Source organism: Pholis gunnellus, assembly GCF_910591455.1.
Source record: "Pholis gunnellus genome assembly, chromosome: 22".
NCBI lineage: Eukaryota > Metazoa > Chordata > Actinopteri > Perciformes > Pholidae > Pholis > Pholis gunnellus.
This window is the reverse complement of record NC_136549.1, coordinates 17,607,183-17,679,271: the sequence shown is the minus strand read 5'-3', so window position 1 is coordinate 17,679,271 and position 72,089 is coordinate 17,607,183. Positions and strand designations below refer to the sequence as shown.

Below are 72,089 nucleotides of genomic sequence, written 5' to 3'. Positions count from 1 at the left end.
GCATCATCTGGTTTTCTTTTGAGTTGATAGTCCGGTTTTTCGCCTGTCCCAGCAAGGCGGCGTTCTTTAAAAACATGATGAACTCCATCGACATCGTGGCCATCATCCCGTACTTCATCACGCTCGGGACGGAGCTGGCCGACGACCAGGACAGCAAGGAGAGTAAGGGAGGAGGAGGGGAACAGGCCACGTCTCTGGCTATTCTCAGGGTAATCCGCCTGGTGAGGGTGTTCAGGATCTTTAAGCTGTCCCGGCACTCCAAGGGGCTCCAGATTTTGGGGCAAACTCTAAAGGCCAGCATGCGGGAGCTGGGCCTGCTCATCTTCTTCCTCTTCATCGGCGTGATTTTGTTCTCCAGCGCCGTCTACTTCGCCGAGGCCGAGGAGAAGGAGTCGTTCTTCACCAGCATCCCCGACGCCTTCTGGTGGGCCGTGGTGTCCATGACCACCGTGGGCTACGGGGACATGTACCCGGTGACCATCGGGGGGAAGATCGTGGGCTCGCTGTGCGCCATCGCCGGCGTGCTCACCATCGCGCTGCCGGTGCCCGTCATCGTGTCCAACTTCAACTACTTCTACCACCGCGAGACGGAGGGCGAGGAGCAGGCGCAGCTGCTCAACGTCAGCAACCAGAACTTGGCGTCGGACACCAACTCGAGCCGCCGCAGCTCGTCGGCGGTCAGCAAGTCGGAGTACATGGAGATAGACGAGGACATGAACAACAGCATCGATAACTTTAGGGAAGCGAACCTTAGGACTGCCAACTGCACGGCGCCCAGCCAGAACTGTGTGAACAAGGGGAAGCTGCTCACCGACGTGTGAGGCACCGACAAACCGACAACCGGCGCGTTCTGCGGCGGTGTAAATATTGTAGAAATATATAATATCTCGATGCTTTATCTCCATTGGTGCATTTTAATTCTTCTTCTTTTTTTTGCATTTTGATTCAGACACATGGTAAATTTACCAAAAAAAAGAAGGTAAAAAGGCTGAGTTAGTTTATGAAAACACAACGACAGACTTGTTTGGTAATCACACAGAGATCAGCTGGTGTCGGGGGGGAATGTTTCTTTGATATTTTAATCAGTCGTTTTATCAGACAGCAAAGAGTCTAACGAGAGACACAAGTCAGGATGTCTCGACTTCTTCTGCTTTGATCATTCCAAACTTACCAGCGTCTACCAGACAGGAAGTGACATCATGGAAGTTATTATCAAGTTGCACTATGGGAAATGTAGAAACATGTGTCTCTGCTCCAAAACTTGAGACAGAAGTCAAGATATTTTAGTCTCTGTTGCACCAATTTGTACCGTTCTTTTAAAAAATACATCTCTCGCACATTCTCAAACTTTGACAGAAGTGCAGCACTAAATTGATTTTGGGGAATTCTGTTAGTGCACAACTCTCTGCTCTCTTTGACGTCTCTGAAAAGCAATTTGTAGCTTCTTTCAGATCAATTTAGATCTCTTTAGATCGATCTTGCTTTTGGAGCTTTTCATGGATACAGACGGATGCACAAGAGCGTCATTTAAGAGCAAAGATTTAGTCAATTAAAGGGAGTTAATTTCTAAATAATAACTAAAAATAAGTTAAAAAAGATGACACAAGAGAATAATAAACAGTGCAGGATATGAATACAAAGTCCCACATTTAGTTGAAGAAAAGTTTCAGAGTTGAATATATAAATTAAACGAGGGAACAATTAACTCATCTGACACCAGAATTTACCCACAAACCTCCCGACACCGAGCTTTGTGCAAAAGACTCGACAACAAACAACAAAGCCCGGCTGAGATTTGAAGAACTTCCTCAGAGGACGTCACATTTCCGAGTGGATTACAGTGTTTGTTTTTTTTAAGCGGCACATCCAGGAACTTTTTATTTTTTTGGGGGAAAACTCAACGCCAGATGTTGACGGATGTTTTTTTCCAGGCACCTTATCAAGAACCAAACAGGAAGTGTGCCGAGCCTCGTGGAGGATTATCTGCACTGCTGCTGCTGCTACAGGTCGGCTGGAGGTTCCCTGTGTGACGCCATGCAACACTCCTTTATATAAAAAAAGCATGTGGAGACTCTTCTCTCTTATATCGGCATGCACAAGACCTTACCTCATTTTTACTTTTACATTTTCTTTTTTTTTGTCCCTCTCTCTCTTCTTTTCAAACCCTCATCTTCTCTTCCTGGAATTTTTTCTCTTCATTTGTTTTTCACCAAAAGTGCACTGGCTATTTATTATTATTATTTTTTAAATTTATTTTTAAAAGCATTTACGTGTTGAATGTTAACGCATTAAGGGAACAGGAACACTTCTTTTTCGAAGATCATGGCATGTCAAAAATACTAAAGCATTATGGCCTAATTAGCTATGGTATAGCTACGTATACTCAATGCATGACTACAGTATTAAATTGCTTGCAGTTGTGGAGGGACCTCGGGAGCTGGGGGATGATGATGATGATGATGATGATGATGATGATGATGATTCTCCTCATTGTTGTCACGCTAACGACGGGATACGGTGCATGACGGAGCTATAACTGCCGGAGGGGACAAATCTGCTAAAAAAAACAAAACAAGAAACAAAACGAAAGAGGCAACAACAAAAAAAAGAATCAGAAGAGAATATCTGATGAGCTCTTTAAAAAATGACACTTCAGAAATAACATCCTCCTTCTTCACTCATCGAAAGCTTTGATCTCTGATGGTGGAGAGCATGGGATCATTGTTTTATGTGATTTGTGACCCAATTTCTTTTCTTTCATGCATTTGACTTTTAAAAAACAGTTTGAAGAAGGGAAGCAGACATGTTTAAACAAATTTCATAGATTATATCTAAAATTAGTTTCTAGTGCCTTGAACCCCGTCTCATTATAGATTTGACTGAAGTGCCTCCCGATACGACAGAAAACAAAGCGCTCATACGTGCAGCTTAGCTTCTCCTGCCATGAAGCACGACTCCCTGCACACCTGGAAGAGACGAGCGTTAAACCCATGATGGTGAATTCATTCCTTAATCTGAGGCCAGAGCTCTGGGCCCACAGACGTTCGTCCTGGTTGATGACACACGGCTGCAGTACGATGACCAAGATGTTGAAGTACGGATTGTTTGCGTGGACATTACAGAGAAATTATGGTATTTATTTTATACATCTGCAGGTATTAGCATCCATAAAGGGATATTCCACTATTTAGTTTTATTAGTTCTTTATTCTCTAAATTGTGGCCGTAATGCAAATGAAACTACTCAAATGTGTGTTTTTAAATCCAAACGAAGGCTAACACGTAAATTAGCTCGGTGGATTAGCTAATGTACAGAGGGCTCTATTGATTGGTCGGTTTGTCGGCTAAAGAGCTAGCTGGTAGGTTAGCTAACTACCAAACCGCTAACCTTTCTCTCTGAGTTCATTAGCACATTTGATTAGCTATATTAGCTCCACGCATAGGGTCGTACTTAAGGGGCAACTAGACGGCTAACCAAGCTAGCCGTCTGGTTAGCTAGCTAGTAAACAACCGATCCACTTACAGTAAAACCGATTTGTCTGATTCCATGTATGTGAATCATAAGATCTAGCTCCTCGTCTGTGTACTCTGATTCAGATTAACACGGTTCTAAAAAGAAAGATTTAGAGGTTTAGATTTGCATATAAAGATTTGGGATTTATGTACAATTTAAGTTCATTCCTGAACCTCCAGGAGTTTCCCAAAAAGTGCAAAGTCAGCATGACTTATTCGTCCGAATGGCCACAATTATGGGAATAAGACTGAGGTTGAAAAATATTAGAATTCCCTCTAAAATAAAGCAAATCGGATGGAATATTGTTACCGATAAGGAATATCCGTTGTATAATGTGCGGTCATAAGTAACATGGAGTCATATTGTGAGGCTCATTACTTTCAATTTTCTACAAAAACAGATTTGCAGACATACCTGAATTTCAAGTGTGACAGGTTGCCAAAACCTCCACATCTCCCCAAAAACACCGAGGCCCCGCCCTCTTTACCGGCAGCTCTACGGCCCTGAATGCAGCACCGAGCATCTCAGAGGACTAAACCTGCCACCGCCAGAGAAGCCTGATGGAACACTGCCGTTCTCTGAACCCCGGGACCAAAAACAAGCTGCTGTACAATCCACCTGCCCCCCTTTTATAAAAGTCTGCTTCTGTAAACCTGAGAACAACGAGCCTTACATGTCCTCCATGTCCTCCTGGTGATAATTGCTTCAGGCTTACGTCGAGTCTTTAGAGGCAGCAGGTATCAGGGAGAAGTTAGGGAGGACGGAGAGCTCGGTTGTGGACGTTTTGCTGCAGAGAGATGAAGACGAATCCCTCTGCAGAGCACAACCTTACCGCGAGCATTAGTCACTCTGCATGCCAGCAAAATGGCGCTGCTGCTGCTGTTATGATTTTGAGGAGGGAGCACATGTCTGTGTGGTTACAGATCGATGAATGAATCTGTTAACATCATCCAGACGTAGAGGGAGAATCAGTGCGGACTTCGGTGTCACTCTGCTCGTGTTAATCCTCCCTGGTGCACATTTCCTCCTCCTCACTGTTGACGCAGGACTAAATATGTGAAGTTTGGCGACACTTAAATACCATTATGGACGTTATATTCAAAGTGTGAATCCTGCAGATTATTATAGAAGAAAACAGACCATATCAACAGCAATGTTGTGATGCTAAAGCTGATACAATACTTTCAGCCTCAGCCTCTGAAGCAGAAACACATACGATTGTAAAATTCTAGGATTTGTGTTGTGCAACAGAAATAATTAAGATTAAAACTTCTACACCGACACCGTTTACAACAACATAATATCCCATTTTGTCCCCAAAAAAGACAATATTCCTCATGTTTGCTTGGCTAATTAATATTCCTGTTGCTTAACCATCGCGGTCGCCGTGCCAGATTTACAAAACTATGTTCTAAAGGATTTTTCTGTTACAAGCTTTTCCAGGTACTACAGATGAAAAATAGCCTCTTGGCTAACTCTGGCGCATTTACAGGAATGTGTATTAATGTTCACCTTTTAAAGTCACCAATAAACCCCCAAACAACGCTGCCGTGCACAACAACCGACTCACACTGTAAAAAAACCCGATTGACCCGCATATTGTGAATGTGCTGTACATGTGTCCAAAGAAAGCTTCTTAAACTCTTATTTTAAAAATCCTAATTCAGAACATCCTAACAATATGTTGTGTTCATGTGACCATGATCACACTGAGAATGTTTCAGCAGCCTGTGGCTCAGAGTGAGAGAAGCGCTTTTTCGCCATTTTCGGTTCTCAAAACTGAAGCAAGTTTTATTTTCTTATTTTGGTGTCTGTTGCTGGACGCTTAGCGCCGTAACACTTGACCAACCGTCGTCTTCCTGATCAGCTGATGAGAGTTTTATTTCACTCAAACGGATCTTTTTGAAAACAAAACTGGTTACTTTGTATCCGTGTGGACGACGGCTGAAATACACCCAATCACCGTTTTCTTGTGTTTTTAAACCTTCTATTGTAAAATAACGCTCAGCAGCTTCTTCACCTCGTTGCCCGTCCACGTATATATGAGTCATTTTTCTATTCTAGAGTTTTTGCAACAGCGCTAAATGTCAAATTTGTATGAATAAAGAAATAATTAGCTGTTAGCTTCACTATTGTTTACTACAGACGTATAGACGGGGTCCCGGATCAAACATGAATATTGTCATGTTTTGAATTAAAGTGGGACATCAGTGTACACGCCGTCACGTCACCGCTTCACAACAATAACCCCCAAATTATTCACAACTTATTCTGAGAAAGAGACACATGTCGAGTGTTTCAGTGAGTCTCGCTCTGGTTCCGTTATGTTAATGAGGAAAGTTCAACTTTAAGCATCAACACTTAAATTCTGTTTGTTTGAAATCAACAGAAATGCAACTTTTTGTGGAGCAGCTTAACAGCAGAGCGTCTTCTGACTCAGTGGGTCGTCTTACATAACAGTCTGCAGGTCTTCTTTTTGAATGTTAAGTGAAATCAGCTGCTGCAGGATTTGGTTTTTGGATAACGAGTCTGCAGACTCATCGGACACATTTAAACTCTTTCATGCAACTCCAATAGTGTTGGAGCTGAACGTCCTCCTGCTCATCAACGCAGCTGCTCTCACTTCTGTTACCTGATCAGAGGAGAGTGGAAACACTCGGTTCTCTCTGTTTTAGTCTCACTGGTGACTTCTGGTTCACTTCATGATCCAATCAGGACTTTTATTATTCAGAGCTGCAGAAACATGCAACAAACCTGCAGATGAATACAAATACAACTCGTTCCCAAAGTGCTTTTGTGGGAAGTTGAAGCTCTTTAATCAGAATATAAATATATATTCCTCATCTTGTGCAATTTTCTCCGCATATTGTGTGGAAACGATTCGCTGTCACGAAGGATTATTTGTGCTTTCAAGGTGACGAAATGCACGAGTGGTATGAACGAGATAATAACTTCTATTGGAGGTTTATTGTTATTGTGCAGCAGCTGTGTGTCATCAACCGCTCAGTCTGAGGCTCGTTGAAGGTGTGAAGATAAAAAATCCCTTTAAACTAACGTTTCAGTCAAAATAACGAAATGCTACGAAGGTGCTACGTGTTAAACATGCAGTCGGTCCGAGGGAGCAAAATTTAAAAAAAAGAAGACGTCACACGCTTTTTATTTTTTAAAGGATGAAATCACATTAAACAAAAAAATAATATTACAACATGAGGGTAGCTGGTAGTCGTGTGTTTGTTCATTCACGTCGTGTTTTAGGCCAAAGTTGGACACATTTCTGCACCAGAAGGGACCAAGATGAAGTTTTGTAGTTTTTCATATCATCAGAGCAGCTGAACAGACGGATGACACGCGATGAATAAAAGTATTTTCTAGACTGGTTGGTCGTCACGTCTTTAATCTTTTTGTTTGATATGCAGTGAAGAGGACGACATGAGTTCATATCAGTTATTTTAAGCTTCAAACTGCCAAAAATGATGAAGAAGTTAATTACAGACGATCACATGACTGATGATCAGTGAGCTGCATATCAACCATTTCTGTTCAATTCTCTCATGATATTCTGTGACAGAAGCAGAGTTTCTCAACCTCTACAGGACATTCTTACAACTTTTTGTTGGATATTTATATTTATTTAAATCAGCGTTAATTGTAGAGCTTCAGATATTTGCGGGTTTCATCATTTAATCAACTTTAGATATTAAGATATTGAAACGTTCAGCTTTAAAGAACAGTTGGACTCTTTAAAGTAAATGTTCACATCCTTATCTGAATCAAGTCTGTTGATTTGTTGAGAAAAAAGGAAGTTTATTTTGAAAAAGTATTAATGATTACGTCTTTAATTATGTGAAAGTATCCAAAAGTTGCTGCTTTAGCAAACCGAATGCTAAGATTTATTAAGTTTTGTTAAGTAACATTACGCTACGTTTAAATTATGTTAAGCAACATTACGCTACGTTTAAATTATGTTAAGTAACATTACGCTACGTTTAAATTACGTTAAGTAACATTACGCTACGTTTAAGTTACGTTAAGCAACATTACGCTACGTTTAAGTTATGTTAAGCAACATTACTCTACGTTTAAGTTATGTTAAGCAACATTACGCTACGTTTAAATTATGTTAAGCAACATTACGCTACGTTTAAATTATGTTAAGTAACATTACGCTACGTTTAAGTTACGTTAAGCAACATTACGCTACATTTAAGTTACGTTAAGTAACATTACGCTACGTTTAAATTATGTTAAGTAACATTACGCTACGTTTAAATTACGTTAAGTAACATTACGCTACGTTTAAGTTACGTTAAGCAACATTACGCTACATTTAAGTTACGTTAAGTAACATTACTCTACGTTTAAGTTACGTTAAGTAACATTACGCTACGTTTAAGTTACGTTAAGTACCATTACGCTACGCTTATGTTACTTTACAAACTTCACAAGTTCAAGAACGAGCTTTGATTTAAAATTATTGATTTTTTCAGGTCCCAATATTTGACTAAAATGAAAACACATTTTCATACACTAGCAGTAAATGATATGTTCTGATCACAGAAATAGATCAGTTGTCCTTTTAAACATTTAAAAATAAAGACATTTGCACATCATCACTTCCCAGAGTTCCAGTGTGATGTGCTGAAGCTATTTTCTGCCGCTCAGAAATCCCGAAGGAGTCAGTTTACAAAGGCGCTAAAAATAAACCGGGTTGAGAAACTCTGCAATGTTTCACGACAGGAATGTCTGAGATTTAAAAAGCCATGACACGAGTGATGATGAAGATGGAGGTGAATGACTGAGACATGATGAAGTGCATGTTATTAACATTCACAAACTAACATTATTGATACTAATAAGAACTTTAATATTGTCTCTCTCTTACGGAGCTCATTTTAAAGCTGGAGGTGAATCAGGATCAACTCATTCATTTAGCAGTAAACATTGTGTTCCCTCTCGTTCAAACTAACAGTCACGAACCAACGTCTGGTCCGTGACATCATCTAAAAAGATAAATAATAACAATAATAACAATAAATGTACTCGTCGACCCTCCACTGAACCCTGCAGTCCGTCAGATCACGTCTCTTCTTGAGACTTCACTGGGTTCTTGCTGCAGCAACGTCTGTCTTTAGTCGGTGAGTCTGTGACCGATGCAAAGCACGACTCCTGTCCATGATCTCATCATATTACAACCGTTTCAATAAATTTTGAAAGATACGACTGTGCTGTTTGTTTTTATTACTGACGTATGACTCTAACTTCTTTCAAAGACTAAACTGTGTTGATTGAGAGGTTAACATGACGAACACAGAGCTTCCTCCTCGCTACACAATGTTTTATTGATGATCAATATAGATATATCTATATTTATTTAATTCATTTAAATTAGAATAGATTTATTTTATGTTCTTTCTTTGTTCTTTTATGAACATTAATAAATACTAATATAAGGAATATATTTTGCACTCTTCGGGCCTCATGAAGGGAATTGATTCTTTGACAAAAAATACTATTATCTCTTAAATATGTAACTTTATAGTCATATTCATATTATATAAAAGTTTGTTTTCTCATAAATTCTGAGTTTTACCTCTGAATCGTAAGCCCCTCCCTCATCTTAATGAAATATGAATCAACAAATGTATTTATTATTATTTAATAATTAAATACTTAATTTATTTTAACATACAATGGCCAGTATTACGTTGTAGTTACAGTATATATATATATATATATATATAGAATATAGACATGTTTCTATTTTCTGGTGTATTGATCGCTGGAGGTCGGCACAAGGTCAACACGAGCAAAGTCAAACTGAACGTTTAGAAGTGAACTCTGAAACAGAACGACTACGTCACCGCTCCACCGCATTCTACAGCTTCTTTACGTTACATTACATGAGATGTAATTAAATATAATATATTATAATATAAATAAGACAGAGAATAAAAACCAGAGGGGGAGTTAAGGAAATAAAATAAATGGAAAGGAAGTGAAGAAGAAGGTCAAGAAAAGGGCAAAAGAAAGAAGAGTAAGGAAAAAGGAAAAAGGGAGAGAAAAGGAGGGAAAGTGTGGCGGAGAAGGAAAGGAAATGAAAAACAAGAGGGAAGTTAATGAAAGTAAAGTTTAAGATAAGAAAAAATAATTAAAAGCAAATTGATAAAAGAAAAATTCAAAGTAAAGGAAGTTAGAGGAAAAGAAAGAAGGAAGAGAAGGAGATAAAATGATGGAAAAGAAAGTAAAATAAATGGAATGAAATGAAGGGAAACTGAAAGAAAGAGGAAACAAGTTAATGAAAGAAAAGGAAGTGAAAGGAAAAGGAAAGGACACATGAAGCAGGGGAAGCAAAGAGGGATAAAGTGAAAGCAAACAGAAAGTGAAGTGAAGGACGGACCGAATATAAAGTCTGTGAACACGGAGCTCTGTGGGCTGCAGAGAACCATCTGAGTCAGAGAGGAGTTCTATTCTCACTGAGCTAAGAATACCACTCGTCTGTAGCCGCTCCAACACCACAACCACACCAACACCAAGCTACACAACGAGCTACACACACAGCTACACAACGAGCTACACACACAGCTACACAACGAGCTACACAACGAGCTACACAACGAGCTACACATCCAGCTACACACCGAGCTACACAACGAGGCCCTCATGCTGCTTCACAACAAGCAGCTTCAGAGGTCTCCTCTTAAAACATTTACATATGAACTGTAACGCTCGGCTCTGATGTAACAACGTGTCTGATCAAAGCCGACAGGAAGTTCATGTACGGAAAGGTTTCACCGCGAAGGTGCACAAAGTGTATCTTCATACACGGTTTGTATGAGATACGTTATGACAAAGTTACTCCTCTTTGTCGGACGTTCAGCAACACCGGTTTGATTGTCAATGTCAAATTATCAAATGTCAACTTCTGCTCATTAAATACATACAGTTACCCTTTACCTCCAGTCTGTGTGCTAAGCTACGCTAAACATTAACATCTTCTCATTGAACCATAGCTTCCACCATTCCTACACGGTTTTTATAAGAAGCTTTTTTGTTGTTGTTGTTGTTGCATGAATCATACCGAGGTGAGAAAACCACTGCGGCATACAGTAAACGGCTGTGTTGAAAATGAGAAGAGCTGTTTATATATATATATATGTGTATGTTTATATATGTTTATATATATGTATATGTGTGGAGACAGAGAGAGGGAGCCCGGGGCAGAGGGCATGTTGGGTTAGTGTGGGTGGACGTAGAGGGAGATCCAGAGGAGAGAAAAAATAACAGAAACAAAGAAATAGAAGGAAACAGGGAGGAAGAGGAGGAGGAGGAGGAGGAGGAGGAGGAGGAGGAGGAGGAGGAGAGAGACAACCAGATACTGAAAGGTTTACTATTTGAGGAAAAAGTAAGATTGAAAAATAAAGATGAAGGGTTAGAGAGAAAATGTTGGACGCTAGAATCTGGATTTCAAACCAGGCCGGCGTTGCAGGTATTTACAGTTTCAAGGCCGCTGTTGGGATGTTGTCAGAACTCATCCGAGATGCTACGACATCAAGGTTTAGCTGAGCTAACGTTAGCTGCTCCGGCCCGGCTCTTTATGGCGTTTGAGGAAGTTCAAGCTTCAACCACACGGCCAACGTTAACAAAGACAGTTACATTCGCCCAATGGTTGGTGGATAGATGGACGGATGACTGAATGACTTAATGGATGGACGGATGTATCTCTGCAGCGCTGAGCTCTGCTTCATTATTGAGCGCCGCTCAGTCTCTCTATTGTTTGAGTGGAAATCTGCAGGCTGATCTCACTGAAACCTGAACAGCTGTGAATGTACAGAGCTCCTTCACTGCTGCCTTTATTTGGGGAAACTGATTCCAAGTAAGAAGAGAAAGAAAACAGAAGCCAAGAACTTCTCTACATATCTGTACATAAGTGTGCCAGTGAAACAATGGAGATAAAATCAAATCACATCTCACCTACTGGCTTATTGACGGACATTTTGAAGCCACGAGTTTGGCAATTTAGACGTTGCCGCTTTGGTTTTTGACCGTTGCCATTTGGATTTGGGCTCTAGACATCTTGTCTGTTTTTTGCAACCAGAAGCAGGGAATGCCCTAAAGCATCCCCTGCTTTATGGTCTGTTTGACTCTAAATGGACCATCATGTACTAAATGAACATCATGCTGTATTGAAGAAGACTTGAAACTAGAGATTGAGACCATAAACTCATGTTTACAATGTTTACTGAGGGAATAAATCAAGAGAGAAGTAGAGTCATTTTCTCATAGACTTCTATACCTGATTTACAAATCGGTTTGAGTGTGAAGATGAGATTTAATGATGAAGAAGAACAATAGAGAATATCACCAGATTTCTTGTTTAATGTGCAGCTTTACAGAGATACAAAACTGAGCTTTTGACCAGAATACAGTAAATCCTTTGCACACAGCTGAATTCACTGCAGTGACCTTGGAGAGCTGATGTAGAATGTGGGCGCACCGTTGGCACAAGCTGCAAAACACCCACTCACATCCACCCACATGCATCGTCTCTCTCTCTCTCTCTCTCTCTCTCTCTCTCTCTCTCTCTCTCTCTCTCTCTCTCTCTCTCTCTCTCTCTCTCTCTCTCTCTCTCTCTCTCATGCAGACATGGCTAACCTAATAGCCCGGCTGTCTCCTCGAGTTTCATTTTCCACTGGAGCGTTCCAGCTCTTACCTGAGCCGCCATCAATCTATTCAGGCAGAGGGGAGGAGAGCCGGAGGAGGTGGCCGGGACCAGAAGCTATAGAGGCTTCTTCCTTCAACACAAAGACTCCAGACGGTCTGAGAACAAACATTCGGCTCATTGGGTTTCATCTCTTCCTCTGCTGACACGGAGCTCTGACCAGCGTCCATATGTGCTCACAGCGTGGAGCGCAGACCACATGAGGAGACCAGAACCAGCACTAGATCTGTGAACAGTCGCTCCATCGTATGGTGCAGGTAGTGATGCACGTTTTAAATGATTTCTAATGGATAATGGAAGACTGTGACACCAAACATGACACGTTTATATTAAGATCATATAAGATAACTTTATTCTTGCATTTATGTACATATATGAACAATTAAGTGTGAAAGAAATAATACTGAAACATTGCTAAATAGAAACAAGAGTAAAGTAAATAAATAAAGGTAAAAAATTCAACTAAAATAGAAAAAAAGAAAAAGAGATACATTTAATTCAAAATGTCATAATTTATGAGCCAAAGATGAATTAGCGTGATACATCGTGACTTTTACACGTTTGTTTCTCCTCAATGTTGGTTTCTTTGAAGCGTGACGTGATCCAGATTAACCTTTATAAAGAAAACTAAAGTAATGTGTTGCTATCGACGTCCTTCCACCACTTATTCTCTACATCAGCTACATCCATCTGGCCCCAGGTCTTGGTGGTTAATATTAAACTATGGTAACGCAAATTCCTAATGCAGTTAGCTTTGTAGCAGATTTACGATTTATCGTACCTGCAGGTAGCTTGCTGCCAAAATTGGGGAATGTCATCTGGTTTGGTATCGCTCCCAATAAAATAAGAGAAACACAATGACGACAACCTCAACAACAAACTAAAAGACGATACAATAAATGGTCATCCAGCTGATGTGCACTTGTTAACGTTTCATGTTAGTTACGGAACAAGGTTAGCTACAACAGCTAATGTTAGCAACAAATTTGGGGTCCGATGAGTTTATGCTTTGAGTCGTTCGTTAGCCCCTTAGACCATCTCTTTGTGGATAGTTTAGTTGTGTGGAGTGGACGGGGCGCTAGAATAAGGGATATTCTTTATTTTTTGTGATGAAAAACAAATCTGATCTTTGAGCTTAATGCTAACATCAACATGTTTAGCAGGTATAATGTTCACCGTGTTAGCTTTGCGTGTTAGCATGCTAACGTTAGCCAACTATCAGTAAACCCAAGTCCAGCTGAGGCTGATTTACTGTCTTTAGTTCTGCAGGTGTTTGGTCATAAACCAAAGTGTCGGACACATTAACGTGTGTCAGGATCACTAAAGTTATTAAGGTTCATCCTCAGAGGAACATGAATGATGAGCTACCTTTCATCATAATCCATCCAATAGTTGTTGAGATTTGTCAGTAAAAATATCTGAAAAACCTGATGATGGCTCCAGAGGAAAAGTCAGGGGAATCATAAGAGTTTGTAGGGTTCATCTTCTGGAGACAAGGAATGTTTGTGCACAATCACATGACGATCCATCCAACAGTTGTTGAGATGTATTTAAGCCTGGACGACCCATATGAGCCTCGCAGCTAGCTACAAATGTAGATTTTTGCATAAACAGAGCATCATTTTGGGGACACTGCTGTTGGAGAACATACCAAGAAATGTAAATAAATAATGCATGAATAAATACATAAAGGCCCTTTCCGACATTTCCACACTTCATCAGGACCTATAGAAACCCGGTCGACCTCTTGCTCAGCGTGGTGGAAGAAGCTGCACTTAGTCCCGGTGTCCTGTTCCCGACTCATACGAGGTCATAAAATATTCACATCTGTACTTTCTTGAGGGTGCTGCCTCTACTGTACGAGCTGTCTGTGGGAAGAGAAGAGGACAACAGTATGAAAGCATCACTGAGTGTGTTTATTCCAGACGTCTACGCTTCCTTTCAGCCTCTCTTAGCTCCTAGTTTGGGTTTTTTTTGTTCGTGGCACATTTCCTGTCTGCTTCAGTCTCAGCTGTTCTCTGATTAGAGACATGAAGGAGCTGAAGAGACACAATGTCCCTTTAGGAGTCGGTGGAGACCAAACACAGCTAATAGAGAGAGAGGTGTCGGTTTGAGTGTTCAAATAAATGAAAACTGAGACACTCGAGCAGAAGAGGTGAAGTCACATGTGTGGTTATCTGTCAAACAATGCACACATTTCTCTGATTATTATGCTAATATGAAAACAAACAGACACGTTTTCTTCCTCCAGTCTGTCTCTCTGTCTCTGTCCATTGTCAGCCATGTAAAGAGGACCGGATCACTGTCTCCTCTTCCTCCTCCTCCTCCTCCTCTTCTTCCTCCTCCTCCTCTTCCTCCTCTTCCTCCTCCTCCTCCTCCTCCTCCTCCTCCTCCACACCATACTTTCTTGTTGAACTGTGCAGAGTTGTTTTTTTGATTTCATGAGAGCAGCAGGACTGAAGAACTACACCGTTCCTTCTCTCTTCCACCTGGAGAACAGCCCTCGACAGCACAATGAGAGTTCAGGCAGTTTGAACTCAGTAGGTGGTGCAAGTACGCAGTCACCAGCAGCACCTGCAGGTGTATGACGACTGTATCTGAGCAGCATCCCTTTGAATGTGTAGGATTCAGGTCTAAAGGTGTGTTCAGAGCAGAGACTGCTTATGAGAAGTGGACGTTTTGAAGCCTCCAGTTTGGTGATTCGTCCTTTGTTTTTGCAACCAGTGAATAGGAAACGCTTCTGTTCCTCTGAATACTATGATGTAGAATTTAAACCAAATAAAAATGATTTATTTTCAGATTCTCAGCATTTTGTCACGTTGATGCTTTTTTTTTTTTTTTTTTTAAATCAGCAGCGCTGCTCTCGTTTTTCATGCACTTATGTTCCCGTCTTCCAGGATAAATCTTTGTCTGGCGTGGCCTTAAAATAGCGACGCAAATGACACATTTATTTTTGACATTACCGCCGGTGATAAGCATGATGGGCTGTCGATGGGTCGCCTTAACGAAATGCACCGTCCCAAATCCCCTCTCAGCTGCACTAATCTGATGTGAGAAGAGAGAGGAGGCTGTTCGCCCAAAGACCAAACGCTCAGAAACAAGAGTTCAAACTACGGACGCAGACCAAGGCTGACGACGTCTGCCAATGCATGCTGGGATATGTAGTCCCTTTGCTCTTTATACTACATCACCTGTTGTGGCTCACAGTTAAGTGGTTATATACGAATTATTATACTTATAATTATACTTTTTATAGCTTCAAACTGTGTACAACAGCGTTCTGAAAGGTTTCAGGTTCGTTTACCTGAACCAGAAACCTGATGTTCATGCAGAGAGGACGGCAGAAAAAAAGAATTAGATTCATCCACCAGCAGAGTCCTCATGAGTCCAGCAGAGCAGAGGCCGTCACTCCTCGGAGTCCTGGTCTGGTTTCAGGATCCGGTCTGTCGGCCGCTGGCACGAGGACAACTAGACTGAATGATTGATACCAAACAAAGCTCTCTGAAGCAGGCCTTTAAATGATGGATGTAACAAAGCTGCAGTCAACACACACACACACACACACACACACACACACACACACACACACACACACACACACACACACACACACACACACACACACACACTCAAACTCTTCAGTTACAAGGTGCAAAGAGCAGAAACCAAACAGCTGATTTTGACACCTGAGACTGTGTACGTGTGTGTGTGTGTGTGTGTGTGTGTGTGTGTGTGTGTGTGTGTGTGTGTGTGCAGGAAAACAAATCCGAGAGCTGCTCTGATGTCAACAAACAGTATAAAACACTTTGAATCAACAAAAAGACAGAAAAGAGAATTGTTTAGTGAAACTAATGTTGGTTTGCTTCAGAAAACTTTGTTCACATCCCAATAAAAATGTGATTTATTTAACATTTAAAAGGATTAAAAGTAAGATTTTAAGATAATTTAAATATATTATTTACATTTAAGATCACTGCCTTGCTTGAATATGTTGCATCAATGTGAACATTCATGATCATAACTATAACTTGTTTGTTGATGCAAAACACAACAAGAAACTAACTATGAGGATAAATGTGTGTAAATACGTAACAAACCTACTTCAGGTCACGAGGGAAAATGTTCTTAGAAGAGCTTGAGAAAATATAATGTATGCTGCATTCTCTCTAGTGTCCACCAGGGGGCGACTCCTCTGGTTGTATAGAAGTCTATGAGAAAATGACTCTACTTCTCTCTTGATTTATTACCTCAGTAAACATTGTAAACATGAGTTTATGGTCTCAATCTCTAGTTTCAAGTCTTCTTCAATACAGCATGATGTTCATTTAGTACATGATGGTCCATTTAGAGTCACACAGACCATAAAGCAGGGGATGCTTCTTTTTAAGATACAATTTGCTCCATAAATCACATTGTTGATGCTGTTGATGTGGCTGTGAAAACTTCAGATTTAAAGTACACATCATTTACATAGCCCCGCCCCCTTTTACCCTTTGTTGTGTGTGTTTTCATTGTCTTCGTCACACTCCGGCCTGCAGCGAGGTCTTCCAACGAGACGGGACGCTGTGTCTCTAACACTAATACTCTCGTATACGTGAACACATCCTGTCAGGATTCAAACGGCCTCTTAAGGACGCGGACACGACGCTAAAAATAGAGATAGCTGTGAATAATACGTCAAAACAATCGTCTTCAGGACAAAAGGACGGCGTGGAGTGCCGGGTGTCTGATTCATGACCAGAGGGCGTTGAGGACTTCATTTATCTACAACCTTCATTTGAAAAGTTTTTCACGAGTGACAAATATCGATGGTGGTTTGGGTTCAAATGACTAATATTAGTACGGAAGTTACATGACGCTTAAATCAACGTTTACTTCTCGTTTTATGCGAGAAACAAACAGCAGTCTGCTCGCTAGGTGTTGGATTCATCCACCTCCTCTATTGTCTTGTGTTTTTTATTAATTTAAACATATACATATTATACTGTATTTTTAAAAAGGAATTAAAAAAATACATTAATCTCTTAACAACAACAAGAAAACATCAGAAAGAAAAATAAAGAAAAAGATTTTTTTATTTTAAGAAATTAAAGAAAATACTTTCATCACTTGTTTTTTTGTGCTCTTTATACTTCCTGGTTCATGATTTCGTGGGTATATTAAACATGAAATAATTATGCGTAGTCACATTATTTAGTTATGAAGCTCTGAACGCTGGATGAGACCATTGAAGGTCATTTAGAGTTAAGCTGAGATGTTTCAGACTTAAGTTTAAATAAAGATTCAGTAACAATAAAAAAAAGGAAGTCAACACATGTCTGAAACTCTGGTTGCCATGGAAACAATTGGCTCCTTCTTTCACGTCATGAAAAAAAAAAAGTCCTCTAGCACCACCTGGTGGCTCCACAGCAGCACTACAGGTCAGAAAACAGACAATAACAACAATATGGAATATCCAATCCTCAATCCATCACCAAGCTGGGGGGGGGGGGGGGGTTGCCACTCCCATGGAGACGAGCCCATGGCAACAGGCAAATACTACCACGCGTCGCCATGGTAACCGGTGAACTGGTGAGAACGAAGGGATGTCAGAAAAATTAAATAAATAAATAAAAAATGAGGGAGGAGACTGACATAAGTGTCCTCAGACGACATGAGATATTATTGATTATTGATAAATGATGAAGGTGATGATGAAGGTGATGATGATGGTGAAGGTGATGATGATGGTGAAGGTGATGAAGGTGATAACTGGTTCCTGTCTTTTTAATTTAGGCCACAGAAGCCTTTAGGACACGTTCAGGTTTTTGGTGCTGCAACCGTTTTTTGCCTAAATGTGTTTGTCTGAGTGAGTCAGATGTGTGAGCCGGTTAATGAGAGATAAAGTAGGGCGGCCTCTTTACTCTCAAACACTACGCCGGTAAACAAGCACAACAAACGCAGAGCACCACCGGAGGCTCAGATCACACAGAGTTCAGGGCGTTAGTCAGGACGCTGCGTGAATAAATATAAGTTTACACATGATTGTAGATTCTTGATATACCGTCGGATGTTTTCATGAGTCTGTTCTACTCACAGGATGTTGTGTTTATGAGATGAATGCATTGTGAGTGACGGGACCTGACCATAATTACACATTTTTAAATAAGTGTAATAATCATTATTTCTTACTGTTATTATTATTCAGGAATAGATCGTCGTTTGGGTTTAAATAACTTCTAAATTGTGCAATTTATGTGACAAATCAATCAACGTTGACATATCATACGACACAATTCTGGAAGATATCTACAAATTACGACGCATTGTTTCATAATTTAAAAAAGAAGACGTTTACGATGGATTGTCTGACTGATTGTCATAAAGATCATCTTTTATTAAACGCTTCGCCCGTAATCTGAAGGCAGCAGACATGTTTGTCTCATCTTCGTCAATAACCTACGTTCAGCATAATGTGACTCTTCTATAAGAGTAGAAGAAGAAATGTTCTGGCAACTAAAAGCCGGTTAAAGTGAAGCTTGATGGACAGTGAGTCTGAGAAAAAACAAACACACACACACACACTCGGCGGTTTAAAGCGAAGCGACGGTCAAACTCCCCGAAGGTTTCACAGATGCTGTCTGACGAGAAAAAAAAAAGAGCTCGGAAATTATATAATGACCTCTGAATTCAGACTGAAGGCTGCCGGCACAGTAAGAGGCATAGTAGGGCAAACCTGTGTGTGTGTGTGTGGGTGTGTGTGTGTGTGAGAGAGAGTGTGTGTGTGTGTGTTCTGGTTGGGAATTCAATGTGCAGGACGATGTTCCCTCATGCTGAAAAAAATCTGTCCTTCCTTTTCTTGTTTCTCTCCTAGGCTGTGTTTACAAATATGTGTGTGTGTGTGTGTGTTTGGGTGAGTGTTTTTGTTTTGTGGGGACATATTTGTGGTTACACACTGACATTGTGGGGACTCAGTGTCCGTATAGGGACCTAACAGAAAGTCTCATGACGTAATTTATTACATTTTATGGCGAGGACTTGCTTCAGAAAATTAATGTAAGTCAATGGGATGCCCCCAAAAATCATAAAGGAAGTGTGTTTTTCACCTGTCTTGTGGGGACATAAAATGTGATTACACACTGACATTGTGGGGACTCACTGTCCTTATAGGGACATAAATAATGTCATGGAGACTTTCATTTATTACATTTTATGGTGAGGACTTGCTTGAAGTGCTACAGAAAGGCTTCAGAAAATGAATGTAAATCAATGTGATGTCCCCAAAAGTAATGACAGATGTGTTTTTTACCTGTCTTGATGACATTGTGGGGACTCGCTGTCCTTATGGGGACATAAATGATTCTCCATGACGTAATTTATTACATTTTAGGGTGAAGATTTGGTTTAAGTGTAACTGTGTCTTTAGAAAATGAATGTAAGTCAATGTATTTACCCCAAAAGTCATGAAAAATGTGTGTGTGGGTTTTAGCCATCTTGTGGGGTCATAATTGTGATTACACACTCACATTGTGGGGACTTTCCCTCCTTATGGGGACAAAATGTTAGTCTCAAATAACGTCAATAATTACATTTTACGGTGAAGATTTAGGGTGAGTCTCAAGGAAATTAATATAATTAATACTATTAATAATATTTCCGTCCATACTAACAAGACTGAAAACCACGAGACTATTCACGTACACTGGGCATGCGGGTGCCATAGTAAACAGGAAGTAGATTGGTTGCTTAGTTAAAAAGTCGTGTTTCATACTTAAGATCTTCCACTATGAACTCAAACTTAATTTTCAAAATGAGTTACAGCGCTGGAGGTCTTGCAACACTTACAAATCTAAGTTTATTAGATTATGGGTCCATAAATGTGGTCAACACACGTCTCACTCGTTTCTGTTCTCACTTGTTCTGCTGGTGGCTGAAGTCTCTGTCGCACTCGAGAGAATTTACTGCTTTTGTTCCTTTACAGTCTCTGTGAGGACTTCACTGTAATGAGCAATAACAAGGAAAGGAAAGTCTTCCATTTTGTGTATATAAATATATATATATATATATATTTATATACATATACAGTATATATACATACAAACACATATATACATACATATAAAAATATATATACATACATACACACGCATGTATATATATGGACTGAATATGTGCTTACATATCTATAGACACAGGTCTTCAATATGTATATTGGGACACACACACAGATAGTGTGTGTGTGTTAGAGAGCAGAAGACTCTTAATTCCTGGCTTTTCCCTGATGCTGTTGACTTAATACCCTCGTCTGGGGGAGAGAGACAGACAGACAGACAGACAGACAGGATCTGTCTGGGATTTGAACAGCTGTCAATTAAAATCCCTCAACACAATCCACCTCTCATCAGCAGCACACACCCTCACTACCTCCCGTCCTGTCTCACCCACCTACACCTGCACACCCCCCCCATAGTGCATGTGTTCGTGTATACATGTGTGTGTGTGCGTATGTGTCTGTGTAGAGCAGAGCTGAGGCTGTTGTTATTGCTCTGAAGCAGTAATCCCCCCCCCCCCCCCCCCCCCCCCACACAGGCTCTGTTCAGTTATTGTAGCTCTGCATGTGTGTGTGTGTGTGTGTGTGTGTGTGTGTGTGCGTGTGTGTGCAAGAGTGTGTTGTTAATATCCTCTGTAGGCTGCTGTGAACAAGCAGAGATTTTCTTTCTGGTGATCTGGGTTCCTGAGGGCTTTTGAACACACACGAACACACACACACACTGGCTAGGGCTTTCCCTCCTCCATCCTCACCACCTCGGTGTGTGTGTGTGTGTGTGTGTGTGTGTGTGTGTGTGTGTGTGTGTGTGTGTGTGTGTGTGTGTGTGTGTGTGTGTGTGTGTGTGTGTGTGTGTGTTGTGTGTGTGTGGGGGGTGGGCTGCATGTTAAAGCTGGAGGTGTGATTCGTGACCAGTGGAGGCCGATGATTGGCTCTCGGTTCCTCCAGTCGCAGTTATTTTCCAGTTCAGTGCTCATTCACTGCACACACACACACACACACACACACACACACACACACACACATGCATGCATGTACTTGTGCATTTGTGAGGACCCTCATTGCCATAATACATTTGCTTGTTTCCTACCCGAAACCTAAATCTGCAACCCAGTTGGTTCAACCACAGTGACGAATTGTTTTCCCTCCTTTGTGGTTTTTATGTCTTTAGTTTAACCGTCCTTCATTAAAAGCTTTTCAACACAAAGATAAAGGACGACATAGATGAACATAAACGTGTCTAAAGTTTTTAAGATGGAGGGTGTCATACCATTGCATGTTGCTCATGTTGCTGCTTCGTAAGTTACATTGACTGAGAATAAGAAGTGAACGTTGTCACTGTGAGATTGTGAGACTGTTGTTTTGAAGCCTTGAATTCACCATTTTGTCTGTGTGACTCTAAATGGACCATCGTTTACTAAATGAACATCATGCTGTATTGAAGAAGACTTGAAACTAGAGATTGAGACCATAAACTCATGTTTACAATGTTTACTGAGGTAATAAATCAAGAGAGAAGTAGAGTCATTTTCTCATAGACTTCTATACAACCAGAGGAGTCCTCACTTGCAGGATGCCGGTCCTCTCAAAGATAGATGTACACACACACACACACACACACACACACACACATGGAAGGTGGATACATTGGAGCCGATTTTAAACCGCTGCCATCTTGACACTGATGGCCAATTCTCCAAAAACAGAATGTGAGCACGCTCAGATAGTTTCCTGCAGGACGACGTAGAATCAGGACGACAAGCGAGGACGTGATCGTGTCGACGGCGCCGCCGTCACCGACGGGACTAAAAATGTCTGTTTTTCAAAAAAACAAACCAGGACCTGAGTGTGTTTTCATGGTTTCAGCTGTGAATATTTAACGAGCCCAAACATCAGATTGTGTGAGCGTTTTGGGTCGAAGCGGGGACTCGGCCTCCTCCTCCTCCTCATCATCATCATCTTCCTCCTACACGTCAGCATCTGCTCAAACGCTCGCTGACAGATCATCGCCGATCACACTTTAAAGAAACGTCCCTCTCCCCCCTAGCAACGCCGCCTCGACCTCATCAGAACAGGTTTTAAATCCTCGGCTATATTTCACAGCGCTCATTTACAAATCCATTTAGCAGCATCTGCAGCCCTTTTTTTTTTTCCTCCGCACATAATCTGTGTGCATGTTTTTTAAGCTGCGGGAGGGAAACTGTTACTTTAAATGACTGGCACGCATGACGTGGTGTCCTTGATTTTCCTGCTTGCACATGTCCTCTCTGTGTGTTATTATGCAGGCATCTGCTGTCAAGACTTCTTAAACTCATCGCGGCGTTCCTCCCGCTCTACCCCTCTCCACGCCACTCTCTCCTTGCAGCCGCCCTGAGCCCATAAACACACACACACACACACATGCACGCACACACACACACACACATGCACGGTGATGGGAGGTTAGTGAAGCTCCCTCAGGTGTTGGGGAGTCTGACTCAGGCCTACTGTCAGCCCCACAGCGCCGCCCGTCTCCTCACATGCACCAAATCTGACGTTTCACTGCTACTGTATCAACACACACACACACACACACACACACACACACACACACACACACACACACACACACACACAATAACAACACTCTCGGGAGCAGATCTCTGCTGACAGGTGCATTAACACGCTATTTTATCTGATTTACTGATTTACTTAAAAGAGTGTTTGACATTCTGGGAGAAACACGCAGATTGATACGGCTCTCGTGTCGCCGCGGTGAATGTGACGCTACAGCCAGCAGCCGGTTTGCTTTAGCGTAGCTTAGCACAAAGACTGGAAACAGGGAAACAGCGAGCCCGGCTCCGTCCTAAAGGGAACAGAATGTGGTTTGTTTAATGACTCATAGTCCGAACTCTCTGCACATCGTTCCTCCTCGTCATGAATATTATTATATTTTATGCATAACACCTGTTTACGGCAGTATTTATCCTTTAACTGTGACTTCAGAGCCTCTACATCCATTACTGGTGTTTATTTTGCAGTCATTGTTTGTCCTTTAAATGCTGTTGAATATGAAATGTAAGGATCCCATTGTTCCTCCGGCTCATCGTCGATGTTGTGAATCATATCGTAGATAAACAAATAAACAAAGTGATGCTGCTCTGTGATGAATAAAATCATATCAATCAAGATGCATCTTCGTCAAGTCGTAACCACAAACACTGTATTTCTGCTCATAAAGTTTGGTTGAATGCTTCATGTGCGGTGATTAAATCCTCGTTCCTCACTGATCCGTTGACTTTCCTTTGCACGTCACGAATCAGTCGCACGTTACTGTAATCTATCAATCCTACGCGCTGCATACATTCACTGCACATTAATATCCTTTTAATGTTTATTTGTATAAATTATATTGTTTACAATTTGACTTGAATATGGAGGTTTTTATTGATGTTGTTTGTCATTTTATATTCATTTATACACGTGCAGTCTTGTGTGTTCTTTGTTTCTATGGAAGTATATTCAGAGTAACTTTCCTTCTCTGTGCATCATAACAAACATTAATCAGGTTATAATGTGCAATATTTTGACATTTTAAATGTTTTTTTATCCACAACCTGAAAACATTTCACAGAAAGAAAGAAATAAACTAAACTGGGATGAAGTGAAGATGCAACAACAACAACAACAACAACAACAACGTCCTGTCTGAGGATTTACATCTGGGTCTTTCTGGTGAAGCCGGTTGTTTTTCAGCAGCAGCTCTGAAACTGAGCTTCTTGTAATTAACGAGCTAATTTGTGAGCCGCTGTCGTTGCGGATGCTGGTTGTTAGCGGTTACCTGTTGTTATGGTTACCGTTTCCCTCTGTAACCGGCAACAAGACCTCGAGTACCACACACACACACACACACACACACACACTGGGACATTAAGATAAGCCCAGTTAACATCAATTAGTCCCGAAACACAAACCAGTTTCTGACCTGACGAATGTTGCCGTTCGGCTGACTTTGTTCACAAACGTCTCACATTCTGAGAAGAAGACTGATAACTAACTTCACATGAAGATTATTTTGCTGTATTACAGGTAATATATCTGCTTTATCTCAAATACATTAAACTGTCACTGTGCAGAGAGCAAACTGCTTCCAATTCAGGCTTCCAATTAGTAGAATTTCCATTTCCAGCATAAAAAAACAAATAAAAATAAATTGTGTTTGTTATTACGACATTGTCTCAGCTCTATTTTACTTTTTTGTTACGTTATTGCTGAAGTTACAGGCTGAAAAGACGTTGGAAGATGATTTGTTTTGCATAAACTGACAATCCATATTGTTCGTTCGTTGTTTTTGTCTGAAAAAAGGGCGGGGCACTTTCAGAACAATACTTAGCAGGTGGTTGGGTTCTTTGCTTTTCTTTCAATGAAGAAGTACTGCTATTAGCATCGATGCTAACCTGTTCGATGTTTTGAACGAACAGTCGCTTCTCTGTGTCCTCAAACGTACCTGAACCTCACCTTTAACAGCCAGTAGATCATCACAGAGAACAAATGCATTCAGCCTCAGTTACACTTTCTACACGAACACGAGCCGACCACAGACGGTCTATGAGAGGTGGACGTAGTCGTCGTGACGTCTCAGTTCTTGGACGGAGGTTTTGAAGCCTCAAGTTCGGCGTTTTGGCCGTCGCCATCTTGTTTTTTTGCAACCAGTGAACAGGAAGTGACCACATCTGGACTGAGGAGGAGTGACGTAGAGACGCCGTACACGTCTCTGGTAGAGACCTGTCAATCATTGTGTAGCCCCGCCCCTAAAGCATCCCCTGCTTTATGGTCTGTGTGACTCTAAATGGACCATCATGTACTAAATGAACATCATGCTGTATTGAAGAAGACTTGAAACTAGAGATTGAGACCATAAACTCATGTTTACAATGTTTACTGAGGTAATAAATCAAGAGAGAAGTAGAGTCATTTTCTCATAGACTTCTATACAACCAGAGGAGTCGCCCCCTGGTGGACACTAGAGAGAATGCAGCTTTAATTTGGCGCAGATTTAAACTTGCACAAACCTTTGTCAGATAAACGATCACTTCTTCTAGGAGACGAGGAGGGAGGATAGCATCCTCTCTCATATCTACTACCATGTAAAGTCCTTTAAAATATATGTACAAAGCGATTTAAAATACTCAGAAACACATAATATGCACATATACATGAAAACATAACATGATCAATAACCTCCATCTCTCAGCTCAACTACAAGAACACGCATTTGCTCCCTTGTCTCCTCCTCCGTCGGTTTACGAGCTGCAGTTTCCCGTGTTTTTTTAAAATCCGCCCGTCGTCCGCATGACAAACAATATAAAGTTTATTGTAGAAACATCCTAATGGCTGTATCCAGTGCGTGAAATCGCAGCGTTGCCAGTGGCCAGTCTCACACAGTGAGCTCTGGATGCTGGCGAGTTATTATTCATGGCTGCGGTCTGAGGACAGAGCACTAATCCAGGGGCGGAGAGATGCACATAGTTCTTATCATGATGAGGCTGCAGCATTAGATAAGGAAAAGGATAAATATAGAGCCCGTGCTTTGTTTTCCTAATCCACCCACGGGGCGAAGAAACTAACCTTTTAAATAGGTCACCTTCTCTGCTTTTAGAAAACCGACGCACTCAGGCTCTGTGTGTCCACTGGCTGTGTGTGTGTGTGTGTGTGTGTGTGTGTGTTGTCCTTTTGTGCAAGCCAGTTTGAGTTTTGGATGTTTCAGAGTGACTGCATTCTGAATCGTCCTCAGTTAAAAAGGGTCGGTTCACTCAAATTACACAAAAAATACAAATTACCACGATTCAGGTTTCTTTTATTTTTAAGTATAATTGATTGAAAACACATTTTGTGCAGCGTTATGCTAGCTGTTTCCCCCTGCGTCTAGGTTTTATGCTAAGCTAGGCTAACCATGTTGCGTTTTCCTTTATCCGTGTCTTGTGACTATAAGCTCAGGCATGAGTTGGATTTTTAAACACAAAACAATAATATAATATATTTGTATTATAAGAAATACAGTCCAGTTTGTCCGGAACAATAATTTAAATAATAAACATTTTCTGACTTTATCGTGATTTTATACGTTCAAGATGGACTTCTGCTATGATCTGAATTAACTCAACATTATAAATAGTTTAGTTTATTTAGAATTAGCTACGAGCTAATTTGTTTTACCACCTAAAGAAATACGACTACACAGTATGTTTCTCCATATGTGCAGCGGAAATACATAGAAATGAAGAGAAGAACCTTCAATCATCTCATTATTATTATTATACTTTCCAATAATAAAATTAAACTCAACAAAAGCTTCAGCTGTCATTAGGTTTTGTGTTTATTTGTGATATTGATAAAAATAAATGTAAATCCACTGCATGACTTCAGAGGGTGAATGTGCTGCTGGTCTTCATAGAATAACTCGGGTTTGTGTGTGTGCAGGAAAACAAAAGGACCCGGAAACATCCGGAGACCCAGCAGAGAGCAGAGTGCGGCCCCGGGGGCCCCGGGGGCCCGAACCCTCCGTCCACGGAGGAGAAGAGGACTCGGACACAAAGAGACGAAGTGAACCGAGTCCATGGACGTCGTCATGTGGAAGCAGCTCTTTGTGCTGCGAGGAAATGGATTTGTGTGCATTGAGGCTCTGATGTTATATAAGATTCAGGGAGAGAAAGTAAAGCAGGAAATATATAATATATATAAAGAGTATCAACAACATTAAAACACAGGACACATTACACATGTGGAGACAGAGCTGCTCACCAGACTCCTGCTGTAAATTATTTAGGATAACAACATTGTCGGACGGCCTGTAGTTTAACAGTCAACGCTTCACGAAGACAAATGTGGCACAAATTCTAACAGGATTTTCAGAAAATCTGCAAAAGAAAAAGCTAATTTATTAACAATACTCTCCAAGTCTGTTGTGTGGATATGAGTATAATATATATATATATAAACAGCTGGTGGAGCTAGTTCTCCATTGAGCGCCATTCAAATCTGAGATAAAAGAAGCTTCAATCAAAGCTTAAACATGACATCATCCTTTATTCACTTATTTATGCGTTTTGCTTTTATTTTACGCCTCAAGTTTAAACTTGCGATTATTTTAAGCACAAATTGAAAATGCACCGAAATACATGTGGTGCTGACCGAATTACTGCCTGAGTGGAAATGCAAAAACAAATGCAATACAGATTAGAATAGATAAAATAAAATAAACCTTTATTCAGGTTTATTAGGTTTAGTTAGCTAGAAGTAGGCTATGAAATAAAAACAGATTAAAAAGAGCAGTTAGACTACAAAGTATGATGCAAACAGTTTAAGTTCAACTCTATGATGTTACTCATAAAACTATGAGAAGAATAAACTCCTGTCAGGACGGTGTTCGGTTGAGTGTATTTTCTTAAAGGGACAGTGTCCTGGATGTAGTGCCTCTAGTGGTGAGGTTGCAGATTACATCCAACAGCTGAGTCCTCCTGACAGACTGCTCAGGTTTAGGAAAAGATCGTGAAAAATACGTCCTCAGGTTTAGAGAACGCTGGATGAGACTCCGCCTCCTGCTCCCCTCCGTAGGTATGAAAAACACAAAAGACTCAGTTTCAGGTGATTATGCACCAATAAAAACATAGTTATGAATATTGTATTTAAATCTTAAAGTTGAACAGATAGTTTGTAGCAGAAAATATCAGCTTAAATGAAGTGTTAGTCATGTTTGTATTTTCATTAAATAAATAAAAAAGCTTTTTGTAACTAATCAGACAGAGGGTGAGTCTCTCTCTCTCTCTCTCTCTCACATCCGGGTCCTCTCTCTCTCCTCTCTTGTGGTTTTAATATTTACTTCATCCACAGCAGCAGCGGCTTAGAGCCTTAACGAGAGCAACACGCATGCACGTGAAGAGGAGCAGCTCCGTGAGCCCACCAGCATCCATCTCGTTATTCTGTATTTTAGAGGAAAACTAACTTTTTTCTTTTTTTGGTTCCTGAGATATCGGAGAGGATGCTCGCGCTCCGGATCAACAAGTCTCTCTGGTTTTTCACACATTAACTGTGGATGGCTGCGGAATGGAGATAGCCTTGGTGAGCTTTGAGAACGGCGGCGCTAAAGGGAGCGGTGGTGGTGGTGGTGGAGGAGGTGGAGGAGGTGGAGGAGGAGGCAACAATGCCGAGGAGAGCTGCCGGAACGCGCTGGATGTCCCTCAGCCGGGCTTCGTTCAAACTGGACTTGGAGAGGACTACGGTAAAGAGCTGAACACCCGGGGGAGTCCTCAGCAGCAGCAGCAGCAGCAGCAGTATCCTCATCCTCATCTTCATCATCAGCAGCAGCAGAGCTCCTGGAAAATCAACGACATGAACAACACTTTCAGCTGCAGCGAGAACGCCATGGATGCGCTTTTACGCGCGGACCACAGTCCCCATCTGTTCGACGAGGACATGCTGGACATGGACATGGACACGGAGAGCAACGAGAGGGTGCTCATCAACATAGCCGGGCTCCGGTACGAGACCCAGCTGGGCACCCTGAACCAGTTCCCGGACACTTTGTTGGGAGACCCCACCAAGAGGATCAAATACTTCGACCCGCTCCGGAACGAGTACTTCTTCGACCGCAACAGACCGAGTTTTGACGGGATTTTGTATTTTTATCAGTCGGGGGGGAAGATCCGCAGACCCGTCAACGTGTCCATCGACGTGTTCGCGGATGAGATTAGGTTTTACCAGCTGGGGGAGGAGGCCATGGAGAGGTTCCGCGAGGATGAGGGCTTTATAAAAGAGGAGGAGAAGCCGCTGCCTCAGAACGAGTTCCAGAAGCAGGTCTGGCTCATATTCGAGTACCCGGAGAGCTCCATGCCGGCTCGGGGCATCGCCATCGTGTCTGTGATCGTCATCACCATATCCATCATCACCTTCTGCCTGGAGACGCTGCCGGAGTTCAGGGACGAGAGGGAGCTGCCGGTCACCAGCCGGATGGACAACAGCACGGCGCCCCGGCCGTCCCTCACCTTTACGGACCCCTTCTTCATCATCGAGACCACGTGCGTCATCTGGTTCACCTTCGAGCTGTTCGTGCGCTTCTTCGCGTGCCCGAGCAAGTCGGAGTTCTCCAAGACCGTGATGAACATCATCGACATCATGTCCATCATGCCTTACTTCATCACAGTGTGCACGGAGCTCGCGGAGCAGCAGGGCCAGGAGCACCAGAACGGGCAGCAGGCCATGTCCCTGGCCATCCTCCGGGTCATCCGCCTGGTGCGGGTCTTCCGCATCTTCAAGCTCTCCAGACACTCCAAGGGGCTCCAGATCCTCGGGCAGACCCTCAAAGCCAGCATGCGGGAGCTGGGCCTCCTCATCTTCTTCCTCTTCATCGGAGTCATCCTCTTCTCCAGCGCGGTGTTCTTCGCGGAGGCGGACGAGCCGGAGTCGCACTTCTCCAGCATCCCCGACGCGTTCTGGTGGGCCGTGGTCACCATGACGACTGTGGGCTACGGGGACATGAGGCCGGTGACCGTCGGGGGGAAGATCGTGGGCTCGCTGTGCGCCATCGCCGGCGTGCTCACCATCGCGCTGCCGGTGCCGGTCATCGTGTCCAACTTCAACTACTTCTACCACCGCGAGACGGACCAGGACCAGTCCTCCCTGAAGGACGAGCCGAACAGCGGCCGAGCGAGCCCCGAACCGAAGCGGAAGGGAAGTAAATCGTCGACCAAGTCGCAGCAGGACGCGGAGAACAACGACGCGAGCGCTTCGGTGGAGAAGGCGAACATCAAAGCGAACAGCAGCATGGACTTCAAGAGATCCCTTTACGCGTTCTGCTTGGACACGCGGGAGACTGACCTGTAGTCCTGCAGGCCTCTCTTTAAAAAAAGAAAAACTAAAAACTACTAAAGCCCGTATTTGTTTAGAATAAACCCCCATTAATGGGCTCTTAAGTCTTTGCACATAGACAGTCGGAGGATCAACACATTTGCAATCCTGAAAAGTTTTAAGAGCGACGGGGTTGATTTATAAAAAGCACATTTTAATCCTCATCCGTTAGTGGAGTCCTGAACGGAACCACGGTGCATGTGATGCAACACAGTGGCCCTTTAAAAAGCAGGAACACCTAGTGGACTTTAAAACTCGTGGAGGAATTTAAAATGGGACACGTGCTGCAGATAATCAAGGACAAGCAGGACTTGGAATAATTACTCGACATGGCGAGCAGGATTATCAGGAGCGCGCGACTCTTGTACATTAAAAAAGCAGTCCATGTCCAGTTAGTGGAAAAAAAAAAAGCCAAATTTTATTTTTCGTACCCTACATTTAGTCATTATGTTTACGCTGGAAAAAAAGGTGCAGCAGATGTGTACATATTTCCCCAAAACCTGCTATTTATGAATTGGATTATGCTGTTTTTTTGGAGAAAAAAAGAGGAAAAAAAAGTATATTTTTGAGACGCAGACGCCTGTTTATGTCCACTCAGGTTCTGTCAGAAGAAGTGAGATACTTTTGTTTTCACTCAGAGGACCTGAAGAAGATTTTTAGCCTTTATTTATGATCGTGTTAAACGAAACATTTGTTTAAATTATTTTAAAAAGAAAGAAGGACATCATATGGAAGTAAAGTGATGGAATGACAGCCAAGAAAAGAGGACAGAGCAGAGACCATCTGGAGAGATCAAGCAGCACAGATACCAGGTCAGTGTCAAGAATCGGATTATTTATCGGGTTTAAAAACGTCTTTTTTTGCATAATGTGACTCCATACCGTGAAGAGCTGGTGCTGAAAGAACAGCTCCTCTGTATGGAGTCACAGTAGTGTCAAAAGCTGTGAGCCAATATTATGATATTTCAGTGACAACATTTTTTGTCAAAGATCCCTCGTGGTTTTGTTTTTAAAGAATTGTGGCGTAAATATTTTAAGATCTGGATATTTTACAAACTAACTCGTCGTTGCTCTCTGGTGGACAAACTTTGTAATGTTTCCTAGAAAAGAACGAGAAAATAGTTGCTGACTGGACGAAGATTTTTATCAATATTACGAGAAAACGTGAAATGGCGAAACTGAACGCATCTGCAAAACGTTCCGATGTTTTCCTTTAAAATCGACTTGTATTAACTGAAGCAATATTAACAGTTTGTTTATGGTTGTGTTCAGGCACTGACAACTCTTAGTTAATATGGTTTTAGTTATAATAACGAAGCACAGAACACGTTACGGATACTTTCTTAGATCAAAACATTCACGTTTTGGTTGAAGTATGTTTTAGCGTCAAAATGCTGTTTTAGTGAACGGAGTCTGTTTGTAGCGATCATAGATAACGGCTTCAGTTGATGACAGCAAGGCGAAGAGGTGAACATATTCTAAATATAACGTACACTTCGGTGTATACGTTTTGTTTTCAGCTCTCGATCATAGCTTCTCTTTAAAGTCACCAGACTCCATTGACAACAACAGTAATTTGACCTCAGAAGAAAGCAGGAGTTACAAGAACAGATCGAACAGATCGAACCATCGCGTTCAGTTACTTCCAAACACAACACATCTGTCGTTGACTCAGCTGGTCTTCACATCGTTCGCAACCTTATTGATTAGCTCGCTTACGTAACGTACGTCACAGTTGTTTTCATTCGCAAAAAACACGTAAAAAGATCGCAGATGGAGTCGATCTTTCAGGACTCAGGAGGTGAAGCTCGGCCTCGGTTGCGTTCAGGTGACGCGTGGTGACCTTCGCCGTTGTTCATCGTTCCTCTCGGCTGAGCGAGCAGCAGGATGAACGTCGAGGTCGGGTTTGACCCTTTTGACCGGATGACAAGTTGGAAATCTTTCAAAGCAGATTATATTAGGCTTTACTGCGTACCGTACAGAGGCATGTGTGTATGTGTGTGTGCATGTGTGTGTGTGAGTGAGCATGTGTGTGTGAGCATGTGTGTGTGTGTGTGTGTGTGAGCATGTGTGTGTGTGTGTGTGAGCAGAGCAGGGGAAATTGAATTTAGTCTTTTCCTCTAATGCATCAACAGAGACCAACTATAATGTTTAATATACAAGCTTGTTGTTCTTTAACTACAAACAACCAAGAAAAAATAAATATAAGTTAAATAAAAACTAAAATACCTGTGAAGATGATTCAGTCATATATACAATTTATCTATAATAAGACTTGTTATATAATTTATAAGACACAATTATGTGATAAGAAAATGTTTTGACATTCCATACAAATTAAAAATATATATTTTTTATTATTCATTAAGTCTTACATTTAAACTATGAGATAGTTTCACTGTATTTATCTCATTTATTTCTAAATCAGAAACGTGCTTCCATAAATTCTTTAGTGAACAAAAACGTCATAGATTCAAATGGAAATATCTTTTGTAACAAAAAGCAGCATCGAGTGATTTTCTTAAATCTGATTGGATGTTTAAAGAGTTTCACTCAATCTGCTGATCACAGATTTTTTATATTTGTTCTTACTATATATAAATGAAATAACACTGGTGAACTTATAAGACCTAAGAAAAATATACAGCAAACACTTAACACATTTTAGCACAAATGTAAGATAATTCATTAAAGATTACAACAAAAATATGAATTAAAAATGAATATAAAAATATATGAACTTTACAGCTTTTATCCAAAGCGACTTACAATTCAGATTCTATCACAATTCTACACCGTAGGCTCAGCTACAGGAGATATTTTGGGGTTAAGTGTCTTTGCTCAAGGACACATCGACATGCGACTAGTGGAGCCTGAACCGGGGATCGAACCGCCGACCTCCGGTGGAGGACCTGGAGGACGGCCCCGCTATCCACTTAGCCAAGTGTAAAAGCAATGATACCGACACAATAGCAATAAGAGTAAAGTAAACCAATAACAGTAATTGAAACTAAAATTGAAACTAAAATAGAAAAAGTGAAAAACAAATATTAAATACAAGAGTAAAAATACAAAATGTATACGTGGTACTAACACCAGAGCCGTAATGAAAATATAATAGAAAAGTAATATTGATTGTTATGATGTTGAGAAATAATCAAATTACAACTTTAGCATGTTCCACATATAATAAGGATTGTAAATGTACTTTATATACATAAAAACATATAATGTGTGTTAAAGTCATCCGTGTCTCCTTCAGTAGGACGGAGACGTCCCTGCAGGACTCCGTCCTCACGCTGTCGGGGGTTGACGGGAGATTTTAGTTTTATTTTTAGTTTGAGTTATAAACTGCAGAGGACAGATGGAGTCTGCAGGCGAGTCGGCCTCTTTCTCTGGTTTCTATCTCTGAAGCATTGAGAGCTTCCTCTTGTCCTGAGAGACCCTGAACACATCGGGGGGGGGGGGGGGGGGGGGGCTTTAATCGAGTACACTTTGGATAAAAGTGGCACAATTTACAGAAATCTTTTTCCATTTAGTCTCGGGTCACATTACGGAGATAAACCTTTTTTTTTCATTTGCACAAGTAACCAAATAATACAAAACACATATAGTGATGAGATCAAAGCCCATTTTGGACAGGTAATGATGCGTTTAAAAAAACGGTGTTAAAACAGGCTCTGGTGCTAAATTACAGCATTTTTAAATGTTTTTAAAGAACCGAGTATTGATAAGAGTAGCCCCTAGTTGTACTGCTTTGTCTTTGCTGAAGAAGAGCTAATGCTAGCATGCTAACTCACTAAGCTAAGAAGGTGAACATTGTACCTGCTACACATCAGCATGTTAGCATTAAAGTCACAGTAAAAGTTCAACAGAGCTCTGAAAAGACATTTTTAGGCGAACAACGTTGTAAGACAAAAACACGGACAACACCACGGTAGAGACCTGTCAATCACCCTGTGGCCCCGCCCCTAAAGCATCCCCTGCTTTATGGTCTGTTTGACTCTAAATGGACCATCATTTACTAAATGAACATCATGCTGTATTGAAGAAGACTTGAAACTAGAGATTGAGACCATAAACTCATGTTTACAATGTTTACTGAGGTAATAAATCAAGAGAGAAGTAGAGTCATTTTCTCATAGACTTCTATACAACCAGAGGAGTCGCCCCCTGGTGGACACTAGAGAGAATGCAGCTTTAACACGTGAAGCTTTGGCTTCACTTAAAGAACCGGAGGTTGTCTCCTGGTTTTAGTGGGTCTGTTTTGTAGTCTTTCTTCAAAGGATATTTGTTCATTGGGAAAACTAAACTTAAGAGCACTGTTGGAGCCTAAAAGTGCTCATGAGGACATGTTCTGTTTTGTTTTCAGAACATGGTCTAAACACCAACATGTTGACGTCATCATTGTGTCTCTTGGTGTTTTTATAAAGATTTATGAAAACGAGACCAAACTTCAATCTCTCTCAGCCTCAAATGCACTTTACTAGAATAAATATATCATCATTTAAAATCACATTAGAAAGACTCAAGTGACATTTATCACAGAGAATATATTATATGAGACAAATAGGCACACACACACACACACACACACACACACATAAATGTTCACTTTATATATTTTTGTTCCTACATTGAAACCGTTTATTTGCAAACGAACTTTATGCAAAACAATTTATTTTTTAGTGTCATGTTTGAATATCAGGCAACTTAAAAAGAAAAGAGAAGAGAAATGACATTTATTTTGTATTTGGTGGTAAATCATCTGCTGACCTCATCGTCCGTCAGCTCTGCTGCCTTTAATCATTTCGGGGGCTCTTCTGTTCTCCGGTTCTCCTCGCTGCCCGAATCCGGTTACATTACGTAACATTGTGTTCATTCACTACAGTGAACTTTATAACCATGACAACAGCAGCTTTTTGCATGAATAAAAAACTCAAAACGACGGTCTTTATCATCATCTCTGTGGCGTTGAGCTTGTGTCAGTGAGCAGAAGAGCTGCAGGACTAAAATCTGTCCTGCAGAGCGGCGTTGGCCTCACCTACGCTGACACTCCGCCAGCAGCGCAGCATCTGGACGCAGTCGACCAGAAGCCAAAACGTACACGTTAAGCCTGCATCTTTTATTACTCTCATCTGATTTCACTCGGTAATTACAGCCTCCCATCACCGTCTCCTCTCGTGTGCGTCGCTGCTGAAGCTCCTGGTTGCTTTGTTAAAAAACAACCAGACGAGGATTTGCTTTCTGCAGAAACACAAGCGATAGATTCTCCAATTTCCTGGTTTTTATATTCTAGTTTTCACTCCTGAAAGAGTGTCAGATGTGAGTGAACGCATGTTAATAGTGGCTGAAGGCAATGTGAGAGTCAACAAAGCCAAATGTTCACAATTACAACCCACAAATAGACGTGAAGTAAAAGGAAGGCTTGACTCATAATGTAGCAGAGCTTTTAATAAAATGCATATGTGGTTATTTATAGCTTAGATTCATATTTTTCCCAGTATTTCCCCTTTTGAAAATACATTTTGTAAAGATGATTATGCCTTAAACTTTGGTTTTCAACATGGACGGATTATTAAGAACACTTCAGTGCCAAAAATAAAGAAGCAAATCTAGAAAATGTCTGAGCTGAGCTGAACAAGCTCTCCCAGCTCTCCCTGACCTTTTGATCAAATCACATGGTCTTCATCAGTAGACAGTCAGTTTTCATGGAAATCTCATTTTGTTTTTTTAAAGTTGCAGTTGAAAGACATGATGCATATTTTCCTGCTCAGTTTATTTGTGCTGTACTGTTAATTGTTAACAGAGGTCTATTTAGTAGCTTTGAGGTCATCATGGACCTTTAAAAGTGATCCAATCCAGAACAGCTTGTGGTCATTTTCAGCTGATCCGGGAGAATCTGAACCAGTTCACACCAACATAAAGACAAGTTTTCCCTTTCAATGACAGTAAATAAACCTTCAGGTTCTCACTAAGTGGAACGGTTCCAAAAGCTCAGAGTTCACAAGTTGTGCCGTGTTTGTGATGGTTAGCGGAGGCCGTGGGAGTGTTTCAGGGCACGATAAGTTAGATAGTCTGAGGAAGATGTTCTGATCGGCCTCATCGTTTTCATCCGTCATTAGCATTGATGAATTGTTAGCTTTGGTGGCTTCTAGACAGCGATGCTAACGTTAATATTGTGTTGTTGCCTAGCAGCGGTATGTTGTGTAGAAGACTTCTAACCCTGAGCTCCAGTTACTTCATGCTGACGAGATCTGCTAAAACGAGTTCTGCAGTGACTCGAATAAGGCTTGAAGTGTCCTCTGTGTTCAGTTCCTCACCTCTCAAGCACTGAAGGAAGAGCGTCGTCACACTCTGATTGGCTGAGAGTGGAGATGAACCAAGCTGCTCTCAATCCTTGATTAAGAGTCCCAACAACCTGCAGGTGATCTCAATAACCCTTCAATTAACTCAGCAGACTGTGATGTTCAACCAAAGAATGATGAACTGATATCAGCTACTTAAAGGACGTTGTGTAGACTTTTGTCAGTTGTAGTTTCCAAGAGAGGACAGAAAGACCTTCTGGGGCTGTTTCTGTTGGCTTCCTCGTTTGAATGACTCCTCTTCGTCACACTTGGATGTTTGCTTTCGTATCGTCTCGATAAGTTCAGGGTTGCAGTTCATGTGTCAAAGAGGCTTTAGTGTCAACAGCGTGTTTGTCTTTTTCCGGTTCCAACAAAACCATTTCGGTGCGGAAGAACTTGGAACTGTGATCCAGACCTGATCCACCAACATCTGGTGGTGGAGGCTGTCAAAGCTAAACATTAATGTCCGACTGTCACATTTAATAATCAAGGGTCCACATACTTCTTGTCCGTGTAGCGCGACAGCTACGGAGCTATTACATCAACTGTTCCCTGCTGTTTGGTTTCATCAAACTAAAAGGCTCCATAACCCTCGTTATCCGCTGGACACGTCAATTAGCCGGATAAATCGGGACAATCCACGAGCTCCGGGACGCCGTCCAGCTAAACAAATAAATTCTGGCAGAGCCGAAGCTGCTGTGTAATCTGGTGAACTGGCGGCCGCTCCGCAAATCTCAATTAGGGGAATCCGTCTGCTGCGGCTCCACCAACACCGTCGAGGGTCAGAATTCATGTTTTCAACCTGGAAGATCTGAGACAACTTCAGATTATCGACTTTTATTATTGACTGGGAGAGACTGTTAGACACGGCATTTAAGGAAATGAATGCTTTCTGTGTTACTACAGTTAAGTTGGACACATATGCACTAAATGTTTAGTTAAATCCACAAGCACTACTCTGTTTATAGGTTCTGTTGTTGTCCCGTTAGCCATCTACAGATGAAAAGACATGTCGTGACAGCTCGGCACCCTGAGAGGTAAAGGATACGTCAGGTGATTCATCCAAAGGACTCCAGACCAGAATAATAACTCAAATAATTGGCATCGACTGTCAGATTTGCCAAAAAGAACAAAACTCTTTGTGACAGTCGAACCAGCTCGGTGCATCGCGCCACGCAAGACCTTCAGTCAACAACACAAAACAACAAACTTCAGCATCTTCAGCAGCATCTTCTTTCACAACTCTTGTGTTTTAAGTGTACTGCTCTTTAGCCTAGCTTAGCACAAAGACTGTAAGCAGCAGAAAATAATACACCTTCCAACATCGTGTAGGTATTTTAAACAAAACATAGGTGGTCGACTCCGTTCCCTTTGCCAGTAGATGGCGCCTTCCTGTTTCAACCTCACGAATGTGTAAAAAAAAAACAGGTTTTATTTTGTATGTTATTTATTCAGTCTTTCTTTAAACTTTCAACCAGCTTTGGTGATTTTTGGAACAATGGATTGTCTAAAAAAACAACGTCAACAAACACGTCTCCAGTTTCCGTCAACGGAGTCTTCTTCTCTTCACATCTAACTCGTTGACTTCAGGCTTTATTGTGATTGTTGGCGCAGTAGAATGTTGACGAGTTTCATTTTGTTTCTGTCGAGTATAAATTAATTGTGTATTGACGACTGAAGAAGTAAAACTGCTGTCGTCTGATGGAGTCTGGTGGTTGGTTGAGGAGAATATATTAACTTAATGTTTTACTGCAGAGTCATCCGTCGAAGGGTTTAATGTCGATCGTAACCTTTCCCACAGAGGACGAAAGCCAGATGTTCATGGGTATCGGTGGTTTTTTGGTCCAGAAATGGTTTTTATTTACGTGTTACCAGACGTTCTGGGATGCAGTTTTGGGCAAATCTGCCTGAGAATTAGCTGCAAACAGCAGTTTTACAGCATGATCTCAGTTTAAATTATTTACATGTTTTCCAGGTTGCAGCCTGATAATCAGATTTAAATAACATTTATTTTCACTTCTTTGTTCTGCACATATCAGTCAGCTAACACCGTGTTAAGAAACAACCTGCAGAGCTGCGTCAATCTCGCCATTTTGTCGCCATTTTTATGCCAATTTGTTTCTGGTCGTGTCTGGATGACCCATCCTGACCTCAACAGTTCCAGCTCAATGCCTAATGTTAACCATTCTAACCATTTCATTAATAAGGACGTTGCCTAACTTTAACTATTCAAGATAAATGCTGAACCGTAACTATTCAAAGTCAATGTCAAATCTCAACTATTCCAGGTCGAGGTCTAACCTCAAACATCTCGCTAGAGTTTCGCAGCTCGTCGATTATCTTCTGGACTCGACGCGTCTTTCTGGCGGAGGACTTATCCTCATTCCTCATCACGTCTACAAGCACCAACATCAAACCTGTTTGTATTTCAGAAACAAACTCAGAGACACGGATTCAGAGGTCTGAAGGTCACAAAGCTGAGAAACAGTTTGCGATTCGCATTTGAAGCTTTTCTTTCCGGATTTATTCCCGTCACACGTCCCTGAACGCCTCACGTTCCTTTGCTGGCAGCATTGCCTGAACTTCAAGCTGTGTCCTCACAAACTTTCAGATTGAGATTAAAAAAACAACTTTGTGCACAGAAACATCCGTCACAGCCGTCACGTTGATTGACATCTCATTTCACTGAGCGCTGAGAGAAAAATATCTCCATTACTAATCCCAAACTGCTCAGTAAACTCGGCGTGGTCGTATAAATAAAAGTGCATAAGAAGTCGAGTATTTACATGTGATGCATTATCATGTTTCTATTTTTACCCTCACGGATGCCTTTTTTAATCCGAGGGCGTCTAATGCTTTGCGTGACACACCAGAAGTATTAATGAGGAGTTTTGCCTGCTGCCACACGAACCCCCATCCGCCGTGATTAGTGCTATTAAAACATGAAATATTAATATGTGACACCGTTAGCTCAGCGGGAGACAGATAACTGAAGCGTCGGGGCGCTAATACTGGACGCGGAGGTGGGAAGACGAAGGCTGTCGAGCGTTTTTTGCCGTGATTTCTCTCTGAGGGCGAGGTGATTAGCGTGAGCTTCTTTCTGCAGAAACCTCCTGACTCTTATAACCCCGCGCTCGGCTGAGGAAAGCGCTGGAAGCAGGAGAGACAATGCAAAGAGGAAGTTACATAACACACACACACACACACACACACACAGTGGTAGTCCTCAGCTGCAACCTCCATCGCTGCTCAAAAAAAAAGAAGAAGAAGAAGAAGAAGTGGGAAAGCGGTGAGAGAGCAAAGATGTGGCTGAGCTCGTCCGGGCTTAACGAGGGGGGAGAATGACGCGTTCTACATTCACATTTTTTGATTATTCACAATATCTGAAAAGAGGAAATCATGACAATGAAGCCGAGGTTAGAGAAAAGATGGCGGTCATGGCTCTAATTCAGAATATCCAAACGGGAAACGGTGTTTTGAATGAATGAGTTCTTTTTGTGATCGTTGTGGATCAAGTTCAGATGAAATCATGTGTGATCAGTTGATACTCTTCAGGTTCTAGGATCATTCTTTGGACATGTGTACAGTGAATGAGCTGTATACATGTGTGTATATATATATATATATATATACACACATGTATATATATATATATATACATATATATATGTATATATGTATATACAGCTCATTCATGTTTACCAGCAGCTCTGTGCGTAGAGTAGAGATGATGTCCAGAAGAACAGAAGGAGAAACATCAGGAAGGACTTCACAGTTATTTTGTCTTTTAGAGACGGTGTTTGAAGATGAGGGTCGTTTTACGTTAATCTGAATATGAACGTCTGTACGTAAACTGGAATATCAGTGAAATATTCATCTTCATTAACGATGTAAACTGATTATTAGAAATATTGTCTTTTTAGGAACAAGGGGGAAAACTGAATATTTGGTAATATATGTTAACAGTCAGTGAAAAACAATTTCTGATTGTATTGTTTGAACTACAGATTGTTGTCTCATTGCAGCACTTTATTGTTAAAATGGATACAAAAGGATTCAGTAGAGGCGGGGACGTACAGACCAGAGGAGCTAAAACCCTGTTCTACATATAATAATGTAGGTTTAGTGAGACCTTGTAAACTGGATGGAGCTGCTGCTCCAACGTCGAGTGAAACATATTAAATGTAAAGTTCAGAGCACGGAAATCTTCCCTCCTGCAGCTCGTCCCCGACATTTACTTTCTATAATCTCTGCTGCATGATTTAAGCCTCCGGTTGCATAAGAATCACTCCTCTGGTGGAGGAGGGCAGGTGGAATGTACCTGAAACCGCTCGTGTTCGCGTGCAATGTCATATCTTGTTGGTCAAAAGCGATGATTTTTTCAGCTTACTAAGAAGTACATAAACATTAAATCAAACTATAGAAAACACACATACAAGCTCACATTGCTGTGTAGAGGACAACATTACGTTTCAAAATAACAATTTTAAGAAAAACCTCATGGTTGGGCTTCAAATAACGAAGTACAGTTTGGTTTAGGCAACAAAACCACCACAATACTTTAGGACACGAGGTGTTGAACACTGGTGGTTTAAAGTCCCGTTTGTTTGACTCGAGAGGCAAACGTCCGGTTCTGCCGAATGAAGCCAGAGCTTCATGTGTTAAAGCTGCATTCTCTCTAGTGTCCACCAGGGGGCGACTCCTCTGGTTGTATAGAAGTCTATGAGAAAATGACTCTACTTCTCTCTTGATTTATTCGACGTCTTGATTCTACGTTGATCTGAGCGTGCTCACATTCTGTTTTGGAGAATTGGCCATCAGTGTCAAGATGGCAGCGGTTTAAAATGGGCTCCAATGTATCCACCTTCTGTGTGTGTGTGTGTGTGTGTGTGTGTGTGTGTGTACATCTATCTTTGAGAGGACCAGCATCCTGCAAGTGAGGACTCCTCTGGTTGTATAGAAGTCTATGAGAAAATGACTCTACTTCTCTCTTGATTTATTACCTCAGTAAACATTGTAAACATGAGTTTATGGTCTCAATCTCTAGTTTCAAGTCTTCTTCAATACAGCATGATGTTCATTTAGTAAATGATGGTCCATTTAGAGTCACACAGACCATAAAGCAGGGGATGCTTTCATCCTGAGCGACACATAGTTTTATTCTATTCTATATTCTATTTATGTTTCTTTATTTTTCCAATACTTGCTTTTTTGTGTTAATTTCCTACTGAGTTTGTGTGACGCATCAATAAACCAAAGCACCTTCCTTGTGCTGTAAAGTCTCCGTAGATGTAAGGTTTGGGTCCAGGTCAACATGTGAAGAGGCAGCAGAGTGATAAACAACAATAAACTGCACTGATATGAATACATGAAGAAAGGAAACACAGTTCTGACATCTATATGAAAATCTCAGATTCAGAGAAAATACGTTAGCATCAATTATCAACAATTCAGTTTCGTTGTATGTGAACGTCATTTTTGGGAGAAAAGGTTGAATATAAAATGTAAAGTATTTGTAAAATCCAGTTTTGAGCTGAATTTACATTTTGGGACATTTTAGCTTTTATTTTGAGAGCAAATTACAGGAGATCATTGAAACATACATTTCTAGATACAAAATGATAAGAATTGTGAGAATATAAAAGAAAAACAATGATCTTCAGAGACTGAATGTCACCAACAACTACGCTGAGATTACATCCTTCTTTAAGACACCTGAGGTTTGTTCCAGGCTGGTAAAACAAGATTACAGAGCCTTCAGTGCATCACCCAAAAACACACCGTGAACGCCACAATTACTCGTACGGGTTATTTTTAAAAGCCGGGCTGCACCGGGTCATTAAACCGGAGCCCTGAGCGCACGAGCAAAATAGAAAACGATTGCCTCATCGGCGTGAGATAATTAAGGGCTTTCAGCCCGAGCTGCTCAGCTGGCTCGAGGTCTGTGACATGGAAAATGTAAGACTCAGATGAGCCTTACGTAACCTAATTGTTTAGCCCTCGGAGAAAGAAAGCGTCGTGAGGGGCCCCCGAACTAATCAAATATATGTAAACTCTCTGCTGAGAATGCTAATTAATGCCTCTCGGTGGTACCGCCCTCCGCTAACGGCTAATCATCCAGAGCGGAAGGTCGGCTTTTCTACTTGAGCTTCACACACAAACACGTACATACATACACATATATATAGATCTATAGATCTATATATCTATATATGTGTATATATAGATCTATAGATATATATATATACACATATATATATATCTATAGATCTATAGATATATAGCACCATACAATAGAGAAGTCAGGTTCTATAGGTTGTAAACAAACATAAATAGTGCAAAGGAATAAACATTAAATGGCTAAAAAACTAGATTACTTTATGAAGTAGGTAGAAATATACAGTCAATGTGTACTTATACAACGATTCTTATGATATCTTACCAAAAACATACGCGTTGATGTTTCAGTAACACGTTTAAATGTACGGTGGTTACATGAATACAGTCTTTTCAAAATAAACTTTAACGGAAACAACTTAGTTAGGTTCAGGAAAAGATCGTACAAATGCTTAGTTAAGTTTTAGAAAAGATGGTAAAATACTAAATTAGGTTTATCAAACGATCGTTAACGATACGTAGTTAGGTTTAGCAACAGATCGTGAAAGATTTTAAATGAATCAATGCATTTGATTAACTCGTGTCTTTCATTTGCTTTTAACGCCACATTTAAAATGTCTCTTGGGAACATAATACAAACATCGTACAGAGTTTGTTCATCAAGTCTAATTCAACATTTGGGTAACGTGGTCCACGTTGTAACAGAGAGCATTACTCCTCATAATGTTGATGATGTCACTGCTGTAAACAGTCTTTAAATCATGAAGCACAGAAAAATGCTCCCTGAACATTTTCAGAGACGATTATATTTCACTATCAGATGTATTTAAGCTGTTTCGGATCATTTCTGACTTTGTTGCGTCTGCGAGCAGAGAGGAGGAAGAAAAGAAATGAATCAGATGAGCAGAAAACAAGCAAACAAAGAGGAAACGTTATCTAACCAGAAACCCTGAATGCAACGTTTCCACATGAGCTGCTGATGACATCATTCTGCATCAGCTGCTTTAAGGGAAGCTAGAGAACGGTCTTCTACCACAGGCAGCTCAGTGAGGAAGAAGATGAAGAGGAGGGGGATGATGGTTATGATGAGGGGGAAGATGATGGTGAAGATGTTGAAGATGAGGAGGAGGAGGGTGATGATGATGATGATGATGGTGATGATGATCATGTGAAAATTGCCCTTAGAATGAAGTACAAGTTTTGTGGTACTTTACACTTTTACTGTACTACATCTCAGAGGTACATATTGTACTTTTACTGTACTACATCTCAGAGGTACATATTGTACTTTTATTGTACTACATCTCAGAGGTACATATTGTACTTTTTACTTGATGACTTATGTTATGTTACGTTTACTTAGTTAGCTTTCTTTTCCTGAACCTAACTTTATAGTGTTGTTGCCTCAACTTAACTAAGTTGTTTTGTGTGAAGCAGGAAGTTCATTTTGAAATTGTATTCACGCAACGAGTGGAAATTGACACGTGTTGCTAGACTTTTGTAGGACAACGCAATATGCAGAAAAACGAGTGAGGATACGTTGTACTTGTAGTTTTATTCATGACTCTATCTTGTTTTAGTGTGAGTTGACGAGAGATGGAGGTATTAACCGTAGAGATGTCTTCTGTTCAATATATCCGGACTCAATGTCTCTTGGCTTGAGGTACTTAAAGCTATTTTCTTTCTACCAAAGTTTTTCCAAATGTGTTAATTTTAAGAGAAGGAAGACATCTCTGATGAATCACACTACAGTGAGAAAAAGAGCTTTTTGTGATTTGGACGAACCGATCCTTTGAATACTGGAACCGGCAGACTGAAAATGAATAACGGCATCAGATGGAGCTCCTCCATATGGTCACACGGGGATGCTTCAGCGCTCTCGGTATCATGTGGACGTGACGTGTTTACATAATGCAGGAGGCGGTGGGAACTGTCGGTCTGCATGGCTTCACTCTGCAGAAACATGACAGCCGGCGGGGCTCGAGCATCGAGCGGCAGACAGTCTGTCTGACGGATCAGAGGTCAGTGTGGACGGTTAAATAATACGTGGGCGTGAAAATACTAACAAAAGAGACGGAGCAGTGAAGGTTCATATATCTAAACTAAAAATGTAACTTGGGAGGTAAAAAACAAGAATTGTAAAAATTCAAAAATACATTTAAAGCAGCTTAATTATGTTTTAAATTAGATGCAAGGCATCATAAGTGCTGTGATGCTAACACTATATTTAGTTAAAATAAATGTTAAAGTGAGAATAAACTTATTTATTATGTTCAACATCCCACATGCAGCACTTCTCACTCCTTAAAGCAACAGCCACCGACAAAATATGTTCGTATGCAGCAAGTTTTCATGAACAAATATGTTTTGTAGGAACTGTAGCGTTTTTTAACAACTAAATAAGTAAATATTGATGTGTTTTATCTGCACACATTAGTTGTAATTACTCAAAGCTCTCCGTAAGAAGGGTTTGGTAGTATTCCTTATTTATTATATTATAATACAACCAACTGTCTTCCTCCTTTGCGCCATAGAGCTCCATTAAAAATCAGCAAATGTGGATTAATACGCCGCTGAAAATAGTCCCCATCAAATGCATTATTTCCTCCTGTTTGTTTGATAAAAACTACAGAGACCAGCTGTTTTAGAAAAGATAGAACTTCATTAATCCAGAAGAAAAAAATAAAATATGAACATAGATGAGCAATAGAGTAATAATTATTTAGTGTAAAATAAGTAATACTGACACCAGTTAAAAATAGAACAGCAATAAGAGTAAAGAGGTAAATAAATACAATAAAAAATCAACTAAAATAGGAAAACAAACAACAAAAGATAAAAAATATATAAAATGTATAAGAAGTAATACTAACACTAGTGGCTAAAGTAAACTAAAATAGAAAAATAACATTGCACATGAAGTTTAAAAAGTAATATTTCACATGATGTGGTTATTGTTGTTGTCAGTCTGATGTTTCAGCTTTGTGTCTCATTATGAAGCCTCGAGTTCAGGGATATCAACGTCGCCATCTTGGTTTTATTGCAACCAGTGAACAGGAAGTGACCATATGTGTACTGAGGAGGAGTGACGTAGAGACCTGTCAATCACCGTGTAGCCCCGCCCCTAAAGCATCCCCTGCTTTATGGTCTGTGTGACTCTAAATGGACCATCATGTACTAAATGAACCATTGAGACCATAAACTCATGTTTACATTTATATCTTTAAACTTGATTCATCACAGACAGAAGCTGTAAAAACTGTCATTATCGTCAGATTTTCTTCTTTCCGACAGTCCTTGAACACATCATGTGCAAACAACGCTTGTTCAGAAAAATCTGCCGAAACGAAGCTTAAAATCATATTTCATCAAAACATTTTCACTTCAACATGATTCTGTTAAAAACATTAAACTGTGAAACTATGACGTCATGATTGACTCATCTGAGACCAACAGTCATGTGACCACAAGAGAGAAACTCTGACTGAACTACAGGAAGTGAACACAGAGGAGAGAGGAGAGGAGAGGAGAGGAGGAGAGGAGAGAGGAGGAGAGGAGAGGAAGAGAGGAGAGGAGAGGAGAGGAGAGGAGAGGAGAGGAGAGGAGGAGAGGAGAGGAGAGAGGAGGAGAGGAGAGAGGAGGAGAGGAGAGGAGGAGGAGAGGAGAGGAGAGGAGAGGAGAGAGGAGGAGGAGACATGTAAATAGTTTAATATTTATAACATGTAGAGCCTCTATTTTATATTCCCAACATTGTTAACTCTTGTGGACACTCGGCTGTTCCTCAAACTCAAAGGATGCTTCCTCAGTAGGACGCATCCTTCCGAGTCGGGTCCTACAGAGACCAGGAGACTCGGTTGAACAGCCTCCCGTGTGTGTTGGTCTACAGGAGACATGAAGGTGTTTTTATCTTATTTCATTGTCTTCTACTTCAGTATATTACACATCTCCAGTAGTCATATATAGATTGTGCATCGCTCCAAACAATGAGGTTTGAGGACATGAAGCGTCTTCACTCTGAGGAAGTCTGACACAAATCTACCCAGCATGCATTGCGCAGGCGATCGCCGGCCGATGGATTCTGATCCGGACCGGCTCGTCTCGAACGAGCTCTTTTTTACAAAGACGATATATTCTGAGTTCTGACACACACACGGAGAACGTGATGTAATACGATGACGTAACGTTTCTGGGTCTGAACCCTCCGCCTCAGCTGAATGGATGCAAAGTGACGGACGCCCCCTCAATGAATTTTGGGAGCTATTTTTAGGGGTTTTTAAGAAGGAAAATCCTGTTTCATTATCCACAGACGAGGTGGCACAACTGCGTCATTGCTGCTCTCCGTCTTCACTTTGTGGTGTTTCGTTTGTCAGCGGGTGACAACAGACCACAGAGGCACGTTCGCCTCCATGTGCCACATCAGCCATGCATGAAGTCACAGATTTGATTGCTCAGTGATAATATTCACCGAACCCCCCGAGATATAAATAGACAACATGTCCAGTGTGTGTGTGTGTGTGTGTGTGTGTGTGTGTGTGTGTTTTGTAGTAATCAGAGCGGAGCTGCTGCTGTTGGTGGTGTCACGGCACACGAGGAGAGGAAGGGGGGGTCACGTGACTCCAGCCGGCCAATGGCAGCGAGCCGCGCTTGATTGAATTTCATCCGGTCGGCCACCGTTAACTTCCCATAATGCTCCGGGGCCAAGCGGCTGTTGGTGCCGGTCACAGATGTGTGTCAGCGCGGATGTGATGTCGTGTTTGTACAGCTGCAATATAACTAAGTACTCTTCTTCAAGTACTGTAGTATGAGTACAAGTATTTCCATTTTATAACACTTTATATTTCATTTCATTTTTAATCATTTAAACATATTAACATTTTACATAGATACAAAAAAAATAGGTTGGTCAGACAATAAAAAATATAATAACTCTATCCATTTAGAGTCAAACAGACCATAAAGCAGGGGATGCTTTAGGGGCGGGGCTACACGGTGATTGACAGGTCTCTACCGTCTCTACGTCACTCCTCCTCAGTCCTAATATGGTCACTTCCTGTTCACTGGATGCAATAAAACCATCATGGCATCAGCAAAACCGTCGAACTAGAGGCTTCATGTCCACAAACCAACGGGTGACGTCACGATGTCACGATGACGACGTCCACTTCTTATATACAGTCTTTGGTTTTTAGGGACATGCGATGTGAATGTCTGTGAACACGTGGCTCCGTGTTGTTAGCTTCAGACAGCAAAAAACACTTTAAAACGTGTCTCCAGCTTCGAGTAACCAAAACGTCTTCTGTCGCCTGAACCTGCAGCGAGAACATTACGACTGAAATATGTCATAACGCTCGAGATGCAATGAGCAGATATTGTAGGAAAACATTCAGCGTCTACATTTCTTCAGGCAGGTTCATTCACCACCTGTTGGTAGAAGGTGAAGATCCAGGTGACCTTCTGTTTATGGGATGTATGAGCTCGGCAGAGCTGCAGAGACGGAGGTGATTCTCAGTGTTTCTGTTGTAAAACGCTGTCCTTCCTCTCCACTCACGTGTTGAGCGTTACCTAATCACTGAGGGGCACGGCTGTGATGTAACGCGCTGCACAAACTGCCTCCACTTCGTCATGTGTGTGTCTCCTCTGTGACTCTCATTGAAAACGTCTCGCTGCAGCTCGTCTTCATCACACTTCCCTCTCTCTGAAGGATGAAGGTGTGAAGTTGTGGGTTCTGCCGAGTGTTCGTTCATCTCTGACGTTTCTTGTTGAAACCCAGCGGAGGGACCGGAGCAGACATGTCGACCTGCTGAGAGGTTCACCTGTTGGTGTAGAATTTAAATGTTGAGACTATTTCACAAACTGCCGTTAGATGTGAAAATAAAATATATGGTGTTTTATTAAATGGTATTTTATTTGGATGTAAGTGCCGTCGATTGTGGCTTTTGTAGTTATTTTACAACCAATATATTTACTTTTTCATCATGTAACTCCATCACATTCAGACTCGGCATTAGCATTGTTAGCATGTTAGCACGCTAGTGCTGCCTCACAGCTAGCAGCTAGCAGCTAGCATGTCTCTAGACTCGTAGTCTTAAGTGTAAAGAGAAGACGGGATGTTTATTTCATGTTTTAAAGCTAAAGTTGTATTTATTTTCATGCATTAATCTGCTCAATAGAAGGACAGTTTGTCAGAGGAGTCGAGTCAACGCTTTGTAAGAAATGAAAGGAGCACGATGCAAGGCTGCATTAATCACTTTCACTTTCATCGCTCACTGTTTACAGGCTCCAACAAACCTTTACGATACGAATCCACTTACGTTTGCTCTCCTGTTTCTGGGAGCAACTACTTCAGTGACACTTTATCATCTGCTGTGATATTTCACGGCTCCACCAACATACGTCGTTAAAGCCGACCCCGGTGTTTTTGCACATATGTGGAGAGGATACCGTAACAGCTGCAGGCCTCTTCTTGAGTGCCCGTCACTGTCACAGATTTCCCATAATTCCCGTCTGTGCAAAACACAGCCAGACCGTCCCCGGATTACGTAGGTCGGGTGTGAAAACAGATTTGGATACGGTCAATTTATGTGTATTTTCTTCTTCTTTTCCTCCCCTGCTGAGGTCTGAAATGTGTGCAGATCCTTTTTAGAACTGCAGTGGTGTTTGTGTAATGGTTGCAAAAAACACTTTGGCTCAAGTTAAGTCCTGCAGCGCTGCGGCGAGGAGGCCGAGTGATGCCGCGGACCCGTCCTGCTGGGATTTGCCGTGTCTACTTATTAAGTACATAATGCTGTGATCCGCCGGCCATCTTCACAGCCAGAGGTCAGGGAGGGTCTCTGCAGGAAAACACATCCACTCCTCCTGTGTTTCATGTCAACACTGATATTTTTTTTTTGCATTAAAGCTGCTGATAGAGGGATTTTATTCAATACCTTAAATGTTCCAAATCTGGGACATTTCAGTTTTTATGACCCCGAGAGACATTTAAAGTAGAAACATGTTTCACTTCTGGTGCCTCAGCGACCGGAGCTCAGTCTGATATAATGATGAACTCTGATTCAAATCAAAGAGTCTGAATATTAAATGAATGCATATCGGTCAAACCTGCAGTGATTATGATACAGTTACTGTTATATTATTATTATTATTAATATTATTGTGATTATTACAACAAACCATATTATTTGATCTCTAGGTTGTGTATTTTATAATATAGACTCCGTACTGCTTATTATGGGTATTTCTTTATTATTCATATGTTTTGAAGATTTGATGTGATGATTGGAGCAAATTAGTATTTTTTATTTATTTTTATTTTTTTATTATGACAATAATAAATATGTGAGTTGAAGGTCAAAACAGATAATCTCACTCATTCCTTTCTCATTATGGAACACGACGAATATGAACAAATCCAAACACATTATTGCTTTAAACATAAAACCTCCGCTTCAGTTTAAGCTGACAGCAGTGGGGTGAAAAAAAAACACCCTCCAGGTTAGCGTGATGTTTCACAACCCGAGCAGTGAATCATCAAATCACACACACACACACACACACACACACACAGTTTTCTCTGTGCATATATTCCCACCGTGTAAACGTCAGACATGTAGGACATCGTCTTCATCTTTAGCGGTGACTCCTCCACTGAACCAACATACATACACAGATCTCTGCATTTTAATCTGCTTTGCATCGTCAAACACGCGACACGTTCACGCTTAAAATAGTCCAGAGGGGAAGAAGACTGCTGGAGCGAGAAGGAGAGAAACTAAATGTCATAATAATAAAGTACGTCTGCAGAGGTCAAGAGACGACGTCGCTCAATCTGAAGCTTTTAGAAGAGTTTAAACAAGACGTCATCCTGTTAGCTTTAATTACTGTATTCATGATTTTAACCTCAAAGGTTTTCATGATTCCTGGAAATAAAAACATGATTTATTATGCAAACAATTTGAAAGATATGAAGCAAACAGAACTGAGCAGCATCTCTCCTCTAAAAAGCCCAAAATGAACTCCAACATAAAGAGAGAAGTACTAGTGAAATACTGCAGCACCACCTAGTGGACACATGTGGGACTGACGGGAGTATCTGAAGATATTACGTGTTGTTATGTTTTAATACCTTTCAACAATGAAGAAATACAGCTTCAGATTATTACTCTATTTATTATAAGTGAAGATCAAGTATTCTCAATTCTTTATTTTTCAAATAAACTTAAGAATTAAGTGTTTCTTATATTGATTTGGAAACAAATATCAAGAGAAAAATACTTCTCACAAAGCTTAAAATAGAGCAGAGTTGTTTCGATACTTAAAGAGACGGAATCAAATCTTCAATCAGCAACAACAGAGAACAGGTGAGCAGGAGGGGAGGAGACTAACGAGGGACAGGTGAGCAGGAGGGGAGGAGACTAATGAGGGACAGGAGGGGAGGAGGGGAGGAGACTAACGAGGGACAGGAGGGGAGGAGGGGAGGAGACTAACGAGGGACAGGTGAGCAGGAGGGGAGGAGACTAATGAGGGACAGGAGGGGAGGAGACTAACGAGGGACAGGTGAGCAGGAGGGGAGGAGGGGAGGAGACTACATTTGGTGTCAAAATAAAGTACAGTGTGACGATGATGATGGTGGTGATGAAGATCATTAAGGTGTGTTTAATGGGTTTTTTAAAGATGGGAGTTTTGGTCAAACAAACACAAGATGTTAACTCAGGCGACCGGCGTTCGTGTTAAAGTTTAGTGATTTGTCTGACAAACAGAAATAAAAACAAAGAGGAATATTCTGAATGACATTTCATTCAGCTCTTTATTCTATTGAGGACTTTACTCAGTTTGAGATTCGACCCGCTGAGATAAACAATCGATGATTAACACGTTCACAGCGAGGTCACAGGAAGGTGAGGGATTTGTTCATGTTATGAATGAAAGTACATTTATTCAAGTACCATTTTCTTCTACTTTCATACTTCTACTCCATAATATCTCAGAGAGATAATGTTAAAATCTCGTGTTCTTAGTTTCTCTAGAGTTTGACCGTCGCTTTAACTGACGCTAAGTTACAAACAGACTCATTTGGACCCAAAACACCTTTTCTCTCTAATGTCCATAGACAGAACTCAAACATGTCTTTATGCAGAATATCACAGAATGAAATAGAGGCTCTACATGTGATCAATATTAAACTATTTACATGTTTACATCCTCTACTTCCAGCCTCTCCTCTCTTCTCTCTCCTCTCTCCTCTCCTCTCCTCCTCTCTCCTCTCCTCTCTCCTCCTCTCTCCTCTCCTCTCTCCTCTCCTGTCTCCTCTCTCCTCTCCTCTCCTCCTCTCTCCTCTCCTGTCTCCTCTCTCCTCTCCTCTCCTCTCCTCTCTCCTCTCTCCTCTCCTCTCCTCTCTCCTCTCTCCTCTCTCCTCCTCTCTCCTCTCCTGTCTCCTGTCTCCTCTCTCCTCTGTGTTCACTTCCTGTAGTTCAGTCAGTTCCTCTCTTGTGGTCACATGACTGTTGGTCTCAGATGAGTCAATCATGACGTCATAGTTTCACAGTTTAATGTTTTTACACCATGATGTTAAAGTGAACTCTTTATTAGAGGAAACATTTATAATGAGAACATGAAGAGTAAAATGTTTTGATGAAATATGATTTTAAGCTTCGTTTCAGCAGATTTTTCTGACGTAAGCGTTTGTCACACATGATGTGTTCAAGGACCATCGGAAAGAAGAAACTGACAATAACGACAGTTATTAAAGCTTCTGATAGACGGTGTAGTTTTGGTGATTGTTTAAAGGAAACATGCTTTTCCATCCTGCCGGTGAGTTTTGGGATGTTGGTGGGTTAACCACAGACCGTACTTCAGACATCGAACCAAAAACACACAAAAAAACCACATTGACTTCCACACGAGGGAACAGGAAGTGTAAAAACGAGTCATTTCTAGTTTCAGTACTCTCTGTTGTGTTTGCCTTTGGTGTGAATTGTGCGTGAGCAAGTTGAGATGTAGCTCTTCTTCTATGTTTGTGTTTATTTGACACACTTGCTTTGTTATTGTGTGCGATCATGAGGTCAACATTCCTCCCGGCTCTACGGTCTCTACTGTCGGCCGTGTTGACACCTCGTGGCGTCTCTCGTTGGGCAATCTGGCGAAAAGTGAAGGAGGAAAGTTCCTCTGCCTGCTGGATTTGGCCGTGCAGGCCGGCTGGCTGCATATGCTGCGGTGGGATTACACTGATCCAACCTAATGCCTAAGACCATGCAATCATTCATAACTACAGGAGCTGTTGAGGGAACAGCCGTGGATGCTCCCGGCACCATCTGCCGCCTGTGGGCAGGATTAACTTCGAGGAAGATGCTGAAAGGTTTGGGGGGGCGGGGGGGGGGGGGGGCTCGTATAGTTCACCAACCCGGCAGACAAACACCCGCAGAGAGGAACCTTTTATTTTACCAAAACATCAAACTGCTTCTTTAAAGATGGAATTCAATCCAACTCGTTGGTATTGGTGCCTTCACGGATCAATGTTCACTGTTTTTTAACAAATTTGTGGTAACTCTGCAACAGCGAGGCCGTTTTCTGCCTTTCTGATGAAATGTTTCTGCTCAGAATCGATCGCCTGCGAACGCAGATTTCTGTCCGACTTGTGATTGATCAGAAAATTTGCTGTAATCAATATTCCTACAATGACAAAGCATCACGAAGAAGCTGTAAATAGCCACTGTTCAGTATAGCAGAGCATCAAACAGCAGACAGACTCGGTTAGAGACGAGCAGCTAAACGAGGTGGAGACCAAACGCGGAGCTAAAAATGAGATTCCCGGATCATCACGTCGCTCTGCAGCGGTTAGATGTGAAAGTAGGAAACAGTTTGCAAACAAATTAAACATATCAAACTAAAAACTGTCTTTCACCCAGGAGACAGCTGTTCGTTCCTCGTGAGAAACAAGATTCATTTATCACGTAACTTGCGTACTTAAGTAACACCACTTACGTAGTTATTTTAACCAAAACAACCATCTTTTCCGAAACCTAACTAAGTATTTTTGTTTCCTAAACCTCTCTAAGTTTCCTGTGAAGATGGAAGTTTATTTTGAAAAGACTGTGTTCATGTAACGAGCAGAAATTGACACGTGTTGCTGAATTTATTTAGTAAAACGCACGAAAAATGAGGATTAACTTTTGTGTAAGACATCGTACGAACCGTTGTGTGCGGATACTTTGGTTTGAGACTTTCAACACTTTTTGGAGTCCGACTGAGAAAAGTTGCTTCTTTCTTTTCACCGTTTTCAGAGTCTATAAACACTAAAACCTGGTCTTCTGTTTGTTTGTGTCTCCACAGAGAGTTGATGCCCTGCCCTCCGATCATCAGGGGAATCGAACCCCCGTCCACCGGGACACGCAAAGCAACACAACACTGCTGCTGCCCTTCAACAAACAGCATCCGCCACCTTTTTTTGGAACTCTGTGCCTTCAACCAAAATTCACCAGTGATACTTCTGAAGCTTTTGCTTTTTTGTTTTTCTTTTTCTTTTGACTCAGAGGATTTATATCTGCCTGATGTAGGAGGGCCTGGGATCGAGCTCACACCTTTTATCTCTCTGGAGTTAAAAAAAAAAAAAAAAAAACCTAACCAGGAAATGCAAATATTGATCATTTTAACGTCCTAACGTGTTCTTTTTTTGTTTTTCTACAAATTGTGTTCGTGATTTACTTCATATCAGAGGAAAACCCCTCGCTGTGCAATATCAGTCCATATTTATGTGAAGTTGTCATGTGGATGTAGACTTTGGACGAACTTTTTTGTTTTTATTTTTTTAACGACGTTTTCCTGATTTCTATTTTTCTAAAACGATTGAAAGACAGATGAGTGGAGGGGAGAAGAAAAAAGAATAAAAAACACATTTTAAGGGAGAGAGAGGACGTTTGGTTGTTGCTGAATTCGTCTACGTTTAGTTTTCCCTGGACTTCCCTTCCTCCTGCTCTGACCGGAGCCAAAGCCATAGTCTATCTCAGATATTTAAAAAACACACCAGTGTCCCCAACAGCAAGATGCATTCAGGGTCTCTCCGTCCGGGGCCGACACCACGGGCTCCTCTCGTCTCAGCTGTTGGACTTTTACGAGCGATGTTTTTTCGGTTTCTACTGTTTCGTTCAGGGGCTTGAATCTGAAGTATTTAGTATTTCTCTACCTTTGTGTGGCCTGTTCTTCTTGCTGTTATTTTCTACTTCCTCCTACATATCAATCAAGCAACTATAAGTGGCATGAGTACGCGTGACGGTGAGAACAATGAATGAGTGTGTGTTCGCCAGAATGGGAGAGGAAATTCTGTGAATGCTCAAATAATAAAAGCCCAATAATGGCTCCAGTGATAGGAAGTGAAGGAATGGGGAAAACATTTTAAATGTGTTGGTTAGATGTTGGCCAAAACAGCAAACCATTAAAAACCAAAGCCGGTTGAAAAATGTCCTCTAAAGCTCGATTAATCGTAGTTTAAGATGCGACACAAATCTGGTATTTGCGACCGATTGTTGGGCCATTGATATCATAAGATGCCTTCATGTCTAATGGGAGTTCCTGCTGCTCCTGAGCTGTAAACAAATCATAACGGTTTCATGAATCTACGCTCTTTACAGTCTCAGGAGGTTCAAGTTTATCCCCAAATCAAACCACAAAGGTCCAACAATTAGCTGCAGAGCTTTCAACCACGTTTCTTGTCTTCAACATATCTTCTTCCCAAAGGTCAAGAAATATTATGTAAAAAAATGAGCAGACCAGTTTATTGGTTCTCTTAACATTGTGCCTTTCAAAAGGCCGACTTTGTTTAGAAAAGTATAAACTCATATTAAACTAGAAGGGCGCTCAAAGAGCGTAGACCTCGACCGAGGCTGTTTCCGTAAGTTCTACGTCACTCCTCAGTCCAGATATGGTCACTTCCTGTTTACTGGTTAAAAAAAAAACACTTGGCGACGGCGAAAGCGTCAAACTCAAGGCTTCAAAACGTTCACAAACCAACGAGTGACGTCACGACGAGTACGTCCACTTCTAATATAGTCTGTGGGTAAAACATATTAGTTAAGATAACGTTACATTTAAAACAGCTAACGGCCATGTTGTTGTTGTTTCAAACAAAAGTAAATGATCTCACGACAAACTGAGACTATCTTGACGTACAATATTATCTTTTGAATTGACAAACATCACTGTGATTCATGACATAACTCAAACGGGATCAAAAGAGAATTTCGCCATCGACTACTATGCATACTTTCCTCCAAAGTAAAGTCCCGACACCAGGAGAGGAAGAGGTCCTGCAAACATTTCACATGTCTACCATCTGCCCAATACCCTTTAATAATTAAACATTTGATTTGTGCCTTGTTAGCGGACGTTAGCTGTTTAGTAGCTTTAGGGAAACAAGATTATGTGTAAGAAGGAAGACTGATGCAAAAGTTAAAAGAATAAAACCAAAAACATGTTTTTTCTGTGCTTTTATCGCTGCCAGTAATAAAAATAAAACATTTCACAATAAAAGTCTTCCAGTGGAAGTGAAGCGATGATGGGCTTTTAATGTGAAAGGGCAAAGGACTCAATAACAAGGTAACACAGAGAACAAAAGAGAAATGGTTCTGACTGAAATATAATCAAATGTACTTTAAAAAACAGGATGATTTATTCAAAATAATTTCCTCTTTCAACTACAGACTCTGGCTGCTATTTGAGCGTTCGCAGTATTTCCTGTTGTATCGTTTCAATCCTGTTTTCTGCAGTGGTGAAATGTTTTTGTGTATCCTTGAAGCTGCTATCCCTGTACTGTGTAGATCGGAGACGTCCAGCCTTATCCCTGAAGTCCTACAAACATCCTCCATTAGCTGTCCACATACCTCACACACACACCAACACACGTTTAACATGAACTCAGTTCATAAACGCATCGGTGGTTCAGTTTGTGCCTTTCAAGGGAATCAACGTTTTCACATTTGAGTTATGTTTTCATCCAAAAATGACTATTCTGAAACTTGCAGTTACAGTGAGGAACTTTTACCTGGTCCTGAACCAGTATTAGTTAGTCCTGGTCCTCTATAAGACCTCCATCAGTAAAGAGACCATCAGAGAGAAGATGGTCTATTTCCACCGGGTCGGATTCTGGTGAAACCACCAGAATCTCCTTCAGCTCAGACTCCAGCAGAGACCGGACCACCGTGGACAGACCCAGATCCTCCAGCAGAGACCGGACCGCCGTGGACAGACCCAGATCCTCCAGCAGAGACCGGACCACCGTGGACAGACCCAGATCCTCCAGCAGAGACCGGTCCACCGTGGACAGACCCAGATCCTCCAGCAGAGACCGGACCACCGTGGACAGACCCAGATCCTCCAGCAGAGACCGGACCACCGTGGACAGACCCAGATCCTCCAGCAGAGACCGGACCACCGTGGACAGACCCAGATCCTCCAGCAGAGACCGGACCACCGTGGACAGACCCAGATCCTCCAGCAGAGACCGGACCACCGTGGACAGACCCAGATCCTCCAGCAGAGACCGGACCACCGTGGACAGACCCAGATCCTCCAGCAGAGACTGGACCACCGTGGACTCTCTGGGAGCCAACACAGACACCATGCTGCTGGAGACCCAGGACGTATTGCTGGACCCGCTGGAGGGAAGGGAGGCACGGGAGAACCAGAACCAGGACTGAGAGGCAGACTGTCAGACCTGCTGCAGTAACATGAGAGGTTTTCTAAAGAGTCTGGTGCTCAGAAACACGACCACGTTAGTCCACAGGGACCAGCAGAACCACCACTACATGACAGTTCTTTGCAGTAACTTAAAGTAGATTTAAAGTCACGTATTTCTATTAAAGAACTCGTGATGTAAAATCTGATCCCGTCAGAGGCACAAACTGGAGCTCGTGGTCTTTTTTCTTTCAATCAAATCAAACATGTTTCTCTTGAAAAGCAAACTGTTTGTAGGCGAATACCTGCAAAGTGTATTTTCTTTATTCTTTCTAAATGCATGGTTTTGATTGAACATTCATATCCACCCGGAGGATGTTGTGTTCTGCCAACAGTAGTGGAGGTAGTTTCCTGTTCTCTGTGTGGAGTCCGTAGACTTTGCTGCCTGTGAGTGTGAATCATCCGTGAAGCTGCCTCCGTCCATCAAGTACCTTCTTTCTGACGCCATTCCCCAAAACAACGCTGCCAAATTGGTCTGAATAAGCCAAAAGTTTCTCTGTGTATAAGTGGTTTAAGTGTATCACATGTTTAAACCTCATCCCGTCAATGTTACATTGTGTTTTTAACAGAAAAAAGAAATCCTGTTTGTTAAACTGTTGATAATATATGCAGACGAGTTATGAAATAAACTGAAACATACTCAGACTGTTGGCTGGTTTGAGTTTCCTTGTTTCTCCACCTGATGGAGACATTTCTCTTCGTGTTGATGTATATGTGGTTATTAGATTAAACACGTTCATTTAGAGACAGTTAACATAATAAACTACATTTTGATAAAATCATCTCTTAGAAAACAAATCAGCACCATGTTTATGTCACGTATCATTTTTATTAATTACATTTAAAACAAATCAATATTGTGAGCTATAAGTTGAGTTCAATCAAATTTATATATATATATTACTTTTTTGTTTGTTTAATTTAACCTGAAGAAATAAAAATATCCATTAATTTACTAGAAAAATGGAAACAATTAAAGGAAAGTCTAAAAAAAACACATAATCTTAGGTATAAGCCTAAAATATTATTAACCGTATATTTCTGGTTAGAACAACAAAATATAAACATTAAAACTGTGGCATAAATCAAATGTATTATAGTTGGATTTCATATATCTTGTTATAAACTTGTTATAAGAAGTTGAAGAATCATTTCGAAATCGTTGTCTTTCTTCGTCCTTTTTGGACACTCCAAGTACCCGTACCATAACTCACGAAGAGTTTATTGCGCTTTATATTCTTAAATACACTTTAACAGTTTTATTTATTTTAATGAACTCATCAAGTTCACTTAGTTCATTCATATAATTTCGACTTCAGCACAACTTTATAATATGAATGGAATATATCTGAGTTTTGTAATCAATATACAGCCTACACAAACAATACGGTGTTGCACTCTCACCGGTCCCCCAGAAGCAAAGCCAGGTAGGAACTAAACTACTGCAGCTAAGGGCTCACAGAACCGTGACTTAAAATGATATTCAAGTAAATATATCAATACAAATCCCATGCCACATTATAGTTTAGACTCAATTGATAAATATGTGTAACTAGATGCATTTATTTATTATCGATATTAAGTGATGTAGAGTCTAATCTGTGCAACACGTGCGTCTCAGGACCACAGCTCTCAGAGGCGGGTAGGTGGCTCTTAAAAGAGCCGTTGGTGGGTGACTAGAGTCGGGTGAGTTTAAGCCCTCTCTCCGCGGATGCGGCGGGCCAGCTGGATGTCTTTGGGCATGATGGTAACCCTCTTGGCGTGGATGGCGCACAGGTTGGTGTCCTCGAACAGACCGACCAGGTAAGCCTCGCTGGACTCCTGCAGAGCCATGACGGCGGAGCTCTGGAAGCGCAGGTCGGTCTTGAAGTCCTGAGCGATCTCCCTCACCAGGCGCTGGAAGGGCAGCTTGCGGATCAGCAGCTCGGTGGACTTCTGGTAGCGACGGATCTCCCTCAGAGCCACGGTACCGGGCCTGTAACGATGGGGCTTCTTCACTCCGCCGGTGGCCGGGGCGCTCTTACGGGCAGCTTTGGTCGCCAGCTGCTTCCTGGGAGCTTTTCCTCCGGTGGACTTACGGGCGGTCTGCTTGGTTCTGGCCATCTTTAGTCTTCTTCTCTTTACTCAAGAAAAGTAGTTGTGTTCTCTAAGCGACAGCGTCTCCTTTATATAGACGGAGCCGGTGCGCCGGAAACGCTGATTGGTCCAATAATATGCGCGTGACACAGCAGCTCAGCTATTGGATAAAAGATGTTTGAAAAACATGTTCAGCCTCTTTGATATTTTCATTTTATTAGTTTTATCAAAAGTATCAATTACAAAGAAACAATAGTGGAAATAAGCTAAAATCATAACACTCTTACTAATGCCCATTTATGACTTCTTATACACGTTTAATCATGTTTTTATTATCATGTCATCTATTTTAGTTGAATTGTTTTACTAAACTCTTACTGCTGTTATATTCTATTGTTTGTTTGTTCTTATGCTTCTGTTGTAATCTTTCATTAATCTCACACAGGAGTGATCAAAGGGAACAGAGGTCATCCAGAGGTCAGAGGGGCCTCATCACAGACTCAAGATCTGCACCTGCAGCGTAACGCAATAAACTACAAAGAATCACATTTGAATCTATTTGGGTTGGAGGGTGGTGGTGGTGAGGGGGGGGTCATAACATATAAAGGTACCTGAGCTGCGTCTCTCTGACATCACGGCAGCAGGACTTGGTGCAGCAGACTCGGTGCAGCAGACTCGGTGCAGCAGGACTCGGTGCAGCAGACTCGGTGCAGCAGACTCGGTGCAGCAGGACTCGGTGCAGCAGACTCGGTGCAGCAGGACTCGGTGCAGCAGACTCGGTGCAGCAGGACTCGGTGCAGCAGACTCGGTGCAGCAGGACTCGGTGCAGCAGGACTCGGTGCAGCAGACTCGGTGCAGCAGGACTCGGTGCAGCAGACTCGGTGCAGCAGGACTCGGTGCAGCAGGACTCGGTGCAGCAGACTCGGTGCAGCAGGACTCGGTGCAGCAGGACTCGGTGCAGCAGACTCGGTGCAGCAGGACTCGGTGCAGCAGACTCGGTGCAGCAGGACTCGGTGCAGCAGGACTCGGTGCAGCAGGACTCGGTGCAGCAGACTCGGTGCAGCAGACTCGGTGCAGCAGGACTCGGTGCAGCAGACTCGGTGCAGCAGACTCGGTGCAGCAGGACTCGGTGCAGCAGACTCGGTGCAGCAGGACTCGGTGCAGCAGACTCGGTGCAGCAGGACTCGGTGCAGCAGGACTCGGTGCAGCAGACTCGGTGCAGCAGGACTCGGTGCAGCAGGACTCGGTGCAGCAGGACTCGGTGCAGCAGACTCGGTGCAGCAGGACTCGGTGCAGCAGGACTCGGTGCAGCAGACTCGGTGCAGCAGGACTCGGTGCAGCAGGACTCGGTGCAGCAGACTCGGTGCAGCAGGACTCGGTGCAGCAGACTCGGTGCAGCAGGACTCGGTGCAGCAGGACTCGGTGCAGCAGGACTCGGTGCAGCAGACTCGGTGCAGCAGACTCGGTGCAGCAGGACTCGGTGCAGCAGACTCGGTGCAGCAGACTCGGTGCAGCAGGACTCGGTGCAGCAGACTCGGTGCAGCAGGACTCGGTGCAGCAGACTCGGTGCAGCAGGACTCGGTGCAGCAGGACTCGGTGCAGCAGACTCGGTGCAGCAGGACTCGGTGCAGCAGACTCGGTGCAGCAGGACTCGGTGCAGCAGGACTCGGTGCAGCAGACTCGGTGCAGCAGGACTCGGTGCAGCAGACTCGGTGCAGCAGACTCGGTGCAGCAGACTCGGTGCAGCAGGACTCGGTGCAGCAGACTCGGTGCAGCAGGACTCGGTGCAGCAGACTCGGTGCAGCAGGACTCGGTGCAGCAGGACTCGGTGCAGCAGACTCGGTGCAGCAGGACTCGGTGCAGCAGACTCGGTGCAGCAGGACTCGGTGCAGCAGGACTCGGTGCAGCAGACTCGGTGCAGCAGGCCTCGGTGCAGCAGGACTCGGTGCAGCAGACTCGGTGCAGCAGGACTCGGTGCAGCAGACTCGGTGCAGCAGGACTCGGTGCAGCAGACTCGGTGCAGCAGGACTCGGTGCAGCAGACTCGGTGCAGCAGACTCGGTGCAGCAGGACTCGGTGCAGCAGACTCGGTGCAGCAGGACTCGGTGCAGCAGACTCGGTGCAGCAGGACTCGGTGCAGCAGGACTCGGTGCAGCAGACTCGGTGCAGCAGGACTCGGTGCAGCAGACTCGGTGCAGCAGGACTCGGTGCAGCAGGACTCGGTGCAGCAGACTCGGTGCAGCAGGACTCGGTGCAGCAGGACTCGGTGCAGCAGACTCGGTGCAGCAGGACTCGGTGCAGCAGACTCGGTGCAGCAGGACTCGGTGCAGCAGGACTCGGTGCAGCAGACTCGGTGCAGCAGACTCGGTGCAGCAGGCCGTCGATCTGTTCCTCCAACACGAGGAGGCTGATGAGATCTGGAGGATGAGACGACTGATCACTGACTGATTATTGACTCGTTTATAATCAGCATTTCATGATGTAAAGTGTTGTGCTCTGAGTGGTAAATGTTGAATTCATATTGATAATTATGATTTCTTATGATATAGCAGTGAGGACAGAGTTTAATGGCTGCACTGATTAAATATGGTTCTATTATAAGTTCACAGCTTCAGGATGTTCAGGCCATTTTCAAATTCAATCAAATATATTGAAGTCGTTTTGGCTTTAATGTGTTTATGTAAAGCAGGACATGATAATGTGTGATAGCGCTCTGAAACACTCATGAAAGATGAATCCTACATGTATTAATGAGACACGAGCTCTCTACACATTCTGAATAGATCTGTAGTTTAATGTGCTGTAAACACTGTGAGGGATTCCTGGTTTATATGAACAGTGTGTACGGCTGAAGAGCCGCTGAAAGGGCCACAAAATGACCCCGATCTGTGACGGTGCACATTTAAATAGAAATAAATGCTAATGATGAAACATAATACGTTGATATTGTTTGAAATGGAGTTCAACATGTCGCGTGTTTTGCATTATGTTGTTTGTAATAAACAATCCAACAAAACTTCCTTTTCATTCCCTCTGAACATCACAGAGTTCATTCACTGCAGCACATCGGTTTTAAAATAATGTGACTTTTGCAACACAGGATCGCATTAAAAACATTTAAATTAGAATAAAAAGTCAAACAAAAGAATAAAGTAACAACATTGTAACTACAAGGGGAGAAACAGTTCCACTGAGAATCATTAGAACAATAGAAACGCTGCCAGCTGGTGTCTGGTGTCGTGTCATCTTCTATGCGGTTGGTGAGGTTGTATTAACTGGTGATTAACGGTGATTATTCTAACATCGTTTGGACGTAGATTGGGAGTGACGAGCTGTTTATTTCATGTTTACATCTTTGACACTAAATGAGGTCAGAGAACCTGCTTTAATGCTTTAATGCTTTAAAATAATCCATTTTATCAGCCTAGAATAACATAATGTTGTGTTAAAGAGTCTTTATGGGACTTTAAATGCTGTTATAAATAAATGATCTCTTAGAATGAATGGCTGAACCCTGTGGGAGCTCATCTCTCACCTGAGGAAGCTCAGCTGTGGAACTAAGAGCGTTTGTGTCTTTACACCGTTATCTATCCATCTATAGAACACAGCTCACATTGTTCTACAGATGTAACTATGGTTGATTATCATGAATTAGAAATAGCACTATAATGAATGAAGAGCACACTGTGTCAGGAAGTGGAGAACTCAGCCCGCGGCCTATTCCAACAGGAGTGTGTTTGCAGACACCAGATTAACCTCCGTTTAATAAGAACATATGAACACGAGTAACGTGCTTTTACATTGGATCTCTGAACAAACATCTCTTCTCACTGTCAAACTCTGTTTGTTGGACTTTTGATGCATTTTAAAGCATTTAGGAGAGAAATCACAAGGAAAAGAGCCTCAGCAGCGTTTCACACAGCAGACGATGGGAGACGTTTAAACACTTTAAAATCTAAATGAAGAAAAGTATTGAAGTTGATTTGACTTACATATGAAGGTAAACTCCTTCGCTGTTAGTTCGATTACATTTCATACTTTAGTTCTCCCTCCACATATGTTTTTTTATACATTTAATGGCGAAGAGAAAACACAAGTGACACAGTTTTCCTGCTGCACTGGTGAGAGGCAGGCTGGGTTGAGTCTCTACGGTTCTCATGGTGTGTTTAAGTTCCTCTCGTGGCTCGGAGTTTTCATCCAGTCACAACAGACAAGCAGAGAAGATTTATAGACAGTACAATGGCAGAATTCGCTCCAGCAGCTGCAACGGCTTCCCCGGTGAAAGCCCCGAGGAAGAAGGCCTCCAAGCCCAGCAAGAAGTCCGGACCCGGCGCCGGGGAGCTCATCCTGAAAGCGGTGACCGCCTCCAAGGGCCGTAATGGTATCTCCTACGTGGCCGTGAAGAAGTACATGGCCGCTGAGGGCTACGACGTGAAGCAGAACAGCGCCCACATCAAGCGCGCCGTCAAGAAGCTGTTGGCGGGAGGATCCCTCGTCCAGCTCAAGGGAAACGGTGCCACCGGCTCCTTCAAGGCGGCCAAACCCGCTGAGAAGCCCAAGAAGTCGGCGGCAGCGGTGAAGAAGTCCCCCGTCAAACCCAAGAAGCCCGCAGCGGCGAAGAAGCCCGCCGCCACCAAGAAGTCCGCTGTCGTCGCTAGGAAGCCAAAAGCAGCCAAGACGACCCTCAAGAAGGCCAAGAAACCCGCTGTGGCCAAGAAAACATCCGTGAAGAAGCTCACAAAGAGCCCGAAGAAGAAGATGGTCAAGAAGGCAGCTTCACCCAAGAAAACATCCGTGAAGAAGGCCGTCAAAGCCAAACCAGCGAAGAAGGCAGCAGCGGCTAAAAGACCAGCGAAGAGGGCAGCAGCAGCCAAGAAACCAGCGAAGAAGTAAACTTCCACAAGTTTCACAGCAACCAAAAAGGCTCTTTTAAGAGCCACCCACATACACCAAAAGAGCACAAGTCCGGAATATTATTATTATTATTGTTAGAAATATGTTTATTTATTGTCATGTAAGTAGTTACAATGGCTGAACATAACATCCTTCATTTATGCTGAGGACTGAATACGTTTAAACACAATCACTCTAACACACTGAGCTGCAGAATAAAACAAGAAACATTATCTACATCTAATGCAAATATCAATAAAGCAAATGATGTATAATGAGAAGCAAACTGCCCGAAAACATTGTTGCTTCAGTTTAAAACATATTACATTTAATACACACATCGCTGATAATAAGCTTCATTTAAATATAGATTAGAAGCCTGAAATCAAACTAAAGACGGTTTAAGAAGCACACATGAAATATATAAAACCTTACACAGTGTAGAGTCACCGTATTATTTCACTAAGTACACATAAAGTGACGTACTTAAGTACACATATGAGGTACTTTACTTGATTATTTTCTTCTCAGACAATGTTATACTACATTTTATTACATTTAACTCCAAATATTGTGACTTTACTACGTTTGTTTCACAGCTTTACTCACTTTAACAATTATAATTCTTGAGAACTTATGACGACATTTCTCACTATTAACATTAAATGACTCAATGGAGAATAAGAATAATGATAATATAATGATATCATCTCTTTAGTAATCATAGAAACATACTTTGACTCTGGATGAGGTGAGACATGTCTCTTTAACAGCTGATGTTAAATATAATCTCACTTTATGTATTTACATTATGTAATATAAGAAGCACGTAATAAATACTTTTTAAGCTCTAAATCTTTATTCAAATTTATGTTCAAATCTCCTTAAAATATAATGATGTGCTGATTATTGTGATTTCATTACTTCACTGTATTTTCTTTTTATGTCATCATGTAAATTGGACTACATGTTATTCTTTATACATGTTCGAGTTGTGTTATTTTGCTAATGTGTGCATTTTTACCCGAGATGTCTTATTTTGTAATTCGCACTTCGGGCGGGAGTCTTGTGCTTTGCTGGGTGACGCAGTCGTCTCTGACTGGATGATCGTACTCATGTACCGCACCAATGAGCGAGCAGACGTGCCTTTATAGTCTGAGCTTCTGCAGCGGAGGAATATTCTTCTTCTCTTAGCCGAAGCAGTCTTAACCTATCTACAACATGTCTGGAAGAGGAAAGGGAGCCGGAAAGGTCAGAGCGAAGGCCAAGACCAGGTCTTCTCGTGCCGGACTTCAGTTCCCCGTCGGCCGTGTCCACAGACACTTGAGGAAGGGCAACTACGCCCACCGTGTCGGTGCCGGAGCTCCGGTGTACCTGGCGGCGGTGCTGGAGTACCTGACCGCTGAGATCCTTGAGCTGGCTGGGAACGCTGCCCGCGACAACAAGAAGACCAGAATCATCCCCCGTCACCTGCAGCTGGCCGTCCGCAACGACGAGGAGCTCAACAAACTGCTGGGCGGAGTGACCATCGCTCAGGGCGGCGTGCTGCCCAACATCCAGGCGGTGCTGTTGCCCAAGAAGACCGAGAAGACCGCCAAGAAGTAGATCCTTCTAGTCGCCCCCTGAAAACCCAACGGCTCTTTTAAGAGCCACCCACTCCTCTGAAAGAGATCCATCCTATTATAGTGAAGCGCGCGCGCGCACACAACTTAATATACAGATGTAGTTATTACGTGTTTTGTAGTAGCAGACCATATGGTAGCAGAATGATTAATCGAATGCTTCTAGAGGTAAATCTTCATGAATCATTCCACACTTTATTTTCAATACTCTTACTAGACTATTGTATTATGTTGTACTGACCTTCTCTGGTATTTTATAAGCCTGAACTCAAACTAAATGTTTAGTCCAAAAAGCATAAATAACACTAGTCGCCATATTATTAACAAAGTGATGTACTTTAAGTACTTCTCTTGTTAACAGCAGGATTCTCTTCACACAGCAGCAGTTCCATCTCTTCACTCTCTGTGCTCAGTGTGTGACGTCATGTCAAACGTTCACTGCTGTGAACATGAACAACACGTTTCATCACAATGTGTGTGTTCATGTGACTGCAGCTCTACTCTTCATCACTATGATGCTGTAACTCAGAGGCGATGAAGGTTACCCAGCGGTCACAGAATAAAGACACTTCACGCAGAGTTTAGGTGTATTTTCCCTTTAACTCACGAGATGCAGGCAGCATGTTTATACTTAATGTGAATATAATTCATACTTTGTTGGCATCTTATTCTGAAAACCGGATGTTCGTCTGAAGAAACCGGATGTTGTCTCACGTTAATCTTCCCGCTAACTTTCTTAGCTCATTCTTGAAGCTCATACGTGACGTCATTCGTTGATCTAAAGGTGCATTCACACCAAACGTGACGTGAACGCGCCATGAGAACGTTCCTCAGACCGACATCTTCCACAACACGAACCTGCAGTTTGTCTCCACTTCTCTGTAGCATCTGTTAGCTTGTGTTGCTTTAGTTTCTCTAAACTTCTCCCACTCGCTGCATCAACGTAGTCTGAAGACTTCCTCCACCGCTGCCAGTGAGCAACGCACTTTCAAAATAAAAAAAATGTGTTTAATCGTCGGCGTTAATTAATTAATGCTTGTAACGCGTTGTTAGCTTGCCCAGCACTAATATATATACATATATATCAGTGGCGGGCTGTGCATTTTATACCTGGGCCTTCACTGCTGAAATACCACCTTACAACCACATGATGGCGCCACAGCTAGGGTTATTATTCGTTTCTAGGGCTGTAACTATATAACGTTACGTATTAAACCATTTGGTACGGGGCTTACAAACCGAACAATACGTTTGAATAATATTAGTAAATTGTAGGAAATATGTTTCCTGCGCTCACTAGGAGACAACGGTCTGTGTGACCTCTGAACCAGAACAAAAACAACCACAACAAAAAACAGCTGGGGCTCCGCAAGTGTTCTGGGAGGCTACGCTAACTAGCTTGATGGAAAAACAACAGCAGCAACACGCATTCTGCTACACACTCGAGGGCCATTCAGATATTAATGTAAAAAAAATGTACCAAATGCTGATCACATCCTCCTTTCTTTGTTGACAAAGATTTAAATCCCAACTCACAAATCTGTTTCTCCTCCTTCAGTCATTGAGTGTTAAAAAAAACTAGGTAAAATATATATATAATCTATATCAAGCAAAATGCCTTACTTGTAGGCCAGCTAGCAGCTCTGACACGTCAAAGAATACGCCCAACATGTCAAACTAAAGATCTGATTGGTTGAACACTATGTCAATCAACAATATCCTCCCCATTCACTTAACCTGCACATGGATTCACTGGTGAGTCTGCAGGCCTGGGGCCTCTCTTCTACCTAGAGACATAGAGGTGAAATCTGATTAATCTGATAATCTGCCACACATGGCTTAAATTAAACATAAATTAACATGGATTTCACATCCACAAATCATAATGCATGACATGGAAAACTATGTTAATCACTAAACTCAAAATGGTACCATGCTAAAATAAAACAAAGTTCTACATGAATTTGGTGAACAAGTGAACAGGATATTGTCTTTTGTCAATGGTCTGTTTTTATTTTGAAGGAAAATATCGGAACCGGAAATGCCCCTGATTACACACTTCAGCTTTATACATGTATCATGGGGAAACGGCGGGCTGAGATGTCTATTATTCTTCAACTACGTCCGCAAATGTGCTTTAAGTACCTCCGCTCTCCACCATCACTTCATTCGTTCAACTAGCTTAACTCTTGCAAGATGAGTGGTCGCGGAAAAGGAGGAAAAGGACTCGGTAAAGGAGGCGCCAAGCGTCACCGTAAAGTGCTCCGTGATAACATCCAGGGCATCACCAAACCCGCCATCCGCCGTCTGGCTCGCCGCGGCGGAGTGAAGCGTATCTCCGGTTTGATTTACGAGGAAACTCGTGGTGTGCTGAAGGTTTTCCTGGAGAACGTGATCCGTGACGCCGTCACCTACACCGAGCACGCCAAGAGGAAGACTGTCACCGCCATGGATGTGGTGTACGCTCTGAAGAGACAGGGTCGCACCCTGTACGGCTTCGGAGGCTAGAGACCAACGACTCCCATTTAACATAACACAACGGCTCTTTTAAGAGCCACCCAACTCACTCAAAGAGCTTATTACCTGTTTTTACAGATCTTTTAATCATTAGAAGACTTCCTTTAATTATGCAGAATTTGACTCTTATTCACTAAATTAATCTACTTCAGTCAACTTTCAGAATTTAAAGTTGTCCTGAAATCATCTTAATATTAATGTATATAGTCAATGGCACTATTTAAAAAAAACTATTTATGGATTTTATGCTCTTCATTGGGAGCAACAACGTGACAACAATATATTGGAAGAATTTAAGATCCATTTTTAAATACTTATGTACTAAAATGCGTTTTTATACCGTAATCTCTTTGAGGAGCTTTCAGTCTAAACTTGTACAAACACTCATCACAAAAGCATTATTGGAGTTCTTTGCTCCTTCATCTAGATTTTATTATTTAATGTTAATATTTATTATTTAATGTTAATATTAATATTTTCTTCTGCCACATTTAATTTTCCATAATTAAATGTATTAAATTCTATTCTGTAAACGTTGGTGATCTGATAATATACAAATATACTCTTAGTTACCTGGTTTTATAAGATTAAACTTATGTTGTGATTAGTTCAAATGACGGTTTTGAGAATATAATCAATATTAACTTACTCTTTTCCTTTTTTAATGTTTCTATACTACTGTTTTCTATTATTTATGTATTTGTAATATGATATAAGAATGATAAACGCTTTTATCTATTTCATTTAAAAAACATCCAAACGTCAAATTTAGACTCATCCTGACCAGATAACAAGCTCACAGAGACTTCCGCATAGTTACTCTGCGACGCAGAAACATCAGCCAATGGGAGAGAGGGGACAGCACAGCTATCTTTGCATGTGTTGGGTTTAAGTTGTGGCAGCGCTACGCTTAAACCTACTGTTGTCGGTGAACTCAAGAACTGTAAACATGCCTGATCCAGGAGCGAAAGCAGCCCCCAAGAAGGGATCCAAGAAAGCGGTGACCAAGACCGCCGGCAAGAAGGACAAGAAGAGGAGAAAGACCAGGAAGGAGAGCTACGCCATCTATGTCTACAAGGTGATGAAGCAAGTCCACCCCGACACCGGCATCTCCTCCAAGGCCATGGGCATCATGAACTCCTTTGTGAGCGACATCTTTGAGCGCATCGCCGGTGAGGCGTCCCGTCTGGCTCACTACAACAAGCGCTCAACCATCACCTCCAGGGAGATCCAGACCGCCGTCCGTCTCCTTCTGCCCGGTGAGCTGGCCAAGCACGCCGTGTCCGAGGGCACCAAGGCCGTGACCAAGTACACCAGCTCCAAGTGAACCGCAAACCCTTAAAAACCACCCAACGGCTCTTTTAAGAGCCACGCACTCCTGAAAGAGTCACGATCCTGGGACTTCATGATGGATAGATAAACTATTTAGGCATCAACTCTGTCTACATGTTTAGATGTTGTCCCTCATTGTATGAACCCAATATCTTGAGTTACTGAAGCTATATCTAGCTGCACACATCGTTTCATTCACAGGAGCACTAACAGAACACAATGAGCAGAAGTTCTATATATTTAATGTTCCACCACTTGAGTTTAGACCATTGTTGTGTATATTATATAACTATTAGTCCCACAGTGGGGACATTTGCAGGATTACAGCAGCAAAGTGGACGGAGCAACAAGAGACCGTGGTAGAAACGAGTGTATATAAAGCAAATAAAAGTACAATGATGAAACAGTAAAGGTAAAATAAAATATAACTAAAAATAGAATAGCTTAAGATTGAGTGGTTGGATGCACATTATTGCACCTATCTTATTTAGATAATACATTTTAATTCCTATACAAATAATGCCAATGTTCGAGTAATTATTTATATCTATATAAAAGTGTTTATTCTTTATGTTTTGTATTTCAGTGTTGTGTGTATATAAGCCTGTTAAAAGTCCTCAGCCTGCTATAGAAGTCTGTACAATCCATTTACTGTCTATTTACACATTTCAAAATGGCATCTGTGCGATGAGAGCACAGAGATATTAAAAATCGTATTTTATCTGTAAATTATCTCAATTGTTGTTACTATTCAAAAGCTTTGTTAACGTAGAAAACTAAATGAGCGGGACCTTTGAATTTTCAAACGTCTTTTATCCAATAGCTGAGCTGCAGTGTCACGCGCATATTATTGGACCAATCAGCGTTTCCGGCGCACCGGCTCCGTCTATATAAAGGAGACGCTGTCGCTTAGAGAACACAACTACTTTTCTTGAGTAAAGAGAAGAAGACTAAAGATGGCCAGAACCAAGCAGACCGCCCGTAAGTCCACCGGAGGAAAAGCTCCCAGGAAGCAGCTGGCGACCAAAGCTGCCCGTAAGAGCGCCCCGGCCACCGGCGGAGTGAAGAAGCCCCACCGTTACAGGCCCGGTACCGTGGCTCTGAGGGAGATCCGTCGCTACCAGAAGTCCACCGAGCTGCTGATCCGCAAGCTGCCCTTCCAGCGCCTGGTGAGGGAGATCGCTCAGGACTTCAAGACCGACCTGCGCTTCCAGAGCTCCGCCGTCATGGCTCTGCAGGAGTCCAGCGAGGCTTACCTGGTCGGTCTGTTCGAGGACACCAACCTGTGCGCCATCCACGCCAAGAGGGTTACCATCATGCCCAAAGACATCCAGCTGGCCCGCCGCATCCGCGGAGAGAGGGCTTAAACTCACCCGACTCTAGTCACCCACCAACGGCTCTTTTAAGAGCCACCTACCCGCCTCTGAGAGCTGTGGTCCTGAGACGCACGTGTTGCACAGATTAGACTCTACATCACTTAATATCGATAATAAATAAATGCATCTAGTTACACATATTTATCAATTGAGTCTAAACTATAATGTGGCATGGGGTTTTTATTGATATATTTACTTGAATATCATTTTAAGTCACGGTTCTGTGAGCCCTTAGCTGCAGTAGTTTAGTTCCTACCTGGCTTTGTTTCTGGGGGACCGGTGAGAGTGCAACACCGTATTGTTGTGTAGGCTGTGTATTGATTACAAAACTCATATATTCCATTCATATTATAAAGTTGTGCTGAAGTCGAAATTACATGAACGGACTGTAAGTGAACAAAAAGCATTAGATGAAATCCAACTATAATATATTTGATTTATTCTGCTGTTTTCATGTTTTAAAAAATGAGTTCCAAACCGAATATAATCGACCTTTCATAAAAACCTCAATGTTCAGGTCAAATCACGTTGATATTCATAAATTCATCACATTTTAAATGTAATAACTATTTTATAGATTATCAGAACACTTTTAAGTGGATTCCTGTTTAGTTTGTAAACAGATTTGGATAATATTTAAGACCCCATTTTATTAAATTAAACGTGTCAAATAATCCTACTCAGCATTCCTCCATTTTTAAATAGTCATAACATGTTGGTTTATTAACATCACCATCAACTTGTTTAATACCGTATTATAAACGTTTATAGATAAACGTTTTTAATGTGATACATGATATAATGCTTCTGTACCTTAATGTCTTATTTTACAAAGAAGACTTCACATATTTACAGTTCAGGTTTTATAATGAACCACAAACATTACTTTTTAATATATAATTTTAGTTTAAGAGTATTTTAATATGTATGTTCTGTTCATACAACACGAT

The 72,089-nt window shown here is 41.9% G+C and overlaps 8 protein-coding genes across 8 annotated transcripts in view; 7 read left to right on the top strand and 1 right to left on the bottom strand.

Moving 5' to 3' along the window:
- Positions 1 to 821, top strand: part of kcna1b (potassium voltage-gated channel, shaker-related subfamily, member 1b) — a gene marked incomplete at both ends in the record, with an annotated part of 1,494 nt that extends 673 nt beyond the window's left edge. The window contains one exon of the mRNA XM_079183632.1: positions 1 to 821. This exon is cut by the window's left edge and continues 673 nt beyond it. Coding sequence (XP_079039758.1) covers positions 1 to 821 — 821 coding nt within the window.
- A 27,519-nt stretch (positions 822 to 28,340) lies between these two features.
- LOC306713798 (potassium voltage-gated channel subfamily A member 1) lies at positions 28,341 to 30,116 on the top strand (the record flags this gene model as incomplete). Its single annotated transcript, XM_079183629.1, has 1 exon — positions 28,341 to 30,116. The coding sequence occupies one exon, from the start codon at positions 28,341 to 28,343 to the stop codon at positions 30,114 to 30,116; it is 1,776 nt and encodes a 591-aa protein (XP_079039755.1).
- Positions 30,117 to 59,007: 28,891 nt separating this feature from the next.
- On the bottom strand, positions 59,008 to 59,444 carry LOC306713803 (histone H3.2). The gene has a single exon (XM_079183635.1). The coding sequence runs from the start codon at positions 59,425 to 59,427 to the stop codon at positions 59,017 to 59,019; it is 411 nt and encodes a 136-aa protein (XP_079039761.1). The 5' UTR covers positions 59,428 to 59,444; the 3' UTR covers positions 59,008 to 59,016.
- Positions 59,445 to 63,638: 4,194 nt separating this feature from the next.
- Positions 63,639 to 64,292, top strand: LOC306713877 (histone H1-like; the record flags this gene model as incomplete). The annotated part of the gene is made up of 1 exon (XM_079183717.1): positions 63,639 to 64,292. One exon carries the CDS (start codon positions 63,639 to 63,641, stop codon positions 64,290 to 64,292), a length of 654 nt encoding a protein of 217 aa, XP_079039843.1.
- A 1,221-nt stretch (positions 64,293 to 65,513) lies between these two features.
- Positions 65,514 to 65,897, top strand: LOC306713806 (histone H2A-like; the record flags this gene model as incomplete). The annotated part of the gene is made up of 1 exon (XM_079183638.1): positions 65,514 to 65,897. The coding sequence occupies one exon, from the start codon at positions 65,514 to 65,516 to the stop codon at positions 65,895 to 65,897; it is 384 nt and encodes a 127-aa protein (XP_079039764.1).
- Positions 65,898 to 68,110: 2,213 nt separating this feature from the next.
- LOC306713809 (histone H4) lies at positions 68,111 to 68,422 on the top strand (the record flags this gene model as incomplete). The annotated part of the gene is made up of 1 exon (XM_079183641.1): positions 68,111 to 68,422. The coding sequence occupies one exon, from the start codon at positions 68,111 to 68,113 to the stop codon at positions 68,420 to 68,422; it is 312 nt and encodes a 103-aa protein (XP_079039767.1).
- Positions 68,423 to 69,266: 844 nt separating this feature from the next.
- Positions 69,267 to 70,396, top strand: LOC306713808 (histone H2B 1/2). The gene has a single exon (XM_079183640.1). It carries the CDS (start codon positions 69,381 to 69,383, stop codon positions 69,756 to 69,758), a length of 378 nt encoding a protein of 125 aa, XP_079039766.1. The 5' UTR covers positions 69,267 to 69,380; the 3' UTR covers positions 69,759 to 70,396.
- Positions 70,397 to 70,719: 323 nt separating this feature from the next.
- LOC306713804 (histone H3.2) lies at positions 70,720 to 71,139 on the top strand (the record flags this gene model as incomplete). The annotated part of the gene is made up of 1 exon (XM_079183636.1): positions 70,720 to 71,139. One exon carries the CDS (start codon positions 70,720 to 70,722, stop codon positions 71,128 to 71,130), a length of 411 nt encoding a protein of 136 aa, XP_079039762.1. The 3' UTR covers positions 71,131 to 71,139.
- Between the last annotated feature and the right edge of the window lie 950 nt (positions 71,140 to 72,089).

What these genes read in the sequence shown, in the direction of transcription:
- LOC306713803 (XM_079183635.1), bottom strand. Translation starts at nt 59,427, where the DNA reads ATGGCCAGAACCAAGCAGACCGCCCGTAAGTCCACCGGAGGAAAAGCT.
- LOC306713808 (XM_079183640.1), top strand. Translation starts at nt 69,381, where the DNA reads ATGCCTGATCCAGGAGCGAAAGCAGCCCCCAAGAAGGGATCCAAGAAA.